Below are 69,696 nucleotides of genomic sequence, written 5' to 3'. Positions count from 1 at the left end.
CTCACAGCCAAGCAACTCCCCAGGAATTGCCCTCAGCCTCAGAGTTGCCTCATCTGATCCCGTGGCCCCTTCCCTGAGGGACAGCTTGCGTCTGATGACTGGTAGATAAGTTTTGGCCTTGATTGATTGGGAACATCTCTTAAGCGCCCACCTGGCTCAGAGTTCCCATGAGGAAGAGCCGAGACCTCAGCACTGCAGCCCAGCTGCTTACCCTCCCTCACAGGTGCAGCTCTTGAGAAAACGCCCCACTAAACTGCCTGCACATAAATCTCTGATTCAAAGTTTGTTTCCCAAGGACGCAAATGCAGACAGGTAACAGGTGCAGGACTGGGAACCCTGAGCCTGGGCCTGAGGGTCTCCAGTGTCTTGGACTCCTCCACCCGACTCTGTCATCCGACCCAGATGCCAACCTGAGGCCTAACCTCTCACCTAGTGTCCCAGCTAGTGGCCGGCTCCTGCCTCCTCCACCAGGGCTGGGAACAGCGTGGCTGTTAGAGGAAGCTGTGGGCTGTCTTGGAATGTGGAGTTGCCTAAAATTCTGGCAGGAGAGCCATTCGTCTTCTTGGAATCTTGACTCACCAGTCTAATTTAACCCCCTGGGGGTGGTGCGGAACCTGCCTCCCTCCTCCCTCCCACTTCTGCCCTCTCCAGCTCCACCTAGAGCCCCTCCCAGAGCTCTCCAGGTGCCAGCCCTGGACTCCCCAGCTGGGTCCTCACACGTGCTATTCCCTCTGCCAGGAATTCTCTTCCATGCACTAAAGACAGGCAGCCACAGCCTCATCCTCCATGTTTCAGCTCAGATCTCCCTGCCTCTTCCCCAGGAAACTTTCCTGATCCTCCCAGACAAGGTCAGCAGCACCGGGGCCGCTGCTTGCCTGACATTCAACGACTTTTCACCCAAACTCCCCGCGGGGCCTGTCTGCCACGGTGGACGTCCAACTCCATAAGGCAGGGCCCTTTTCTGTTCACTGTGACAGTTTCATGCCTAGCTCTGCAGCTAGTAGGGGCTCAATAAACACTTCCTGCCTTCAGGAACACAGGACACCATCCTCTCTGGCCTTCTCTGATATTCAGGAGCTTGTCAAGGAAAGGAGGGTGTTGGGGAAAAAAATTAAAAACCCTCCCAAGAAGTCAAGCATTGCTTTGGAAAGAGTCAGCCTGAGGTTTTGTGCAGCCTGGAGCAAGTCCTTCAACCCCACAGGGGCTCCATTTCCTCACCTGTAAAAGGAAAAGTGGAATCCAGTCCCCAGAGGGCTATGCGGAGACTAAACCAGGTAAGTCCACCCCAAGTCTTCGATTCAAGTTCAATTTTTTGTCTGTTTGTCTGGTTGTTTTTTTTGGTTTTTTTTTTTTTTTTGAGATGGGGTCTGACTATGTTGCCCAGGCTGGAGTACAGTGACTATTCACAGGCGTCATCCCACCACTGATCAGCACAGGAGTTTTGAACTGCACCATTTCCAACTTGGGCGTGTTCACCCCTCCTTTTAGGCAACCTGCTCCTGGGAGGTCAACATATTTGATGCTGAACTTAGTGTGGACACCAGATCAGCATAGCTAACACACTTCAGCCCAGAACTCCTGACCTCAAATGATCCTCCTGCCTCAGCCTCCCAAGTAGCTGGGAATGCAGGCACCCATCACCACGCCCAGCTCAAGTTTTATTTTAAAGTAAATCTTATAACTATTTTCAAAATGTAACAAAAATTAAAACCCATGTGTCCCCTCTCCCAGATTTAAAACACTGAAGATCACCCACGTGTTACCTGACACGGAAAGAATGAATGGTATGGGGGCACATGTTGAGACACTACCTTTGGCCGAATTTGGCTTTAATATCCTGGTTCTCAGTGCTGACCACTGACTCCGTGGTGGAATCACCTAAGACACTCTTATTTTTTGAGACAGGGTCTCATTCTGTCGCCAGGTTGCTGTGATTATTCACAGGCACAATCACAGTGCACTGCAGCCTCAAACTCCTAGGCTTAAGCGATCCTCCTGCCTCAGCCTCCTAGTAGCTGGGGTTACAGGCATGCACCATTGTACCCAGCTGTCAGCCTAAGGCACTGTTAAAACTGCCAGTGTTGGCCGGGTGCAGTGGCTCACATCTGTAATCCCAGCACTTTGGGAGGCCGAGGCAGGCAGATCACTTGAGGTCAGGATTTTGAGACCAGCCTCGCCAACATGGTGAAACCCCGTCTCTACTAAAAATTCAAAAATTAGCCAGGCATGGTAGCCTGTAATCCCAGCTACCTGGGAGGCTGAGGTAGGAGAATTGCTCGAACCCGGGAGGCAGAGGTTGCAGTGAGCCGAGATCGCGCCACTGCACTACAGCCTGGATGTCACGGCAAGACTCAGTGCTGCTCAGGCTGTCCCACAGGGCAATTATATCAGAGTCTCTTGGGAGTAAGACACTGGAATTTCTTTACATTCCCAACGTTGGGGGACAGCAAACATTTAATCAATGTATCATCTATAATCTATCTATTGTATCTATTGAGGTGGGTGTCTTGCTACATTGCCCAGGCTGGTCTCAAACTCCTGGGCTCAAGTCACTCTTCCACCTCAGCCTCCCAAAGTGCTGGGATTACAGGCATGAGCCACTACGCTCAGAGAGAAAATGTTTTCTATAAAGGGCCAGATACTAAATATCCTAGAAGTGAACTGTCCTGTCTCCAGTGCAGCTCATCAGCTATCCCTGTGCTGCACGAAAGCAGCCATAGACAGAAGGTAAATGAGTGGCCACAGCTGTGTTCCAATAAAGCTTTATTTACAAAAACAGACTGCAGCTGGACCTTGTAGTTTGCCAGACCCGGCCCTGGGTGAGTTAAGATTGAGAACTACTATTATAAGGCAAGCATTAAAAAAAAAAAAAAAAAAAAAAAAAAAAAAAAAACCTGTTACCTGTGTGACTCAGATTCCCTCCCTTGTTTCCATCATTAAAACAAATTCGGGCCGGGCGCAGTGGCTCACGCCTGTAATCCCAGCACTTTGGGAGGCCGAAGCGGGCGGATCACGCGGTCAGGAGATCGAGACCATCCTGGCTAACACGGTGAAACCCCGTCTCTACTAAAAATACAAAAAATTGGCTGGGCGAGGTGGGGGGCGCCTGTAGTCCCAGCTACTTGGGAGGCTGAGGCAGGAGAATGGCGTGAACCTCGGGGGGCGGAGCCTGCAGTGAGCTGAGATAACGCCACTGCACTGCAGCCTGGGCGACAGAGCAAGACTCCATCTCAAAACAAAAAATAAAAAAGGCAAGCATAAAAAAAAAAAACCTGTTACCATTTGCAGCTACTCCCTGTGTGACTCAGATTCCCTCCCTTGTTTCCATCATTAAAACAAATTCGGAAATAAATGGGATGTTAAGGTTTGAGCAAGTCATCTCTCAATAGTGATGATATATTTCAGTTTGCATGGGACAGTCTCCGTTTATACCTGTTTTCCCCACATAATTAGTAAAAGAGCCCAGTTTCACTATCAAAAAGTCCTGGTGACGACGATAAATTAGTTGATCATACTATTTCAAAACTCTATTTCAATATTTGTGCTACCAAAATGACCTCATCTTAATTTTCTATTAATTAATGAAATTATCAATAGAAGCAATAGAACTTATAAAATAAATCAATATGAATTACTAAAAAAAATCAGAGAAGACCTCAGTCGTGCAGGCAGAGAGGAAATGCTCGATGAAAAGTGGGGCAATTGAGTTGAACGGCTGTTCACACCGGCTCTTCAGATATCTGAAGACGATTATACTCAAGACCGCTGACCTTCGGGGATTTCTGTTCATGGAGGAGAGAAGACGCAGCACTGAAGCCAGAACCCCGCCTGGCTCAGCAAGGCCGAGCAGAGAGAGCATCGGTGAGGAGCACGAGCCAAGCGTGAGCTCGTGGCGCCCACTTCAGAAGCGGAGCCAAATGGCTCCATCCTCTGCCAGCTGAGAGGGCAGTCGGGACCCGGGCCAGCTTTTGGTTGGAGCCTCCAGACAGGACCCTGACTCCTGGGGCACGAGGGGGCCGCAGCTGCCAGGGTCATTTGGCAGAGACCCTGGGTCGACTGCTGCCCCAGGGGAGGCCTCTTCCTCCAAGCTGCTCAGGATGAGCACGATGGGGGTCCAGGCAGGCACATCCTGGTTGGGAGTTATTGAGTGATGGTACAGAAGAACCCTTTGGTCAGAAGAGAAGGAAACACATTTGCAGCGCTTAAACCCCCAGGGGGTTCTCTGAGCAGAGAGGACTCTATCCCAGAAGCCAGAGACAGGAAGGAGAGGGACTCCACCAGTGGAGAACTGAGGAGCAAGCAGGAGGCTGGTGGTCAGCCTCTGAGGCTGGTCTCTTGTCTCTGTGTCTCTGGAGCTCTCCTCGGCTCTCTACATTCTCCCCGCATCCTCTGAGCTCCTTTTTCCTTCTTTTTTCTTTTTTTTTTTAAGAGGGTCTCGGGCCAGTCGCGGTGGCTCACGCCTGTAATCCCAGCACTTTGGGAGGCGGAGGCAGGTGGATCACAATGTCAGGAGATCGAGAGCATCCTGGCTAGCACGGTGAAACCCTGTCTCTACCAAAAATACAAAAAATTAGCCAGGCGTGGTGGCGGGCGCCTGTAGTCCCAGCTACTTGGGAGGCTGAGGCAGGAGAATGGCGTGAACCCAGGAGGTGGAGGTTGCAGTGAGCCGAGATGGTGCCACTGCACTCCAGCCTGGGCGACAAAGCGAGACTCCGTCTCAAAAAAAAAAAAAAAGAGGGTCTCACTCCATCTCTTAAAGTGGAGTGCAGTGGCACAATCATAGCTCACTGCAGCCTCAAACTCCTGAGCTCAAGCAATCACCCTCCTTCTCCCAAGTAGCTGGGACTACAGGTGTACATCACCACAACCAGCTAATTTTTTTTTTTTTTTTTTTTTTTTGTGGAGACGGAGTGTCACTATGTCACCCAGGCTGGTCTAGAACTCTTGGCTTCAAGTGATCCTCCCACCTCAGCCTCTCCAAGTGTTGGGATTACAGGCATTAGCCACCTGTAGGTAGCAGGGAGCTATGGAAGAGATTTGAAGCAAGATGGACCTCTGGACCCCCACTGGCCAAACCTTAGCTTGTTTTTCCATTGGGTGATCTTGTCTATTTGTTCACATTTAAAGACGAGACTCTCAAATGCTTATTGGAAGCTCCAGCGGGGACATGGACCAGGCTTACTCTCAGGCCTCTGGGTAGGAGCTGAAGGGATTAAAGCATTTAACTGGGAATGGAACCAGGGTTGGCACCCCTAGCACTTTTTTCTTGGGCCTTAGTTTCTTCTGAACAGCATTGCCAGATTTTACTAATAAAAATTTGTAATTTGGGGGACATATTTATGCCGAGAAAAAAGTATCTGTTGCTTATCTGAATCCAATGTAACAATGAATCCGGTATTTTATCCAGCAACCCTACCTGAGAAGAATCCTCCAGCCTCAGGCCCCTGGCCACCAGCATTCTAGAAGCTGAGCCAGGAAGATGCCAGCATTTCGCTGCTTTATAAGTAGACTTTCCTGCAATTCCGTTTTCAGGGCATGACCTGCAGCCACAGTTAGGCTGGAATCTCTAAATCCAGGTTCCCCTGATTCCAGCCTTCAGAGGAAATCCTAGTTTGTCTTTTCTTGGGATGGAAAAGGGTAGATGCCTAGCTGACCAAAGTGATGGGGAAGATCTGGGAGTCTAACTGTCCCTTTTAAAAGCATTCAGGCCAGGCACAGTGGCTCATGCCTATAATCTCAGCACTGTGGGAGGCCTAGGCGGGTGGATCACTTGAGGTCAGGAGTTTGAGACCAGCCTGGCCAACATGGTAAAACCCCATCTCTACTAAAAATACAAAAATTAGCCTGGCATGGTGGCAGGTGCCTTTAATCCCAGCTACTCTGGAGGCTGAGGCAGGAGAATCTCTTAAATCCGGGAGGCGGAGGTTTCAGTGAGCTGAGATCACGCCACTGCACTCCAGCCTGAGCGACAGAATGAAACCCTGTTTCAAAAAAATAAAAATAAATAAATAAAAATAAACCCGTTGTCGTTTGTCCATCGGCTTTCCTTCTTCCAAACTTTCTGACATCTCTGAAGAGCTGTCATCTCCCCTTCCTGTTCCTGCCCTAGTGAATGTACATGTTTTCATTCCTTTACTGCCTCGTTAGTCAGGCAGGTTCAATCTGTCTTGTTGAACCAGAGGTTCCTGCCTATCTCTGTCCAGGGACTTCACTTCATCCCTCTCTGCTGCTTCTGCTCCAGTCACACACAGCACAAACACAGCCACCCGGAGCTCGCAGGACAAGCCAGCTGAGCCCTGGTCCTGTAGCCAACTGACCCAGTGTATCCACATTCAGATTCCAGATTTCCAAAATAGAAGCTTGCGTCAGTGTCCACTGGGTCAGGATTCTGCACCTGAGCCAGGGATCCACAGAGAGGCAGCATCACCTGGCAATAAGAGCCCACACCTGTGGAAAGGAGGGCAGGTCTCAGAGAAGGTGTAGGCTGGGCAGACATCCCAAAAGATGTCTAATCCAGAGTCAGGAATCTTTGGAACATCATTGACTGTGAAGAGGACCATCGAACATCCTCCCTCCAACTCTCCACAACTTGGCCCTATTCTCACCTCCTCCCATGCCCACTGACGTCTTGTGAATTCCCCTTGCACACAGAGAAACATAACTGAATTACTGTTTTCTACACCTATCTAATCACCATCTCTGCAAATCCTGCCTCCCAAGCACAAATGGTTTTTAGTGTCCACGTCATTACCTTGCCTGGGCCACTGTCATCTCCTCGCTGCAATAGTCTCCTAACTGGTTTTCCTTCTCTAATCTTGTTTGCCTGCAATCCAATCTAAAAAGGCAACCCGTGTAGTGTTCTTAAAACACAGATCCGATCATTTGCTTCAAATCCACAGCTCCCTGCTGCCTACAGGAAATTGAACCAACTCCTCAACTGGCCTTCAACGTTATCCTATTTCACCCCCACGGCACCCCTCCCAGCACTTCACCTCCAGAAGACAGGATTATTTAAAATTTCCCCAACCTTCCACCAACCCACACAATTTCCTTCCATGACACGCTGCTTATAAAATCCACTCTACTGAGACATCCTTTTCCTCCATGTCATCCCTTAAAACTCATTTCCAGGCCAGTCATGGTAACTCATGCCTGTAATCTCAGCACTTTGAGAGGCCGAGGCAGGCAGATCGCTTGAGGTTAGGAGTTCAAGACCAGCCTGGCCAACATGGTGAAACTCCATCTCTACTAAAAATACAAAAAATAGCTGGGCTTGGTGGCACGTGCCTGTCATCCCAGCTACTCGGGAGGCTGAGACAGGAGAATCACTTGAACCTGGGAGGCAGAGGTTGCAGTGAGCACAAATCGCACCACTGCACTCCAGCCTGGGTGACAGAAAAAAAAAAAAAGAAAAGAAAACTTCATCTCCACATCATCTCCCCACAAAGCCTCTCCTGACTCATGCAAATTCACACAGCACTGGGGACCCCCTGGCCTTTGATCCTGTATTATTCTGGGCTCATCTCCATCACTACACAAAGACCCCAAAACAGACTGTGTCATCCAATATGGTAAGATAGAGAAAGTATTAAGCTGCTTAATATATAAAAACTCCTACAAACCAATATTAAAACCAATATTAAAAAACAAACATTCCAATAGAAAAAGATCAAATGAGTCCAGGAGTTCAAGACCAGCCTGGGCAACATAGCAAGATTCCACCTCTACAAAAAATTTAAAATTAGCAAAGTGTGGTGGCATGCACCTGTGGTCCCAGCTAGTATGGAGGCTGAGGTAGGAGGATTGCCTGAGCCTGAGAGGTCAAAGCTGCAATCACTCTACTGCACTGGCAACAGAGTGAGACCCTGTCTCAAAAAAAAAAAAAAAAAAAGCAAAAAAAAAAGGCTGAGCGTGGTGGCTCACGCCTGTAATCTCAGCACTTTGGAGGCCAAGGCAGGTGGATCACTTGAGGTCAGAAGTTTGAGACCACACTGGGCAACATGGTGAAACTCCATCTCTACTAAAAATATAAAAAATTAGCTGGACATGGTGGTGGGCACCTGTAGTCCCAGCTACTTGGGAGGCTGAGGCAGAAGAATCACTTGAACCCAGGAGGCAGAGGTTGCGGTAAGCCGAGATCACGCCACTGCACTCCAGCCTGGGCAACAGAGCGAGACTCTGTCTCAAAAAAAAAAAAAAAAAAAGAAAGAAAAAAAAGAACAAAGACCAGAAACACAAACAGGCAGCTCACAAAAATAAAAACAAAAGCATGAAAAAATTCTCAACCTCATAGTCAATGTTCACGTAAACAAGAAGATGCCATTTTTACCCATTAGATTCACAAATACCAAAAAGTTTGATAATGCAGTGTTTATAAGGAGATGGGGGCCAGGTGCGGTGGCTCACGCCTGTAATCCCAGCACTTTGAGAGGCCGAGGTGGGAAGATCACCTGAGATTGGGAGTTCAAGACCAGCCTGACCAACATGGAGAAACCCCATCACTACTAAAAATACGAAATTAGCTGGGTGTGGTGGCGCATGCCTGTAATCCCAGCTACTCAGGAGGCTGAAGCAGGAGAATCACTTGAACCTGGGAGGTGGAGGTTGTGGTGAGCCGAGATCGCACCATTGCACTCTAGCCTGGGCAACAAGAGTGAAACTCCGTCTCAAAAAAAAAAAAGTAGATGGGGAAAGAGTCATATTCATGAGATTCGTTGCGATAAACATTAATACAATTTCTCAGGAGGACAATTTGGCAATAACTGTAATAGTTTTAAAAGCATATGCCCTTTATTCCAGAACTCCTACTACTATATAATATGTATGTTTATGTGACAGAATGTACATCTATTCTTCCACATGTTCAGAAAGATGAGTGAAAGGTAGGTTCTTTGCAGCATAGTTTGTATTAGCAAAAGAAAAATAATGCTGATGTTAAACAGTCAATAAATTATGCTATATATGCACAATAGAATAGCACGCAACCATGGAAATAATAGAGCTATAATGGCTAACTGCTATTATTTTAAAGAAAGAAAAAAGGCAAAATGCAAAGGAGTGTGCAAAGTAAGTGCCCTTTTGTAGAAGAAAGAAGAGGTCTGTCTCATGCGCTTATATTTGTGCAGACTTTCTGGAAGGAAAGTGTTAACAGTTAACAGTGGCTGCCTCCAGGGGGAAGGATGGGGTCAGAGAGGACATCAAAGTTTACTTTCCAACAAATATAGCTCTTCGGTTCTGTTGGAATATTTTTACCATGCTAACTTTTTTTTATCTAGAGATTTTTAAAATTAAAAATAACGGGCCAGGCTTGGTGGCTCACTCCTGTAATCCCAGCACTTTGGGAGGCCAAGACAGGCGGATCACTTGAGCTCAGGAGTTCAAGACCAGCCTGGCCAACATGGTGACACCCTGTCTCTACTAAAAAATACAAAACAATTACCTGGGCATGGTGTCCCGTGCCTGTAATCCCAGCTACTCGGGAGGCTGAGGCAGGAGAATCACCTGAACTCACCATTGCAGTGAACCGAGATCGCACCACTGCACTCCAGTCTGGGCAACAAGAGCAAAAACTCCTCAAAAAATAAATTAATTAAATAAAATAAAGTAAAATAATAAAATTGAAAATAACAATCCTGAGTGGAGTCCCCCAACTCCAACTGATAAATCCCTGAAAGGCAGAAACACATTCTTACTCTCTCTGGGCCACGTGCACCATTCCATGAGGAGCCAGACTTTCCAAACAAATGACCCTCGCCCTAGCCAAAAGTCCTCCCTCGACACCTACGCTCCCTCAGCGCCCTGGTCCCTGCATGTCTCGGGAACTTAAAGCCAGGAGTTGAAATGTAAACCCTTACAACTCCAACGGCTGGCACCAACAGCACCGCAGCCCCCGCCACCAGGCGCTCTCTCGGAGTTCCTGCCTGGTTCCCTTCCCCGCATCCCCGTTTGCCTGTCAGGGACTGAAGCAAGTCCTGGAGTGGGGTCTGAGCAGACCCAGAGGTCGTGCTCCTCTTCTGCCACTTTCAGACCATGTGTAGAAACATAGCTTGATTCGACAAATACCTACCGAGAATAGTTCACTTCTCCAAATGTTTCCTGGGCACCCATAACACACCAGGCTCCATTCTAGGCACCGCAGTGAAATGCCTCCACACTCAGAAGCACCTGGCCTAGTGTGGAGAGTGAGAGTTTGGTCTCCCAAGTTTGTGGGGGACAGGAGAATTCAGTGAGAAAATGCACGCAGGGGGCTTCGCACTGAGCCTGTACACAGTGAACCCCCATCAAAGCAGGTGGAAGGGCTGGGCGTGGTGGCTCACGCCTGTAATCCCAGCACTTTGGGAGGCCGAGGCGGGTGGATCACGAGGTCAGGAGATCGAGACCATCCTGGCTAACACGGTGAAACCCCATCTCTACTAAAAATACAAAAAATTAGCCGGGCGTGGTGGTGGGCGCCTGTAGTCCCAGCTACTCAGGAGGCTGAGGCAGGAGAATGGCATCAACCTGGGAGGCAGAGCTTGCAGTGAGCCGAGATCGCGCCACTGCATTCCAGCCTGGGCAACACAGCAAGACTCCATCTCAAAAAAAAAAAAAGCAGGAGGAGTCACCACTATCACCACCAATATCCTCCTCCTCCCCTGGCATCCTCCCCTCCTCCAGGCAGGAAACGTATCTTCCCTTTCCCAGTGCCTGCAGTCACAGCTCAGGGCAGAAAACAGCTCCATGTCCTCCATAATACCTGACATGCTGTTGATTCCCACGCATCAGGAAACCTGAGCAGGGACATTTTTGACATTTGATTGAGGTTATAATCGGCATTTCTGGGAGTCCATAATAATCCCATGAAGCAGCCAAGTTTACAGCTCCAATTCATGACCATCCAGCTTTCGTCTTTAATACGCTCCTACTGTGGGCCTGGGCTGCACATTGTGGCAGATTCAGAAGTGGTGTGTGTTGGCCAGGCGCGGTGGCTCACACCTGTAATCCCAGCACTTTGGGAGGCCGAGGTGGGCAGATCACTTGAGCTCAGGAGTTCAAGACCAGCCTGGCCAACATGGTGAAATTCCGTCTCTACTAAAAATACAAAAATTAGCCAGGTGTGGTGGCAGGCACCTGTAGTCCCAGCTACTCGAGAGGCTGAGGCAGAAGAATCGCTTGAACCTGGGTGGCGGAGGTTGCAGTGAGCCAAGATCGCGCCATTGCACTCCAGCCTGGGCAGCAGAGCAAGACTCGGTCTCAAAAAAAATAAATAAATAAATGAAAAACACGAAGTGGTGTGTGTTGTCCCCCAACAATCTGGTGATGCCACCCCCACCTTCTTACAATCTCTCCTTGGGGAGCCGAGTCCTCCACACAGGAGGCAATTAGCAAGTGATGCTGTGGTTCAGTATGTCCAAGAAGGAAAGGGCAGGGTGGGCGGGCAAGTTTAGGCAGACTTCAGGGAGTAGGGGTAAGCTTAGGGGAGGTCCTCTCCATCCTCCTGCTGTACAGATTTACTAAGGCAGTAGCATGTGACCCCAAATCTGTCGTTGGGTCACATCTGTTTGTCAATTGCAGGGTTCTCAACCTTGGCTGCCTATTGAAACCCTAGAGGAAGCTTTTTTTTTTTTTTTTTTTGAGACGGAGTCTCGCTCCGTCGCCCAGGCTGGAGTGCAGTGGCGCAATCTCAGTTCACTGCAAGCTCCACCTCCCGGGTTCATGCCATTCTCCTCCCTCAGCCTCCCGAGTAGCTGGGACTACAGGCGCCCGCCACTACGCCCGGCTAATTTTTTGTATTTTTAGTAGAGACAGGGTTTCACCGTGGTCTCGATCTCCTGACCTCGTGATCCACCCGCCTCGGCCTCCCAAAGTGCTGGGATTACAGGCACGAGCCACCGCGCCCGGCCCTAGAGGAAGCTTTTTAAACCCCACTGCCCTGGGCCGCAACCCAGACCCACTCATCAGAATCTGCAGGGGTGGGGCCCAGGTATCAGGGCTTTGTAAATTTCTGCAGGTGATTCCACCGTGCAGCCAAGTTTGAGAACCAGCCATCTAGCGGCATTCATGAATTTTTTTCTGAGATGGAGTCTCATTCTGTCACCCAGCCTGGAGTGCAGTGGTGCCATCTCAGCTGACTGCAACCTCTGCATCCTAGGTTCAAGCAATTCTCCTGCCTCAACCTCCTGAGTAGCTGGGACTACAGGCACACTCCACCACACCCGGCTAATTTTTGTATTTTTAGTACAGAAGGGGTTTTACCATGTTGGCCAAGCTGGTCTCAAACTCCTGACCTCAGGTGATCCACCCGCCTCAGCCTCCCAAAGTGCTGGGATTACAGGCGTGAGCCACCACACCCAGCACATGAATGTTTTTAAGTAGTATTCCAATGGCTATTTTAACTTTTATTCCAACAGTTCTATGTTTCTTTTAAGGTGAGTTAGAAAAAAAGTGTAAGTAGCACAGCTAAACTGGCACTTCATGGACATTATTAATATGGACAGGGCAACTACACGTGAGCTTTAGTGTTGTTCCCAATCACAGGTGAGCCATCCCTTCTGGTGTGAGTTGGATGTAGTTTAAATGCTGAAAGCCCAGCCTGAGAAACATAGCGAGACCCCATCTCTACAAAAGATTTTTTTAAATTAGCCAGGTGTGGTGGCACACTCCTGTGGTCCCAGCTAGTCTGGAGGCTGAGGCGGGGGAATCACTTGAGCCCCAGGAGGCGGAGGTTACAGTGAGCTGAGATCATGCCACTGCACTCCAGCCTGGGTAACAGAGCAAGACCCTGTCTCAAAAAATTTTTAATTTCAAAAGATTCACCCCCTAGCTGCAAAAGACATCTTTCTGTCCTACTGGCTTGAACGCAGCTTACAGAAGAAAGGCTTTCTGAGAACCATTCCATCCTACCAAAGGGCCCAGTGCTCCCGGAGTGGAGGGAGCACAGGCTTTTGCCTGACCCAGCCCTCATGAAACGCCCAGCTCTGCTGCTTACTGGCCAGTGCACCTGGTGATGGCTATGAGCTGGCCTCTGTCTTCCTCCCCGAGCAATGGAGAAGCTGGCGGGGTTACTAGGAAGCCCTCCCACAGAGCACACAGAGAAAGGGAAGGCAAACGCCTCCCCTTGTCCATGGTTAACAGTGTCTGTCCTGCACTTGTGCCTCCCAGCGGCCTCGTTCTCAGAAGGCTGACCTGTGGCCCCAGATGTCTGCGATGGGAGGGAGACACTGTGCAAAAGGAAGGCACGTTCACAAAGCCTGGGACGTGCAGAGTACCCCGATGCCTTGGAGGGAGCAGGTCTGGGTGGGACTCAGCTCTGCCCTCAGGCAGGCACCTCAGACTGACCAGATGCCTGGCTCCTGGTGCACCTTGGCAGGAGGCCCACGCTGCCTGGGTCCCTTTTCTGGCGAGGTTAGCACCGCTCACACGCTCACGGCGTTGGCCAGGATTCTCCACTGTAAAGTTCCCATGCTTCCCCTGCGGGAAGGTACTTTGAGACCATGTAACCATCCCGTTGCTCTCCAACTTCACACCCACTCTATTAGTTTCTTATTTTGATTTATTTATTTTTAGTTTTTTTATTTTTTTGAGCAGCAGGGTCTCATTATGTTGCCCAGGCTGCTCTCAAACTCCTGGACTCATGTGATCCACCTGCCTCAACCTTCCAAAGTGCTGGGATTACAGGCATGAGCCACTACTCCTGGCCACATCCATTCTGTTTCCTTTGGCTGCCCTAACAAATCACCACAAGCTGGGTGACTTACAACAACAGAAATTTATTCTTGCACAGCTCTGGCAGTCAGAGTCTAAAAGCAAGGTTTCAGCAGAGCTGTGCTCCCTCCAAAGGCTCGAGGGGAGAATCAGCTCCTCGCCTCTTCCAGCTCCCGGTGGCCCCAGGTGTTTGTGGTTTGCGGCTGCATCGCGCCGTCTTTGCCTCTGTGGTCCCGTGGCACTCCTCGTCAAGTGTCTGTCTCTTCTATCTCTTACAAAAACACATGTCAGCTGGGCATGGTGGATCCCAGCAATTTGGGAGGCCAAGACGGGAGGATCACTCGAGCCGAAGAGTTTGAGACCAGTCTGGTCAATATAACAAGACCCTATCTCTACAAAGAAAAAAAAATGTTTTAAATTAGATAGGCATGATGGTGTGTGTCTCTGGTCAGAACTACTTGGGAGGCTGAGGCAAGGGGATCAGTGGAGCCCAGGAGTTCAAGGCTGGCGGCTGCTGTGAGCTATGATCACACCACTGCACTCCAGGCTGGGTGATAGAGTGAGACACTATCTCTAAAAAATAAAAATAATATGTGTCAGACCAAGTATAGTGGCTCACCAAGTGTAATACCAGCACTTTGAGAAGCCAAGGTGGGCAGATGGCTTGAGCTCAGGTGTTCAAGACCAGCCAGGGTAACAGGGCAAAACCCCATCTCTACCAAACACATAAAAAAATTAGCCAGGCATGGTGGTGTGTGCCTACAGTCCCACCTACTCTGGAGGCTGAGGTGGGAGGATTGCCTGAGCCCAGGAGGTAGAGGTTGCAGCAAGCTGAGATTGCACCACTGTACTCCAGCCTGGGCAACAGAGCAAGACCCCATATCAAAAAAAAAAAAAAAAAAGAAAGAAAAAAGAAAAAGAAAAAGAAAAAAGAATAGGTGTCATTGGATTTAGGGCCACCAGTTATCCAGGATGACCTTATCTCAAGATCACTAACTTAAACACATTTACAAAGATTTTTTTTCCAAATAAGGCTGCTTTCACGAGGGCCTTATTAGGTGGTGGACATTTCTTTCCATTCAACCCCTGAGGCCCACTCACTGTGGCATTCGTTGATGATTCTTGCCTGAACTCATCATCATGATGATTTGCCAAGTGCCAAAGATTGCTTTCTAATTCCATCTCACCTTCCCAGCTGCTCATTAGCATCCTACTGTCCCTCTCCACATTTTTAAATTGATTTACACCAGTGGGCTTTCTTCTTCTTTTTTTTTTTTTTTTTTTCTATTTTTTGGGCTGGGGGTCTCACTATGCTGCCCCTCCTAGGCTCAGTGATCTTCCCGCCTCGGCCTCCTGAAGGGCTATAGGCAAGAGCCCCACGCCCGGCCCTTTTTCTTTCTTTTCTTTTTTCTTTTCTTTTCTTTTTTCTTTCCTTCCTTCCTTCCTTCCTTTCTTTTTTTCTCTTTCTTTCTTTCCTTTCTTTCTTTTTCTTTTTTTTAAGACTGGATTTCGGCTGGGCACAGTGGCTCACACCTGTAATCCCAGCACTTTGGGACACCAAGGCGGGCAGATCACCTGAGGTCAGGAATTCAAGACCAGCCTGGCCAACATGGCAAAACCCCATCTCTACTAAAAATACAAAACATTAGCCAGGGATGGGGGCGCACACCTGTAGTCCCAGCTACTTGGGAAACTGAGGGATGAGAATCACTTGAACCTGGGTGGGGGGCAGAAGTTGCAGTGAGCTGAGATTGCACCACTGCACTCCAGCCTGGGTAACAGACCAAGACTCAGTCTCAAAAAAAAAAAAAAAAAAAAAAAAAAAGAGGCCCCCCCGCCAACAAAAAAAAAGAGACTGGATCTTGCCTGTCACTCAGGCTGGAGTGCACTGGCAGGATCATAGCTCACTGCAACCTCAAACTCCTAGGCTCCAGTAATCCTCCCTCCTCAGCCTCCCACAGAGCAGGAATCACAGGCGTGCACCACTGCATCAGGCTCCCCCTTTTGTTTTTCTAAGTCATTCATTTTTGTTGTATTTTATAAAAGTCTTGGTGAGTGACAGACTGAAAATAAACAGAACTGAACCCCCACCCCTGATAGATGGCCAAGTGCTGGTCATGGATACTTGTGGGGTGGGGGTGCAGTCATCCTCAGGGTCCCCCATATTTAATTCCTGAAACCTGCATGTCTGAATTTCAACTCTAGGTAGATGGAGTTTATTGAGTGCCTACTGTGTACCTGCGAATTACCACCTCCCTCCCGGCCCCTTCCACTCCTCACTGATTCATCAAATGGGCTCCTACCTGGTCTCCACCCACCCTCTGCCTGAGAGCCGTGATCTGAAAACAAAAACCCGAAACTCTCCAGTAGCTTCCCAGTGCTCTCGGAACTAAGTCCAAACCCCACACCTCAGCCCGCAAGGCGCTGCCTGACCAAGGCCTGCCCGTTGTCTGGCCTCATCCCCACCATTGGCTCTTTGTGCTGCCAGCCCAGTCACCCAGGCCTTCCATCTGCTTCTGACACGCACGGGCCAGGCCTTGTCCCCATCATACCTTTGCATATACTGTTCCCTCTGCCAGGAATGCTTTTCCAACACCCTTCCCATGGCAGGTCTGTGTCATCCTTCAAGTGTCCGCTCTAATGATGCCTCTTCCAGGCAGCCCAGACAGCCTGGTCTACAGTACCCATCCCCCACTAGCATTCTCTCTATTTCCTTCCCAGAACTGTTTGGGAATTGTAAATCTCTAGGCAGGGCAGGAGCTCAGATAGGATTTTCATTTATTATGCAAATGTGTCTGCCTTTCCCTGATGGCCCAAGGATTCTCTAGCTTTTCCCAGTAGAGACTGAAAGGATGGGACCGCTGAGTTCCAGCTTGGGATGCACACAGTTCATCCGAGGCAGGGAGGCTTCCTGAGCAGGGAGGCTTGGTAGTCAGTATTCCAATGGAAGTGACATGAGGAGGGGCTGGCTGGGATCCCGGCTCCCACTCACCATTTGATGATCCCATCTGGGAAAGGAGAGCACAATGGTGCCTTGCCTGGAGAGGAGTCACTGCAAGGATTCATGGTAGTAGGGCCAAAGGGCAAAGGGCATCAGTGGCTCCAGCACTAGTGGCCACCATCATCACTGGACAGTCACCTCCATGGCAGGGACCAGGTCTATTCTGTTCATCACCATGTGCTATAAATGAGCCAGCACATAGTAAAGGATCAATAAATACCTTATACATGAAGGGCTGGTAAGGTGGAGGACGCAGAAACTTACTAAAAGGTGATTTCAAACCTCCAGGATCAGTCAGGATGCCCGTGCGTGCTTTGCTGTGAACAGAGCAAGGGTGAAGCCTTGTCACAGGGCACACTGGAAAGCAGGAGGGAGGGGCTGATATGGGCAAAAGACATTTCAGCTGGCCAGCCACAGTGGGTCACGCCTGTAATCCCAGCACTTTGGGAGGCTGAGGAGGGGGAACACTTGAGAGCAGGAGTTCAAGACCAGCCTGGCCAACATGGTGAAACCCCGTCTCTACTAAAAATACAAAAATTAGCTGGACATGGTGGCAGTGCCTGTAATCCCAGCTACTTGGGAGGCCGAGGCAGGAGAATCGCTTGAACCTAGGAGGCGGAGGTTGCAGCGAGCCAAGGTCGCGCCACTGCACTCCAGCCTGGGCAACAAGAGTGAAACTCCATCTCCAAAAATAAAAAAGAGACGCAGTCTTTCCATGTTGCCCAGGCTGGTCTTGAACTCCTGGACTCAGGTGATCTTCCCGCCTAGGCCTCCCAAAATGCTGGGATTACAGGCTTGAGCCATTGTGCCCAGCCCTGACTTTTAATCTTTTTGTTTTTTTAAAAAACAACTTTATTAGCCAGGCGTGGTGGTACACACCCATAATCCAGCACTTTGGGAGGCCAAGGCAGGTGGATCGCTTGAGTTCAGGAGCTTGAGATCAGCCTGGGCAACACGGCAAAACCTCATCTCTACAAAAAATTAGCCGCTACAAAAATCAGCCGGGCCTGGTGGCAGGTGCCTGGAATCCCAGCTACTCGGGAGGCTGAGGCAAAGAATCACTTGAACCTGGGAGGCAGAGGCTGCAGTGAGCCGAGATTGTGCCACTTCACTCCAGCCTGGGTGACAGAATGAGACTCTGTCTCCAAAAAAAAAAAAAATTAGCCGGGCATGGTGGCACACTCCTGTGGTCCCAGCTACTCTGGAGGCTGAGGCAGGCTTAAACCTGGAAGGTGGAGGTTGCAGTGAGCTGAGATTGCACCACTGCACTCCAGCCTGGATGACAGAGGATTACAGAGTGAGACCACATCTCAAAAATAAAAAAAAAATAAACTTTTTTGATGTATAATTTACATATCACAAAATTCACCCATTGTTAATGCACAATTCTGTGACTTTTAATATTTTTTGCATATGCATAATCATTATCATAATCCCATTTTTAAATATTTATATCACCCCTGGCAGGGCGTGGTGGCTCACGCCTGTAATCCCAGCACTTTGAGAAGCCGAGGCAGGTCAGGACTTGGAGACTAGCCTGGCCAACATGGTGAAACCCCGTCTCTACTAAAAATACAAAAATTAGCCAGGCGTGGTGGTGGGTGCCTGTAGTCCCAGCTCCTTGGGAGGCTGAGGCAGGAGCATTGCTTGAACCTGGGAGGCGGAAGTTGCAGTGAGCAGAGATCATGCCAATGCACTCCAGCCTGGACGACAGAGCAGGCTGTCTCAAAAGACTCTGTCTCAAAAAAAAAAAAAAAAATTCCATCACCCAAAAAGTTTTTTCGAGTGCTATAGTTTTAAAGCCATTCCCTTTACATTCTGATACCCGAGAGTAAACCTTGAAATCCTCCAAGGCAAAAATGTTCTCCTGAGAGACCCAAGTTAGCTCCTATTTCCATCCTTGGGAGACAGCTCTTTGGGTAGGGTGCTATTTAATTGGCATAATGGGTACTATTTAATTTGCATACTGGGCCCCCTTGCCCCATGAGATAAATAGAGGGATGGCTGGGAGGCCCCAGAGAGACAGTGCCTGGTGATCTGGCAGAGACTATTTTATCATCTCCAAGTAAAAAATGGAGAAAAAATTTGAGACTCCAAAGAGATTCCACCTAAGACGGGGGGTCATCACTCATTGAAAAAATAACATAAACCTGGTTTTGGGGATCTTTTTTCTAGTCTCTGATGTGTCAACCAAAGCCAGTTTTTCTCAGCCTGTCAGGCTCTGGTCTCTTGAGATGTTGAATGCAATTGTGGGAAGGAGGAGGAATTGAGTGATGTCTTCAAACATATTTGAGTAACACTTGGATAAGCAAAACTGTCTTGAGTGCAGAATTTCTCAGAGCCCTCCATGTGCTGGGAAAGACTAGGAACCCCCAAAAGGGAGCTGCTGGACCAGGCAAGTCATTTTTCAGGGAAGATGGAATTGGTACCCACAGAACACCTCTCATGTCTGAGGCCTCTGGAACACAGTTACATAAGAAATAGTAGCAAAGACTCCACGTGTACAATGCCTGTTTCAAAGGCTGAGCTTGGGGCTTTGTGCTGGGTATGTCTTTAGATGACATAGCAGCCCTAGATTTTTTGTTTGTTTGTTTTTTGAGACAGAGTTTCGCCCTCGTCACCCAGGCTGGAGTGCAGTGGCGCAATCTCAGCTCACTGCAACCTCTGCCTCCAGGGTTCAAGCGATTCTCCTGCCTCAGTCTCCCAAGTAGCTGGGATTACACGCATGCACCACCACGCCTGGTCAATTTTGTATTTTTATTTTTATTTATTTATTTATTGAGACGGAGTCTCACTCTTTCACCCAGGCTGGAGTACAGTGGTGCAATCTTGGCTCACTGCAACCTTCATCTCCCAGGTTCAAGCGATTCTCCTGCCTCAGCCTCCCAAGTAGCTGGGATTATAGGCATGTGCCACCACGCCTGGCCAATTTTGTATTTTTATTTTTCTTTGTGTTTATTTATTTATTGAGACGGAGTCTCACTCTTTCACCCAGGCTGGAGTGCAGTGGTGCAATCTTGGCTCACTGCAACCTCCGTCTCTCAGGTTCAAGGGATTCTTCTGCATTAGCTTCCTGAGTGGCTGGGATTACAGGTATGTGCCACCACACCTGGCTAATTTTTGTACTTTTAGTAGAGATAGGTTTTTGCCATGTTGGCCAGGCTGGTCTTGAACTACTGACCTCAGGTGATCCACCCTCCTCAGCTTCCTAAAGTGGTGGGATTACAGGCATAGCCACCGCGCCCGGCCGCAGCCCTGTTTCATAGAAGGTGATGGTCTGAAACTGGAACACCGTGGCCACCACACTAAACCGTCTCCTTTGTGAGGCCATTCCTCTCAGGAGCAGGCACACAGCAAGTGCTCAAAAATTAGCAAGCACTGGCCAGGTGCAGTGGCTCACACCTGTAATCCCAGCACTTTGGAAGGCAGAGGCAGGAAGATTGCTTGAGCTCAGGAGTCTGAGAACAGCCTGGGCAACACAGCCAGACCCTATCTCTACAAAAAAATGAAAAACCAATTAGCAGGGAATGGTGGTGTGTGCCTGTGGTCCCAGCTACTCAGGAAGATAAGGCAGGAGGATCATTTGAGCCCAGCAGGTCGAGGCTACAGTGAGCATTGATTGTGCCACTACACTCCAGCCTGGGTGACAGAACGAGACCCCACCTCAAAAAAAAAGAAAAATTAGTAAGTACTGATTTCAGTGGAAGAACAAACTATCACAGACAGACTCATCCAGCTTAGCATTTGGAAACGTGCCTAATTCTGGTTAAATAAGATGGTTTGGCCAGGCACAGTGGCTCAAGCCTGTAATCCCAGCACTTTGGGAGGTGGAGGCGGAGGGATCACCTGAGGTCAAGAGTTCGAGACCGGCCTGGCCAACATGGTGAAACTCTGTCTCTACTAAACATACAAAAAAATTAGCTGGGCATGGTGGTAGGCACCTGTAATACCAGCTACTTGGGAGGCTAAGGCAGGAGAATTGCTTGAACTTGGGAGGCAGAGGTTTCAGTGAGCTGAGATCATGCCATTGTACTCCAGCCTGGGCAACAAGAGTGAAACTCCATCTCAAAAAAAAAAAAAAAAAAAAAAAAAAAAAAAAAAAGATGGTTTATGCATATAATGAAATACACAGCAACAAAAAAAATGAGACATTTCTTTATAGGTTGACATGGAAAGATTTTAAGATATGTCCTTAAGCAAACAAACAAAATGTATGCACAGCTGGCTTCCACTTAGATGTCTCACAGGCAACTTAATTTATCCAAAGGGCAGCATGTTCTCTTCTTTCATAAACAGCTCTTTTGTTATTGTTGTTTGCTTTTTGTGTTTTGTTTTTGAGACAGGCTGTCACTCTGTTGCCCAGGCTGGAGTGCAGTGGCTCAATCACGGCTCACTGCAGCCTTGACTTCCTGGGCTCAAGGGATCCTCCCACCTGAGACTCCCAAGTAGCTGAGACTACAGGCGCTCACCACCATGCCTGGCTAATTTTTGTATTATTTGTAGAGCCTATGTTGCCTAGGCTGGTCTCGAACTCCTGAGCTCAAACTCTAGCCTCAGCTTCCCAAAGTCCTGGGATTATAGGCGTGAGCCACCATGCCCAGTCCCAAACAGCCCTTCTGATACCCAGTCAGCCTGCCAGATGCCCAGAGCAAAAACCCTGGAGCCAGCCTGGACTCTTCTTGTTCTCTTGTTCCTATTTTTCAGCAAATCCTCTTGGCTTTACCTACAAAATATATCCCAACTCTGACGGACCAATTTTCACCTTCTCCTCTACTCTTGTGTTGGCACAAGTGTATTCATTTCCTGGGGCTGCTGTAACAAATTGTCCAAAATTGATGGCTTAAAACAACAGAATCTTTTTCACTCAGGGTTCTGGAGGCTAGAGGTCTGAAATAAAGGTATGGGCGGGGCTGCTTTCCCTCTGAAGGCTCTGGGGGAGGGCCCTTCCTGGCTTCTTCCAGCTTCTGGTGCTTCTGCCAGGAACACCAGTTCCTGGGCATCACTGCCATCTCTGGCTCTGTCTTCACATCCCCTCTCTCTGTGTATCTTTCTGTGGCTTCCCCTTTTTATGAGGATATCAGTCATTTAGGGTGGGTCCTAAGTCCAGGATAATTTCATCTTGAGATCTTTAGCTACATCTGCAAAGACTCTAAGACCAAACAAGGTCACATTCTGAGATACCAGGTGGACATAAATTTGGGAGAAAAACTATTGAACCCAGCACACCAACTCACCACCATCTTTTGTTTGATGATTTCTCTAGCCTCCAACTGTCTTGAGTTTCTGACCTTGACCCCCTACAGTCAATGTACAAGACAGTAGCCAAAGTGATCCTGGTGAAAATGTCAGGTCTCATCCCTGTTGTCCCAACCTTCAAAGGTCCCCACCTCATCTGGAGCAAAAGGCAGACTTCTTCCCAGGGGCCATGAGGTCCCACAGCCCTCCTAGTCCCTGCTTTGCAGCCTCAGCTATCCCAGCTGTTCCTCCAATCTGTTGGGCACGGTCCCCATCTCCAGGCCTTTGCACTTTGTACCCTTTTCCTAGACTTCTGTTTCTTCTACACTTGCTCCCTCCCCTCCCCTCCCCTCCATGAAACTTTCCGAAGCCCCAGAAATGCACATTCCTGCCCCTTTTAATTTTTTCTCCAAAGCACTTCTCACCCTGGGAACACTCAGTGCATTTTACACGTCCGTTGTGTGAGCTGTCTGGGTCCTCACCAGGATGAACCGCCTGAGGGCCAATCTCTTTCTGCTGTGTCCTCAGCACCCAGAACAGTGTCTGGCACACAACAGACACTCTATTGAGTTTTAAATTTTTTTAATATATTAAATTTTAAAAATACACGGAACGCTTCATGAATTTGCATGTCGTCCTTGCACAGGGAACATACTGATCTCTATTGTTCCAATGTTAGTATATGTGCTGCTGAAGCGAACACAGAGTTTAAAGAGGTGTTCAATGACTACATGAATGTACTCATGCTAGGAAACAAAATAGAGGGTGCCCGGAGCCTGAAGCCCACCACTAAAGATAGTTGGGGAGAGGGCAAGAGTGGCCCACCGACATTCCGTATGTTTTTAAAGTGTATTCATTGCCATAGGGATATTTTTCCATCTATCAGACTGTCAAGAATGCAGAATACTAGCCAGAGGCCAGGCGCAGTGGCTCACGTCTGTATTCCCAGCACTTTAGGAGGCTGAGGCAGGTGGATCATTTGAGGTCAGGAGTTCGAGACCAGCCTGACCAACATGGTGAAACCCCATCTCTACAAAAAAATACAAAAAAAGTAGCCGGATGTGGTGATGCATGCCTGTAGTCCCAGTTATTCGGGAGGCTGAGGCAGGAGCATCACTTGAACCCAGGAGGCAGAGGTTGCAGTGAGCCGAGATCGCACCACTGCACACAAGCCTGGGTGACAGAGTGAGACTCTGCCTCCAAACAAAAACAAAAACAGAATACTGGCCAAGTGCTGTGGCTCATGCCTGTAATCCCAGCACTTTGGGAGGCCGAGGTGGGTGGATTGCTTGAGCCCAGGAGTTTGAGACCACCCAGGGCAACATGATGAAAGCCCATCTCTACAAAAAAATTAGCCAGGCATGGTATTGCACACCTGTAGTCCCAGCTACTTGGGAGGCTAAGGTGGGAGGATCACCTGAGCCCTGGAGGTAGAGGTTGCAGTGAGCTGAGTTCACGCCACTGCACTCCAGCCTAGGCAACAGAGGGAGACTCTGTCTCAAAAAAAAAAAAAAAAATTAAATTAAGAAAAATTTTTAAAGGATTTAGAATGATAAAATTAAGAATATATTAATCTAACTTGGCAAGAGCTGGAGACCCAGCCCTTGTGTGGGGCTGCTGGAAGGGCTTCTGGGGTCAGTGTCTCTGGGGGCCAACATGCTGTGTGGGATGAACAAAAGCCTTAGTTCTGTTCAACTAAGGCCCCTCTTGGGCTGTCAGTGACATGTCTAAGATTCTTTCCTTTTTTTTTTTTGAGACAGAGTCTCGCTCTAACACCAGGCTAAAGTGCAGCGGCATAATCTCAGCTCACTGCAACCTCCGCCTCCTGGGTTCAAGTGATTCTCCTGCCTCAGCCTCCCAAGGAGCTGGGATTACAGGCAAGCACCACCACGCCCAGCTAATTTTTGTATTTTTAGTAAAGAAGGGGTTTCACCATGTTGGCCAGGATGGCGTCAATCTCCTGACCTCGTGATCCACCCACCTCGGCCTCCCAAAGTGCTGGGATTATAGGCGTGAGCCACCACGCCCAGCATACCCAAGATTCTTAATTTGTCTTTAGTATCTTGGTCACAAAGTGACTCCCTCTGGTTGGGTCTCATTTTTGTAAACTCTCCCTGGAGGCTCCAATTCCATTTCCAGGAGTCAGAGGGCGGCCGTTGGGACCCCATCGCAGCTAGGGAACCATGGGGCTCCTGAACTGCAGTTACTAGACAGATGATGACAGTACTTCCCTGGAGGCCTATTTGGAGGATTAAAATGTAATAATGGTCGGGCACGGTGGCTCGTGCCTGTAATCCCAACACTTTGGGAGCCTGAGGCAGGCGGATAATTTGAGGTCAGGAGTTCGAGACCAGTCTGGCCAACACAATGAAACCCCGTCTCTACTAAAAATACAAAAATTAGCCAGACATGGTAGCAGGCACTTGTAATCCCAGCTACTTGGGAGGCTGAGGCAGGAGAATCACTTGAACCCAAGAGGCAAAGGTCATAGTGAGCTGAGATCATGCCACAGCACTCCAGCCTGGGCGACAGAGTGAGACTCGGTCTCAAAAAAAAAAAAAGTAATAATGGATGTAAAACATTTGGCCTGGACCCTGGTGCATACTAAGTGCTTAATAAACAATATCTGGGCTGGGAGCAAGTGGTTCACGCCTATAATCCTAGCACTTTGGGAAGCTGAGGCGGGCGGATCACCTGAGGTCAGGAGTTCGAGACCAGCCTGACCAACATGGTGAAACCCCGTCTCTACTAAAAATATAAAAATTAGCTGGGCATGGTGGTGCATGCCTGTAATCCCAGCTACTCGAGAGGCTGACGCAGGGGAATCATTTGAACCCAGGAGGTGGAGGTTGCAGTGAGCCAAGACTGTGCCACTACACTCCAGCCTGGGCAACAGAGTGAGACTCTGTCTCAAAAAAAAAACAAAATAAAATCTGTTGTTATGTTAATCCTTTTAAATAATTATTTAAATGGCATAATTTGCCATTTAAACTTTTTTTTCCCCAAATCAACTGCTTGGCTAATGACCTCCAAGGTTCCTGTCAATGTTGACAGTCAATAAAGCTCTAATGAGCCTCACCCTTGGGCACAGCCCTGTCCTACCTCCTCTGATTACTTTAACTTGAGGAATTTTTATTGTGAGCTAGACAATGCCAGCCCCACCCAGAATGCAGCTTCCCCCATCCCCTGTCCTGGTGTGTCAGGGGCAAGTGGAGGTCCCAGTCTTCAGAGCCACCATAAAACCCATCCATCGTAGGCTTTGGAGCTCCAAGACAGGCCAGCTCCAGGGAAGCACCAGCCACAGGGCCCTGCCTGAACAACTTGGGACCCATCTAAATGACACCAAGAGCATCTCCCATGGAAATTTCCTTCCCTAGGCCTCCCTGCATGGTCTTACTTGCACACAGCTGGTTTATTGAGCCTTTTCTGACTTGGTAAACTTTGCTGAGGCCCAATCCTGGGAGTTTTACATCATCCCCTCTTGATTCCTCACCCTGCTCCTGAGCCCATCCAACTCATCAGCAAGTTCTGTCAGCTCCGCCTTCAAAATACTTCCCAGGTCTTTCTGGCCCTCCATCATGGCTCCTACCAGCCAATGAGCCACCATCTCTTGCCTCAGCGCCTGTGTGGCTTCCTACCAGGCTCCCGGCTTCCACTCTTACCCACAGTGGTTCATTCTCCATGCAAAGTGGTTTTTTAAAATGAAAGCCATGGCCAGGCGTGGTGGCTCACGCCTGTAATCCTAGCACTTTGGGAGACCGAGGTGGGCAGATCACCTGACATCAGGAGTTTGAGACCAGCCTGGCCAACATGGCGAAACCCCGTCTCTACTAAAAATACAAAAATTAGCAGCGCATGGTGACCTGAGCCTGTAATCCCAGCTACTTGGGAGGCTGAGGCACAAGAATCACTTGAACCCGGGAGACAGAGGTTGCAGTGAGCCGAGATTGCACCACTGCACTCCAGCCTAGGTGACAGAGTGAGACTCCATCTCCACAGAAATAAAAATAACACATAAATGAATATGAACGCCAGTCATGTCTCTCCCTGCTTGTAACTCTGCAATGGCTTCCTACAACATCAAGAGTAGAATTTCAATCCCGTTGTAGGGCCCAGAAGACTCCAACTCCCTCCGGCCCCATCCCAGTCTACTCTTCCTCCAGCCTCCAGGCCTTCTGCTCCCTGAACTTGTCCTTGATAGCCCTTCTGTCACCAGCTCTGCACCAAGGGCTCTGCTCAGCCACCAGCCCAGGTGTTGTCTCCTGGAGAGAACTCCCTGAACACCCGTGGAAAGCAGCACCTCAACCAGGCACGGTGGCGCACGCCCATAATCCCAACACTTTGGGAGGCTGAGCTAGGCAGATCACTTGAGCCCAGGAAGTCAAGATCGGCCTGGGCAATACAGCAAGACCCCATCTCTACAAAAAAATAAAAAATAAAAAAATTAGCTAGGCGTGGTGGTGCACGCCTGTGGTCCCAGCTACTCGGGAGGCTGAGGTGGGGGGATCACTTGAGCCTGGGTGGTTGAGGCTGCAGTGAGCTATGATTGAGCCACTGCACTCCACTCTTGTCTGGGTAACAGACTCTGTCTCAAAAAAAGAAAGAAAGCAGCACTTCCAGCAGGCCCATTCATGCACACGAGGGTGTGAACAGGGCCCCAGGATGAGGGCAACACAGTGGGGTTCATTCACTAAAGTGAAATGCAATTTGGCTTTTAGGGGTCCATCCATAAGGTACTCTGTGAAACCAACCACCTGAGCAAGCAGCTCCATTTATTTATTTATTTATTTATTTATTTATTTATTTATTTATTGAGATGGAGTTTCACTCTGTCACCCATGCTGGAGTGCAGTGTTGCAATCTCAGCTCACTGCAACCTCTGCCTGCCAGTTTCAAGCAATTCCCCCTGCTTCAGCCTCCCGAGTAGTTGGGATTACAGGCATCTGCCACCACACCCGGCTAATTTCTGTATTTTTTAATAGAGATAAGGTTTTGCCATGTTGGCCAGGCTGGTGTTGAACTCCTGACCTCAGGTGATCTCCCTGCCTCTGCCTCCCAAAGTGCTGGGATTACAGGTGTGAGCCACCATGCCCAACCAGCTTATTTATTTATTTATTTATGAGACAGAGTCTCGCTCTGTCTCCCAGGCTGGAGTGCAGTGGAGCAATCTCAGCTCGCTGCAACCTCCCACTCCTGGGTTCAAGCAATTCTCCTGCCTCAGCCTCTCGAGGTAGCTGGGATTACAGGCGCCTGCCACCACGCCTGGCTAGTTTTTGTATTTTTAGCACAGATGGGGTTTCACCATGTTGGCCAGGCTGGTCTTGAACTCCTGACCACAAATTATCCACCCATCTCAGCCTCCTAAAGTGTTGGGATTACAGGCATGAGCCACTGCGCCCAGCCCAGCAGCTCCTTTATAACAGCAGGGGACAAGAAACATCACAAACCCTGTAAGGAAAAGATGAGTTATATGTGTGTCACCCTCCAGACACACAGCCGAGGACACCTTCAAAACAAGTCAGCTCTATTTGAATGGAAAGGAGCCATCCACGTGAAAACTCCAGTGAAGAGAGTGAGGTGCCAGGTGGTGTGTACCATACGCCGCTATTTGGGTTAAAAAAGTAAATACATGCAGTTGTGTGTATGTGCCTAAAATAGCTTTGCACACACCTAATTGATAATGAGGTTTGTCTCCAGCCAGGGAAGCGGGTGGCCTGGGGGCAAGTGTGGGAGGGAAACGCACTCCTCTCCGTGGTGCCATTTGCTGCATTTGTTTCTTTGTTTGTTTGTTTGTTTTTTGAGACAGAGTCTTGCTCTGTCGCCCAGCCTGGGTGACAGAGAAAGACTCCAACTAAAAAAATTAATAAATACAAAATAAATAAATTTAAAAACTTTTTTTTCTTAAAAAGATTCATTCGGCCAGGCGCGGTGGCTCACACCTGTAATCCCAGCATTTGGGAGGCCGAGGCAGGCAGATCACGAGGTCAGGAGTTCAAGACCAGCCTGGCCAAGATGGTGAAACCCCCATCTCTACTGAAAATACAAAAATTAGCCAGGTGTGGTGGCAGGTACCTGTAATCCCAGCTACTCGGGAGGCTGAGGCAGGGAATTGCTTGAACCCAGAAGGCACAGGTTGCAGTGAGCCAAGATCATGCCACTGCACTCCAGCCTGAGTGACAGAGCACGACTCTGTCTCAGAAAAAAAAAAAATGTCTATAACAGTGGCTGGCACATGCCAAGTGCTCAAGAATGTAAGCTCTTCCATTCGAGGGCACCATAGCTTATGGCAGGCATCATAGCTTATAGCTGGCATTGAGCTCACTGTTTAAACACGACCCCTGGAAGTAGCCAGGTCTACTCTTGAAGCTGACTCTGCCCTATACCAGCTGGATGAGCTTCGACAACTCGCTGACCTCTGGCCAAGCCTCCAGTGCCTCATCTGTGAAATGGGCTAACATAGGGTTACTGGGAGAATTAAATGACATAATGCAGGTATGTTTTCTGTTCTTCTGTAGATTCTCTTGTAATAGCACTGATGGTTATTTTTTAGTGTTTTAACTCTACCTGATTTCTCTAGGTTTGAAAGCAGGTTTCATTTTGACCACACACGATTAAAACCTTCAAAGCGGATGAAATGATACACGGTGAGTCCCGGCCTGGTGGCTCCCGTGTGTCATCTCAGCACTTTGGGAGGCCAAGGTGGGAGGATTGCTTGAACCCAGGAGTTTGAGACCAGCCTGGGCAACACAGTGAGACTCCATCTCAAAATATGTAAAAAAAATAAATTTAATTTAAAAAAGTAAAAGAGACAAAGTGAAAGGTCAGCCTGCCTGTCATCCATGACCCTCTGCCCCCAGTCTCAGTCCCACATTCCCGCCCCGGAGGTAACCTCTTAGTGGGTGATTGTCTAGCCTCCTTAAAGATATTGTAAGTAGAAATAGGCATGTTACCTGCAGTACTTTTTTTTTTTTTGAGACTGAGTCTCACTCTGTCGCCCAGGCTGGAGTGCAGTGGCGCGATCTCAGCTCACTGCAACCTCCGCCTCCTGGGCTCAAGCATTTCTCCACCTTAGCCTCCCGAGTAGCTAGGATTACAGGTGTGCACTAGCATGCCGGGCTAATCTTTTGTATTTTTTTATTTTTTAGTAGAGATGGGGTTTCACCGTGTTAGCCAGGATGGTCTCAATCTCCTGACCTTGTGATCCGCCCGCCTCAGCCTCCCAAAGTGCTGGGATTACAGGCTTGAGCCACCACGCCCGGCCTACCTGCAGTACTTTTGTCAAAAATAAAGACATTGGCCAGGCACGGTGGCTCACTCCTGTAATCCCAGCACTTTGGAAGGCGGAGGTGGGAGGATTACTTTTTGCTCAGGAGTTCAAGACCAGCCTGGCCAACATGGTGAAACCCCATCTCTACTAAAAATACAGCCAGGTGTGGTGGTGCTTGCCTGTAATCCCAGGAACTCAGGAGGCTGAGGCACAAGAATTACTTGAACCCAGGAGGCGGAGGTTGCAGTGAGCCGAGATTGCACCACTGCACTCCAGCCTGGGTGACAGAGCGAGACTCTACCTTGAAAAAAAAAAAACAAATAAACATGTTAAAAAGTAAAACAATTAAATGATATTGTGACACCTTAAGTCATTCTGTCATTGGCTAGAATTAGTTAGCATCAACAAATAGAAAAAACAATAAATTAAAAAGAAAGAGTTGAGAAAATTCTGCCTTCTTGAAGATTTTCTTAAATGGTTGGTGCTTTCCACCACTGAATTTTTTTTCTGTCTTGTGGGAGAAGACTACTCATGGATATTAGCGGTAGAATAGTGTCTTCTGCTTGCAGAAAATTAGTATTCCTGGGCCTAAGAAGAAAAGAAACAGGAGAGAATGAAGCCCCCCATGGCTCAGAGTGCGGTGGGTGCTGTGGGGAAGGGGCGGTTCCCTCCAAGTGGGCTGAGGACAAGAGCAGGGATGGGAGGAGGCTCTGGGCCAGGGGCTGTCACACCTGTATAAGGACACCCTTCACCTCACAAGGCCCCTCCCTTTCTCCTTTTATCTCCCAGCTGGAAAAGTAAAGGGAAGAAATACAGGAACTCCTGCAAGTTTACCTGAATCTACTGCAACATTGATCGGATGGAAATCAAGCTGAAAAACCCTATGGAAAATTGCCTCACGTGAGAAACCACAGCACCAAATCCAAACTTACAAAACAATTGCGGCCGGCGATGGCTCACACCTGTAATCCCAGCACTTTGGGAGGCTAAGGCATACGGATTACCTGAGGTCAGGAGTTTGAGACCAGCTTGGCTAACATGGTGAAACCCCGTCTCTACTAAAAATACAAAAATTAGCCAGGTGTGGTGGTGGACACCTGTAATCCCAGCTACTTGGGAGGCTGAGGCAGGAGAATCGCTTGAACCTGGGAGGCGGAGGTTGCAGTGAGCCAAAATGGCGCCACTGTAGTCCAGCCTGGGCAACAGAGCAAGACTCCATCTCAAAAAAAAAAAAAAAAAATTGCATCAGGGTGCAGCTGTTTTCCTCTCCCAGAATCTTTGCACAGGCTACCTTTATTCATTATATAAACATTACGTGAATTCTTTTTTTAATTATGAAAGTAACATGTATTTGTTTTTTAAATTCTTAGGCTATATAAAATAATATCAGTAAAAAGTGATGTGGTAATCCACCATGCAAAGTCAATTCTGTTCATGGGGCCAGGCACAGTGACTCACACCTGTAATCCTAACACTTCAGGAGGCTGAGGTGGGTGGATCACCTGAAGTCAAGAGTTTGAGACTGGCCTGGCCAACATGGCGAAAACCCATCTCTACTAAAAATACAAAAATTAGCCAGGCGTGGTGGCAGGCAACTATAATCCCAGATACTCGGGAGGCTGAGATAAGAGAATCGCTTGAACCCAGGAACTGGAGGTTGCAGTGAGTGGAGATCATGCCACTGCACTCCAGCCTGAGCAACAGAGTGAGACTCCATCTCAAAAAAAAAAAAAAAAAAAGAAAAAGAAAAAGTCCGGGTGCAGTGGCTCACACCTGTAATCCCAGCACTTTGGGAGGCTGAGGCGGGTGGATCACTTGAGGTTAGGAGTTGGAGACCAGCCTGGCCAACATGGTGAAACACCGTCTCTACTAAAAATACAAAAAAATTAGCCAGGCATGGTGGTGCTCGCCTATAATCCCAGTTACTTGGGAGGCTGAGGCAGGATAATCATTTGAATCCCGAAGGCGGAGGTTGCAATAAGCCGAAATCATGCCACTGTACTCCAGCCCAGGTGACAGAGCGAGACTTTGTCTCAAAAAAAAAAAAAAAAAAAAAATTAGCTGGGCGTGGTGGTGTGCACCTGTAGTCCCAGCTACTGGGGAGGCTGCGCCAAGAGAATCACTTGAACTCGGGAGGTGGAGGTTGCAGTAAGCCGAGATTGCACCACTGCACTCCAGCCTGGGTGACAGAGTCAGACTCTGTCTCAAAAAAAAAAAAAAAAGCCTCCAGATTTTTTTCTGTGTTTGTGACAGCATTTCTCAACCTCTGGACTGACATTTGAGGTTGGATAATTCTTTGTTGTGGGGAGATGTCCTGTGCATGGGTGGATGGGTAGCATCTCCCTATTACTTAATAGTTGCAGCCCCCAACCTCCACCCCTCACCAAAGTTATGACATTGCCAAATGTCATCTAGGGGGAAATTCCATCCTCTCTCAGAGCCCTCATGCTCAAAAGTTGACTTCCTCCTGGTTCATGAAATAGGAACAATTGGGTCAAGCTGTGGGTAAACTGCCCCCACCCCCCAACCCCCACCCTTCTCCCAAGGGGAGATAGAAGAGAAAGAGGTGAATTGGTGGGAAGAGGACTGGGGCCTATGAACAGAGTAATGACACAGTTCCTTGCTGCCATTATCACCATCTTCATTTTGGAAGAAATCCATCGGCCCCACCATATCCTCCTCCAAGGCATTTGACCAAAGAGGCTGGCCAGCCATCCTGACTGAAGGAACATAAATTGGCGGCTCTCCCTCTGTCATCACCAAGACCCAGGAGAACTGCCGAGTGCCAGAAGCTGCTATAAATAGTTTACAACCGCTTGAAAAGTGCTAGAGGTGTCTCCCGTCCACCTGGCAGCAAGTTCCATCAGGTCCATCCGCAAAACATGCTGGCACCCGGCTCCCCTCTGCCACTCCAGCCTACCCCCCAACCTCCTTGGATCACTACCGGAGCCTCGTAAACTGGCCTCCCTGCCTCCACACTAACCTATTTCTCCCACAGCAGAGGGAATTGTCTGTTTAAAAGCCAAGTTAGATTTTATTTTTTCCTTGCTTAAAACCAAACGTCAACTAGAATAAAATCTAAGCCTCATGCGTTGACTCTGAGCACACTGTGTCTCCTGGGCTTCCCCACCTCTCATGCCTTGCTATAATTCTGGCCTTGTCTCTATTCCTGAGCATCTTTCCTCCCGGCCCACTTATGGCTGGCTCACTCCCATTATTCAGGGCTTAAAAAAAATGCCCCCTCTTTTGAGAAGCCTTCCCTGACCACTCTCGCTAAGGGACTCCCTGCCATCTCTTTCGCCACCGCCTCCCCATCGCAAAACCTCATTTTATTTGCATCGTGGTACTTAGCATGCCAGAAACTTCCCTCCTGCCTGATGTCTTTGGCTTCCCTGACTAGGAGGAAGGTCTGGGGAGCTTCTTGGAGGCTTATCTGCTCTTCCACTGACCAGCCTAGAAGCCTGGATGCCCTAAAACAAGCCCTTGCCAGGTGATTATTAATGAAATGACTTAATGAAGGCTTAGAAGGTAAGTCCCAGATTTGAAACCTTAGCACCTACAGGATCCTTCAGTTGGGCATCAATTTGGTCTTGTAAAAGACTCTGTAAGTTCTAAGAGTTTTCTGTAAAATAATGGCCTCCAACCATGTCATTACAGGGCTGAGGGAGGGAGAGGGAACTCGCAGTCTGGAGCTGATCCCAGTGCATCAGAGTAAACTGCAGCTACTGATAGAGAGGATGCTGGTGAGGTCCCCTAACTCAGGACAGATGCTGGCAGGGGTGGGCAGGGCATTGGCACTAAATAAGAGCAAGGCCAGCTCTCAGCCCAACTGCCAGTTTCCTGAGCCATTTAAGGCACAACAATTCTCCTGATACCTTGCAAATCCTTCTGGCAAGAGACGGGTTAATAATACTAGCAGCTACTATGTGCAGGGCACCCACCAGCAGCCGGCCAGATGCTGCATGCTCTGTAGCCACCGCCATCTCATCTGTCTTCCCAACATCCTCACAGGGGGATGACTAAGATCCTCAGTTTAGGCACGAGGCAATTGGCTCAGAAAAGTGAAGAAACTTGCCTAAAGCCACACAGCTAGGAAGTGACTGAGTCCCACCTCCACCAGCCAGCCCAGCTGCCTGGAGAGGCAGATGAGCTCTCGACCTCATCCCTCAAACTCAGCCGTGTCTGACTTGGGAATGTTCAAGATCCTAAGTCCCTTTGCAGCTCTACGCTTTTGTATTTGCACCTAAAATGGGACTAACATTTCCTATCATGCTCAAATTTCATTTATTCTTGCAATTGTTTTATTAATTACTTAGCAACCACTCTGTGCCAAGTAGTACTCTAGGCCAGGGGCCAGAAAGCTTGATCTGTCACCCGTCTGTGGATGAGACTGTGTGAGTTATTTTCACAGCACGCTCTACAGAGATTCAAATATCCCCCTGTCCCCACCAAAAATGTTTTTAACCTGTGATCTCACCATGGGGCAGGTTTTTTTATTGTCTCATTAACCAGAAGTAACTTAGGCCAGGGGTTAGCAAACCTTATTTGGCCCATCACCTGTGTTTTGCACAGCTCACAAGCTGAGAATGGTTTTTACTCTTATTTTTTCCTTTTTTTAAAAGTGGGTCTCACTTTGTCGCTCAGGCTGGAGTGCAGTGGCATGATCATAGTTTATTCCAGCCTCACACTCCTCAGCTCGAGTGATCCTTCCTCCTCAGCCTCCAAAGTACCTGAGACTACAGGCATGCACCACTATACCCAGCTTATTTTGTTTACTTTTTGTAGACAAGGTCTTACTATGTTGCCCAGGCTGGTCTTGACCACCTGGGCTCAAGTGATTGTCCTACCTTGGCCTCCCAAAGTGCTGGGATTTAAAGGCGTGATGCATTTTTTAATGGTTGAAAAAACATTGCAAGACTATTTCATGACAGGTGAAAATTATGTGAAATTTACATTCTTAGCATCTGTGGATAAAGTTTTACTGGGTACAGCCATGCCCATTTTTTTGCATATGGTCTAAGGTTGCACTAGACCACCTGGCCTCTAAAAGCTGCAAATATATATATATACATTTTTTTTTTTTGAGACAGACTCACTGTCACCCAGGCTGGAGTGCAATGGTGTGATCTCAGCTCACTGCAACCTCCACCTCCTGGGTTCAAGAAATTCTCCTGCCTCAGCCTCCTGAGTAGCTGGGGTTACAGGTGCCTGCCACCACACCTGGCTAATTTTTATATTTTTAGTAGAGACAGGGTTTCACCATGTTGGCCAGGATGGTCTCAAACTCCTTACCTCCAGTGATCCACCTGCCTCGGCCTCCGAAAGTGTTGGGATTACAGGCATGAGACACTGTCCCCAGCTACATATGTATCTTTTTGAGACAGGTTCATGCTTTGTCACCCAGGCTAAAGTTCGGTGGTGTGATCACAGTTCACTGTAACCTCCTCTTCCCAGTCCTCCCACTTCAGCCTCCAAAGTAGCTAGGACTACAGGCATGCACCACCACACTCAACTAATTTTTTTTTTTTTTTTTTTTTTTTTGAGAGATGGGGTCTCATCATGTTGCCCAGGCCAGTCTTGAACTCCTGGACTCAAGCATTCCTTCTGCCTCAGCCTCCCAAAGTGCTGGGATTACAGGCCTGAGCCACCATGCCCAGCCCAAAGCCTCAAATATTTACCATCTGGCCCTTTACAAGAATAGCTTGCCACCCTTGGTTCTGGATCTTGTTGACATGCTGGTGACATAGGGCACCCCACATGGAGCTTACACTCTAGTCCAGGAACAGCCCATACAAATGTCAAAAGCTGAGGCAGACCATTCCAGATCCTGGTCTCTGCAGTGAAGATAGGAGAGAGCAACTTGGGAGCTGCTGTAGCCCGGAGGGTCTCTGAGGGGCTGTGTTCCAGCTCAGAGCTGCAGGAAGAGTTAGGCACAGGGGCTTCCAGAAAGAATCTTTGAGGCAGGGGGACAGCAGATGCAAGATTCTGAGACAGGACCAAGCATGATTCCACTATTGGCAGCAAGATGCAAGGCTGGCGTGGAATGGACAGGGGACCACTTGTAAGTAGGCCAGGTAAGGAGACTGGAACTTTCTTCCGAGCAGAATGAGACATGATTGCATGGTGTTAGGCAGTGGCATGACAAATCCTGGCTCCATTTCAACAGGATCCCTCAGGCTGCCTGATGGGAAAGGCCATATACATTGGGATATGGCCAGACGGGAGATGCCGGTGACGTAGAGGAAGACGATGTGTGTGTGTGGGGAGGAGGAGACAGTTGCACTCAGTGTGATCTGGATGTGGGGCCAGCAGCAATGGCTGATGCCTCCAATCTGGGCTCTCAAGAGGTCCAAATGAGGGAGCCACAGACTGATGACGACTGAAAGCCACACACAGAGGCCACCTGACACTCTAGTTTGCTGGGTCCTTTCACCTTCTCCATCTCACTCTCATGAGCCCCGCCAAGGACCAGCAGGTGGTCCTCGCAGACCCAACTGATAGAAAATGCCAGACCTACCTAAGTTTCCAAGGGCGCCAAGGGTGATGCAGACTGTGACCCACCTCTCCATCAACCAAGGAGCAATTGTTATCATTGTTCTGCCTAAAACAAATCCTTTTGCTTTTATTCGATTCCTTTTGTTTTCTTCCTCAGACACCACACCGTCTCCCCTTTCCGCCCTCTTATTATTTGATCCTCTCAATAACTTTGCAAGGGGCCAGGTGTGGTGGCTCACACCTGTAATGCCAGCACTTTGGGAGGCCGAGGCAGGCGGATCACCTGAGGTCAGGAGTTTGAGACCAGCCTGACCAACATGGCGAAATCCCCTTCTCCACTGAAAATACAAAAATTAGCCAGGTGTGGTGGCGGATGCCTGTAGTCCCAGCTACTCAGGAGGCTGAGGCAGGAGAATCACTTGAACCCGGAAGACAGAGATTGCAGTGAGCTGAGATCGCACCACTGAACTTCCGAGATTGTGCCACTACACCCTAGCCTGGGTGACAGAGAGAGACTCTGTCTCAAAACAAACAAACAAAAAACTTTGCAAGGTAGGTAGGTGCCATGTTATCCATAAACTCAGAAAAAAAAAAAAATAAGCAGAGATAAATGTGCAGCAGTGAGAGGTGCAGACTCGCCCAGTCATGAAGCTGTGAAGTGACAGAGCCAAGGCTTAACCCCAGGCCGGGTTCTTTGATGCCAAAGTGAAAGTTGATTCTCATCAACCTCAACCTGGCAAGGGTGAGAAGAGAAGGAACAAGAAAAAGGGAGAGGCTGGTTCCCGGGATCCAGAACCACATCAAAATCCCCAAGGCAACAAGATGAATTTCAGACTGTGGGGAAAGAAAGATGGTAACCCAACTATTCCCTTTCTATTTCCCCATCCACAACCCAAGCTCCCTGGGTGGAAAAAAAGGCAGGAGATAAAAATGCCAACCACAGAACACTTGATTCACATCCCACTCTGAGGTATTTCCCCAGAACAGAGGAAAGAATGCTAGGCGTGGCGGCTTACTCCTGTAATCCCAGTGCTTTGGGAGGCTGAGTCAGAAGGATCACTTGAGACCAGGAGTTCAAGACCAGCCTGGGCAACATAGTGAGACCCTGTCTCTATAAAAATAAAAATAAAAAATTAGCCAGGCATGGTGGTGCGCACCTGTACTCCCAGCTACTCGGGAGCTGAGGTGGGAGGATTGCTTGAGCCCAGGAGGGAGAGGCTGCAGTGAGCCACGATCACATCACTGGATTCCAGCCTGGGTGGCAGAGGGAGACCCTGTCTCAAAAAGGAAAAAAAAATAAAAAGGCCGGGCATGGTGGCTCATACCTGTAATCCCAGCACTTTGGGAGACTAAGGCAGGCGGATCACTTGAGGTCAGGAGTTTGAGGCCAGCCTGGTCAACCTGGTGAAACCTCATCTCTAAGAAAAATACAAAAATTAGCCAGGCGTGGTGGCAGGACCTGTAATCCCAGCTACTCAGGAGGTTGAGGCAGGAGAATCACTTGGGCCTAGGAGGTAGAGGTTGCAGTGAGCCAAGATTGCACCACTGCACTCTAGCCTGGGCAACAGAGCAAGACTCCTCAAAAAAAAAAAAGGGCCAGGTACGGTGGTTCATGCCTGTAATCCCAGCACTTTGGGAAGCCAAGGCAGGGGGATCACCTGAGGTCAGGAGTTTGAGACCAGCCTGGCCAACATGGTGAAACCCTGTCTCTACTAAAAATACAGAAATTAGCCAGGTGTGGTGGTGCATGCCTGTAATCCCAGCTACTCAGGAGGCTGAGGCAGGAAAATTGCTGAGGCGGAGGTTGCAGTGAGCCACGATCCCGCCATTGCACTCCAGCCTGGGCGACAGAACAAGACTCTGTCTCAAAAAAGAAAAAAAAAAGGCCAGGTGCGGTGGCTCACGACTGTAATCCCAGCACTTTGGGAGGCCGAGGCGGGTGGATCACGAGGTCGGGAGATCGAGACCATCCTGGCTAACATGGTGAAACCCCGTCTCTACTGAAAAAAAAATGCAAAAAATTAGCAGGGCATGGTGGCGGGCACCTGTAGTCCCAGCTACTCGGGAGGCTGAGGCAGGAGAATGGCGTGAACCCGGGAGGTGGAGCGTGCAGTGAGCCAAGATTGCAACATTGCACTCCAGCCTGGGCGACAGAGCGAGACTCCATCTCAAAAAAAAAAAAAAAGAAGAAGAAGAAGAAAGCACATCTACACAGAGATGCACACAGGAATTCTCAGCAGCTGTATTTGTAAAAGACAACAACTGGAGAACTGGAGACAACCCAAATGTCTATCAACTGGGGATTAGATAAACAAATTGTGGCATAGCTGCATAGCTGTACAACGGAGTAGTGCTTGCCAATAAAAAGAACAAACTTCAGATACAAGCAACAGCATGGAGATCTCAACTGCATTGTGCTGAGTGAAAGCAGCCGACAAAATAAAAATAATGCATTATCTCTTTTTCTGTATGCTTCTATTTATGTACAATTCTACGAACGCAAATGAATCCAAAGTGGCAGGAAGCAGGTCAGTAGTTGGCTGGGGGCAGAGTTGTGAGGAGGGGTAGAAGGAAGGATGATAAAAGAACACAAGGGAACTATATTTCGGGGCAACGGGTGTGCCCATTATGTTGACTATGGTGATGGTTTCATAAAACACTAAATTGTGGCTGGCCGTGATTGCTCACACCTGTAATCCCAGCACTTCGGGAGGCAGGGGCAGGAGGATTCCTTGAGCTCAAGAGTTTGAAACCAACCTGGGCAATACAGGGAGATACCCTGATACAAAAAAATCAAACAATTAGTGGGTGTAACGGTGCACGCCTGTAGCCCCAGGTGCTCAGGAGGCTGAGGCAGGAAGATTACTTGAACCCAAGAGGTCAAGGCTGCAGTGAGCTGTGATCACATCATGAAATGCCAGCCTGCGTGCTACAGTAAGACTCTGTCTCAAAACAAAACAAGACAAAAACACTAAATTGTGTATTTATTCTTTTTTTTTTTTTTTTTTTTTACCATTGTCTTTTTCTTTTCTTTCTTTTTTTGAGACAGAGTCTTGCTGTTGTCACCCAGGAGTATAGTGGCACGATCTCAGCTCACTGCGCAACCTCCACCTCCCAGTTCAAGTGATTCTCCTGTCTCAGCTTCTTAAGTAGCTAAGATTATACAGGTGTGCACCACCATGCCCAACTAATTTGTTGGGTTTTTTGTTTTGTTTTGTTTTTGTTTTTGAGACAGAGTCCTGCTCTGTCACCCAGGCTGGAGTACAGTGGCACAATGTCGGCTCACTTCAACCTCCGCCTCCCGGGTTCAAGCGACTCTTCTACCTCAGCCTCCTGAGTAGCTGGGATTACAGGAGCGTGTCACCACACTCAGCTAGTTTTTGTATTTTTAGTAGAGACGGGGTTTCACCATGTTGGTCAGGCTGGTCTCAAATTCCTGACCTCATGATCCGCCCACCTCGGCCTCCCAAAGTGCTGGGATCACAGGCATGAGCCACCATGCCAGACCAGCCCAGCCCAGCCCAGCCCAGGCTGGTCTCGAACCCTTGACCTCAGGTGATCCACCCACCTCGGCCTCTCAAAGTGCTGCGATTACAGGCATCACCACACCAGGCCTCTTTTTTCTTTATTTTTAATTTTTATTTTTAGAGATAGTCTTGCTCTGTTGCCCAGGCTGGAGTACAGTGTGGTGATCATAACTCACTGCAGCCTCCAACTCTTGGGCTCAAGCGATCCTCCCACCTCAGCCTCCTGAGTAGCTGGGGCTGTAGTAGTCATGCCCCATCACATCCGGCTAATTTTTTTTCTTTTTTTTTTTTAAGACCGTACCCATATCCGTTAGGTTTTTAAAGCTTTTCCTTTCTCTGTCACTCAGGCTGGAGTCCAGTGGCACAATCTCGGCTCACTGCAACCTTTGCCTCCCAGGTTCAAGCAATCCTCCTGCCTCAGCCCCCTGAGTAGCTGGGATTACAGGTGCTCACCACCATGCCCAGCTAATTTTTGTATTTTTGGTAGAGACGGGGTTTTGCCATGTTGCTTGGGCTGGTCTTGAACTCCTGGCTCAAGTGATCCACCCACCTCAGCCTCCAAAAGTGCTGTGATTACAGGTGTGAGCAACTGCACCCAGCCCGGCTAATTTTTGAAAATATTTTTCTTAGAGATGGGTCTTGTGTAGGAAGAGTGGATGGATGAGCAAGGAATTGACAATGGGCCAACTGGATGGAAGAATGCCCACGGAGGGTACAGCAGTTAGTAAGCACCCGGTAAACAAAAGTACTATATGTCATGTTTACAATGGACATCACATAAATAACATCTATCAGTGTATGTATATACAGTATGTCACATGACACTATATGACATATACAGTACATATCACTACATATACAATATATGTCACTATAGATCATGTTTACAACATACCTCATGATTTAAAGTGGCACAATGCCTAGCAGATAGTAAACCTTCAGTAAATAAAACCTATTATTACTAGGTTTTTGGGGGCTTTTTTGAGACAGAGTCTCGCTCTTGCGCTCAGGCTGGAGGGCAGTGGCGCGATTTTGGCTCACTGCAACCTCCACCTCCCAGGTTCAAGCGATTCTCCTGCCTCAGCCTCCCAAGTAGCTGGGACTACAGGTACCTGCCACCACACCCGGCTAACTTTTTGTATTTTAGTAGAGACAGGGTTTCTCCTCGTTGCCCGGGCTGGTCTCAAACTCCTGAGCTCAGGCAATGTGCCCGCCTCCACCCACCAACGTGCTAGAATTACAGGCGGGAGCCACCGCGCCTGGCCATCACTGACTTTTTTAAACCTCCTAAAATGACTTTTAAAAATACATTAAGTAAAAAAGCACAGTGTAGGCCAGGCGGGCGGTGGCTCATGCCTTTAATCCCAGCACTTTGGGAGGCCGTGAGCTCAGGAGTTCAAGAGCAGCCTGGGCAACATGGAGAAACCCCATCTCTACAAAACATAAAATAGTTAGCTGGGCGTGGTGGCATCTGCCTGTAGTCCCAGCTTCTCGGGAGGCTGAGGTCGGAGGATCATTTGAGCCTGGGAGGCGGAGGTTGCAGTGAGCAGAGATTGTACCACCGCATGCCAGCCTGGGCGACAGAGTGAGAGACCCTGTCCCCTCCAAAAAAAAAAAGCATAGTGTAAAATATATACCATATGCTACCATTTGTGGAAAAAAAAAAAAGAAAAATACATATGTTGTTACATTTTCATAAAATGTCTCTGAGAGGAGACACAAGGAACCAGAAACAGTTGCCTCGGGAGAATGCAGCTGGGACGCTGGGGCAGTGGAAGACTTTTCAGTGGCTCCTTGTGAATTTGGAGCCCTAAGAACATAATACCTACAATTTTTAATTTTTATTTATTTTAGAGACAGGGTCAATCTCTGTCACACAAGCTGGAATGCAGCGGCACGATCATAACTCACTACAGCCTCAACTCCCGGGCTCAAGCCATCCTCCCACCTCAGCCTCCAAAGTAGCTGGGACTACAGGCAGGCGCCACCATGCCAAGCTAATTTTTTAATTTTTTAATTTTTTATAGAGATGGGGTCTTGTTATGTTGCCCAGGCTGGTCTTGAACTCCTAGGCTCAAGTGAGGAGGCCTGAACTCCACCTCAGCCTCCCAAAGTGCTGGGATTACAGGTGTGAGCCACCATGTCCAGCCAGTAATACCTACAATTTTTTTTTTTCAAAAAATAAAACTCTTGACACACAGTAAATTCTCTGTTGATGGAAGCTATTATGGTATGATGATGATAATGATTATCATTATTGTCATATCAAATCCTCATCTTCCCTAAGGAAGCAGGTTCCTTGGGGACCATGAGCCACAAGTAGTGTGAGTCCTGATGTGCAGCAGGACCTACTCTAGCAGCTGATCCCCGCGTCACAGTGGCCACAGGCATCCCATCGCATCAAACACTGAGGGAAAGACATGTCCCTGGGAGAGAACTACCAAAGACAGCACAGGAAGATGGCAAGAAATAGCTCTCATTCCTTCCCTCTGGCAGCCAGAGGTACCAGGACATGGAATACCCACTTCTTTCTTTCAGCATCACTTTCTACAAAAAGCTTTAAAAACCTAATGGAGTCCGGTGTGGTGCCTCATGCCTGTAATCTCAACTCTTTGGGAGGTCAAGGCGGGAGGATGACTTGAGCCCAGGAGGTGAAGACCAGCCTGGGCAACGTAGTGAAACTCATCTATAAAAAATAAGCAAAATTAGCCCAGATGTAACGGTGCATGCCTGCAGTCCCAGCTACTCAGGAGGATGAGGCAGGAGGATCACTTGTGCCCAGGAGGTCGAGGCTGCAGTGAGCCAAGATTGCACCGTGGCACTCCAGTCTCAGTGACAGAGCAAGACCCTGTCTCAAGAAACCTAAACCAACATCGGTTCCATGTCACTGACCTAGGCAGGGTTTAACATAAGGGATCTTGTAATGTGGTCTCATAACAGCCTCAAAGGTGTTAGGTCCAGGTGTCACACAGCCTCAATTCCTTCTTGCCTTCCTGGGTGCCAGCATGCCTTGGACAGGGGAGGTGAAACTGTAGCTGTTCCAACAGGAGGGCTGAGGTAACCCCTGAGGTTTAGATGTATAATCTTCATAGGTCAATAGGAATTTGGCTAAAAAGCACACACACAGTAGGTTCAGGCAGACCTTTGCATCAGTCAAGGCTCAGCTCAGATGTCACCTCTTCCACGAAGCTGCAATGACTGCACCTGTCTGAAATGAGCTGCCCTGGTCACTACCTGTTTTATTTTCTTCCAAGCACTATTGCTATCTAAAATGCTCTTTGGGGACCAGGCACAGTGGCTCACGCCTGTAATCCCAGCACTTTGGGAGGCCAAGGCGGGTGGATCACCTGAGGTAAAGAGTTCGAGACCCATCCTGGCCAATATGGTGAAACCCCGTCTCTACCAAAAATACAAAATATTAGCCAGGCATGGTAGCAGGCGCCTTTAATCCCAGCTACTCGGGAGGCTGAGGCAGGAGAATCACTTGAACCCGGGAGGCAGAGGTTGCAGTGAGCTAAGATCACGCCATTGCACTCCAGCCTGGGCAACAGAGCGAGACCCCGTCTCAATAAATAAAATAAAATGCTCTTTATCGTCTGGCTCCACCACTAGACCAAGCTCCCTGCCAGCAGGGCCAGACTCTACCCAGTTCACACCTATGCCCCCATGCTTAGAACACAGCCCAGCCTCCAGGAGGTATTCAATAAACATTTGTTGAATAAATGGAAACACAACCAGCAAGACTTCACCCCTCCTTGCCCCTCCAAAGTGAAGAAGTACAGAGAAAGTTGTGCTCAGTGCTCGAGAGAAATGGACGGAGCTGGAATTACACACACACAACCCAGTCTATTCAGCAGCCAGTGGCTGAGTGCTCCCTTCAAAACACAAGATTCGGAAGTTTCTGTGGCCCAAACCCCACTGGCTTCCCCATGTCCCCGGGGGTAAGATCCAGAGTCTGCGTCCTCCCTACATCTGCTGTTCACCCCACCCTCCCCACTCCAGCCACAGGGTCCTTTCTGCTCTCCCATGAAAATCCCAGCACACCCCCACCTCAGGGCCTTTGCACATGCTCCTCCCTCTCTGGGATTCCCTCCTTAAGTATCTGCACTGCATGCCCTCTCATCTTCCGGCTTTGGCTCAAGTTTGTGTGTGTGTTCTCACCTGGAACATTTATTTTTATTTTCTCTAACCATTTGTTAAGAACAGATTCTAGAAACCAAGGCACAGAGGGACTCACTGAGAGACCTGGAGATCCTAAGTTTGGAAAAGATGGGAGGTTTGAAGGAAGCAGGATAGCAGCCTAAAAATACATGAAGGGGCAGGGTGCAGGAGTTAAGGCCTGTAATCCCAGCACCTGGGGAGGCCGAGGTGAAATTCTTTCTGGTGGGCCGGCCCCAATCCACACATGGCCCTGAGCCCTGAAGAGGCTCTGGAAAAGGAACTGCCCATAGACCCCACCCCATAGCCCAGGCTCAGCCGTATGATTCAATGTGGGTGCTTACTGGGCATTGAGCTAGTGCGTGGAGAGACCCTAAAGCACAAGACAGACATAGCTCTGGCCCTCATGACCTCAGGGTCTACTGAAGAAGCCAGACTGTTTGTTTTGTTTTGTTGCTTTTTTCTGTTTGTTTGTTTTGAGATGGAGTCTCGCTCTGTCGCCCAGGCTGGAGTGCGGTGGCGCGATCTCGGCTCACTGCAAGTTCCGCCTCCCGGGTTCAGGCCATTCTCCTGCCTCAGCCTCCTGAGTAGCTGGGACTACAGGCGCCCGCCACAACACCCGGCTAATTTTTGTAATTTTTTTTTTTTTTAGTAGAGACGGGGTTTCACTGTGTTAGCCAGAACGGTCTCGATCTCCTGACCTCGTGATCCGCCCGCCTCGGCCTTCCAAAGTGCTGGGATTACAGGCGTCAGCCACCGCGCCCGGCCCAGACTGTTTGTTTTTGGGATAGGGTCTCGCTCTGTTACCCAGGCTGGAGTGCAGTGGCACCATCACAGCTTACTGCAGCCTCAACCTCCTGGGCTCAAGGGATCCTTTCACCTCAGCCTCCTAAGTGGCTAGGGCTACAGGCAAGCACCACCAACCCTAATTTTTTTCATTTTTATCTTTTTGTAGAGACAGTCTCCCTATCTTTCCAGGCTGGCCTTGAACCACAGTGTCCCAACTGCTTGGTGCCCTCTGGGTGCAGTAGGAGCCCAAGAGCAGGAGGACATCCCCTGGAGAGGATGCTGGGGACACAGAGCAAGTTACACCCCTCTCCAGAATGGATGTGACTCAATAACATTTTTGAACTAGAAGATGGAAGGCAGTGGTCCCTAAACTCAGCTCATGGTCAAGATCACCAAGTCTGTTTTTAATAAAATACAGATTCCTGGATCCTAAACCCAGAGTTCCTGATTCAGTAAGTCAAAGGCCACACAAGGGCATCAATATTAATCCTTCCACACACTTCTGGTGACCTGATAGGTTTAGTCACTGTTTGGAGGGGATACCTTGAAGAACCCAGTTAAAAGAAACAAGCAGACCGGGCGCGGTGGCTCATGCCTGTAATCCCAGCACTTCGGGAGGCAGAGGCAGGTGGATCACTTGAGCCCAGGAGTTCAAAACCAGCTTGAGCAATAGGGAGAAATGCTGTCTGTACACAAAATTTTAAAATTAGCCAGGCATGGTGGTGCACACTTGTGGTCCCAGCTACTTGGGAGGCTGAAGTGGGAGGATCCCTTGAGCCTGGGAGGTCGAGGCTACATTGAGCTAGGATTATACTTCTGTACTCCAGCCGGGGTGACACAGCAAGACCCTGTCTCATTAAAAAAGCAGATATGGATTTATTGTCTCACAGCTCTAGAGACTAGAAATCCAAAATCCAAATCTCAGCAGGGCCGTGCTCCTTCTGAAATCTGGAGGGGAGAATCCTTCCTTGCTTCTTCCAGCTTCTGGTGGTAGCTGGCAATCCTTAATGTTCCGTGGTTTTTAGCCACATCCCCCTACTCTCCACTTCCCCTGTCACATAGCATTATCCCATCTGTGTCGTCTTTTTTTTTTTTTTTTTTTTTGAGATGGAGTCTCGCTCTGTTGCCCAGGCTGGAGTGCAGTGGTGCAATCTCGGTTCACTGCAAGCTCCGCCTCCCGGGGTCACGCCATTCTCCTGCCTCAGCCTCCCAAGTAGCTGGGACTACAGGCACCCGCCACCACTCCCGGCTAATTTTTTTGTATTTTTAGTAGAGACAGGGATTCACTGAGTTAGCCAAGATGATCTTGATCTCCTGACCTCATGATCCGCCTGCCTCAGCCTCCCAAAGTGCTGGGATTACAGGCGTGAGCCACCGCACCCGGCTTATTTATTATTATTATTTTTTGAGTTGGAATTTCACTCTTGTTGCCCAGGCTGGAGTGCAATGGCACAATCTTCGCACAACCTCCGCCTCCCGGGTTCAAGTGATTCTCCTGCCTCAGCCTCCCAAGTAGCTGGGATTACAGGCGTGCACCACCACGCCCGGCTAATTTTGTATTTTTAGTAGAGACAGGGTTTCTCCATGCTGGTCAGGCTGTCTGAAAGAACTCCTGACCTCAGGTGATCCACCCACCTCAGCCTCCCAAAGTGCTGGCATTAAAGGCGTGAGCCACCACGCCCAGCATCTTCTGATAGAGTCTCACTCTGTCACCCAGGCTGGAGTGCAATGGCACGATCTCAGCTCACTGCAACCTCCACCTCCTGGGTTCAAGTGATTCTCCCACCTCAGCCTCCCAAGTAGCTAAGATTAGGCACTCACCATCACGCCCAGCTAATTTTTGTATTTTGAGTAGAGACGTGGTTTCACCATGTTAGCCGGGTTGGTCTTGAACTCCTGACCTCAGGTGATACGCCCACCTCGGCCTCCTAAATTGCTGGAATTACAGGCATAAGCCACCGCACCCAGGCTTATTCTCTTCTTATATGAACATGTCTTACTGGATTAAGGCCTACTCTACTCCAGTAGGACCTTGGCTCAAATTACCTGCACCAACCCTATTTCCAATTAAGGTCACATTCTGAGGTACTGGGAATTTAGGACTTGAACAAATCTTTTGGGGGCAGCATTCAACCCACAACAACTGTGAAGTCCCAAATGCTTTCCAGCCTCAGCAAAGGCCAGATGCCAAGGTGTCCTCTTCAACTCACCCACGTTCACATTCTCGTAGGGAGTGTCACTCCTGAAGGCCGAGATCTTCCTGGAAAACGTTGAGAAGCCACAGTAACACCACATGTGTCTTGAAACACACACACACACACACACACACACACGGACTTGACCTCGTAAACATTCCTTGGACAGGACCCTGGAATTATGCCTTTCAATTCTATTTGGTTTCCGTGCTTTTCTTCTACCCATTTCCCCCATCTAGATGTTATCCAAAAGAAGTCAGGAAATTACAGCGTTTATGCCTGTGCCAAAAATAATTGAGCGTTCCATGCAACTATGGGCTCTAACGTAAGAGTTACTTTTTGTAAAGCCTAAGGTCAAGTTTGTTTCTGCAGAAGATCATGTTACTAGCAGACAGAGACCTTCAAGGTATGATCTGCCTTGTATCAATATGGACCTTGTGCATGACAGCAGTCTGTATTGGCAAACCTGGGAGGGGTGAGGTTTTGATGGCTCCAAGCATCATCAAGACTCCCAGGGTGGTGACCTGTAGATTTCAGAAAAGCAAATGAGGACTACTAATATGGAAGAGAAACCCATGGTATACTGAGATCTGAAAAAGTTAAGTCAACAATTACCATTATCAGCTGGATGCAGTGGCTCACGTCTGTAATCCCAACACTTTGGGAGGCCAAGAAAGGCAGATCACCTGAGGTCAGGAGTTCAAGACCAGCCTGACGAACATGGTGAAACCCTGTCTCTACTAAAAATACAAAAATTAGCTGGGCATGGTGATGCACGCCTGTAATCCCAGCTACTTGGGAGACTGAGGCAGGAGAATCGCTTGAACCCAGGAGGCAGAGGCTGCAGTGAGCCGAGATTGTGCCATTGCACTCTAGCCTGGGCAATAAGGGTGAAACTCCATCTCAGGAAAAAAAAAAAAAAAAATTACCACTATCATCCAAGAGCAAGATCTACTCCTGGGAAGAGCGTATCCAAGCATTGCAACATCAAAATGCCAAAAGCAAACCCTTTGTCTCTAAACAAGGGGAAAACTCGTACTGCCCACTGAGCTTAGCTGGCCAGGGAGGACTTTGCTAAGGATCCCGACTTCACTCCATCACCTGTCAAACACAAGCAAAAGAATCTCAGGGCTGTTCTTCCCCTTTGTGGCAACAGCAGCTGCTTCCAGGTTCTTCACCTACTTGCTAAGGAAGGCAAATTAAACCGCCACCCCATGATACCCCCTACCAACTTGCAAAAGGAAAAGACTGGAAAACGTTCAGAAGTCCTCGGAAGTAACAGCAACCTCCTTAATAATGCACAGCAGCCAACGTTTCCCCAGGGAATCTCGATGGGCTCCAGAAACCCAACCACTGCCAAGTCATCAGAGAAGTTTCTCTTTGTTTCTCACCCACCCATGACCCTACCTTGTTTTGTTTATTAACATTCAAATATAAGAACCTTTGGTCTCAGAGCTTACTGATACTAGACCCCCAAAAAGAAAAGAATGATGGCCACTGCATGGAATCATTTCAATGAGAAACAGACCAGTCATCCCTTTTCTAACCCACAACTTAAATTGTGCACACATGGAAGGTAAGACAACCAAGAACTGCTATTGAAAACACTCTCTCTGCCCTTTCAGGAAATCTATAGGTGCCCCTATCTGCAGGGCCCGGGGCACCTTCCAAGTGCCAGGTACCCAGATGGCCAAAGTACCCAGTCAACAGATGGGCAATCCCGCCGACAGTCTCTCTCACATAAGTGGAATTCTAGGCAGTATATACCCTTCAGACAACTGATGGGGTTTCTTTCAGTGCAACCAGGGAAAAAAAGGAAGCGTATCTTTATTTCTTCTGTCAGAGGGCCAAGACATCAGTGATATCATGTGCCTCCACAGCCAGTGTGCCACAACAGCACAGGGCAAGGGGAAAAGGGAGGGTGATTCCCACTAACATGGGGCTTGAAACAAAACCCACTCTGGGCCACGAGAAGCGAGGGTCCACCAACCTAATGCCAAAGGGCACTGCACCCTTATTTCACAAGTAAGCAAGAGTTTCCAGAAAAATCTGCAAGGGAGGGCTGGGCGCGGTGGCTCACGCCCGGAATCCCAGTACTTTGGGAGGCCGAGGCAGGTGGATCACGAGGTCAGGAGGTCGAGACCATCCTGGCTAACATGGTGAAACCCCGCCTCTACTAAAAAATACAAAAAAATCAGCTGGGCGTGGTGGCGGGCGACTGTAGTCCCAGCTAGTCGGGAGGCTGAGGCAGGAGAATGGTGTGAACCGAGGAGGCGGAGCTTGTAGTGAGCTGAGATCATGCCATTGCACTCCAGCCTGGGCAACAGAGCGAGACTCCATCTCAAAAAAAAAAAAAAAAAAAAATCTGCAAGGGAGCTAATGTTTCAGTAGGATCCTCTTGAGGGGACCTGGTTTTTGGCTACAGCATCAGCTCAGGTGTTGGGAAGAAAAACTCATTATCGTGCATCAGACTCAAGAGCTCAGTGGCAGTCCCCAGACTTCCAGTGGGGATGTGGAGAAAGAACCCGGCAAGTAAGAAGCACTGCTTGGGCGGGCGTGGTGGCTCACGCCTGTAATCCCAGCACTTTGGGAGGCTGAGGCAGGTGGATCATGAGGTCAGGAGATCAAGACCATCCTGGCTAACAGGGTGAAACCCTGTCTCCACTAAAAATACAAAAAAAATTAGCCGGGTGTGGTGGCGGGTGCCTGCAGTCCCAGCTACTCAAGAGGCTGAGGCAGGAGAATGGCATGAACCCGGGAGGCGGAGCTTGCAGTGAGCCGAGATCGAGCCACTGTACTCCAGCCTGGGCAACAGAGTGAGACTCCATCTCAAAAAAAAAATAAAAAAGAAGCACTGCTTGTGATTCCCTTCAATCCTTGGTTGACTTTGGGGCGTTTCCAGAACACTGACTGCGTTGCAATTCAGCACAGCTCCTAAAAGCCAGACTCTGGTCCAAAAGCAAGTTAAGATGCTGATAACAGAATAGCCCTTTTTCTTTCAGCCCTTTGCCCCCATAACTTCCTCTTAACACTCAACATTTCAAGCCTTGATTGAGAGATAACTGCCAACCTAAGATCTCTTTTCACCACTCCAAAGCAAAGCAATTGTGATCTTGTCATATCAACCAGATAAATCCAACTTAATGGGAATGCTTGGTGGCCAAGGACAAGATGCCAAGAGCAAAGCACTGGGTTGGCAGAGTTTAAGTTACTTAATAACATCCAACGCCAACATTAAGTCAGGAATCGTTGGGCATTTGGTAGAGAATTATGAATTAAAGATTATAAAACTGGCATTGAAGCAATGGTCTTATCCAATGGGGAAAATCCTACGGCTCCCAGTTCCCTTTGAAGCCAGGCCACACATGGCAAACTCTAAACACATCACTTCCTGGAGGAGATGCCAGGCTGCTTCAACTCGAGATCAAGTACCTGCCGTGTGCATCACAAACATCCAGCAAGTACATAACCCCTGCCAGACTCCTCTGCTCCTGGAGTAGCACAAAGACTCAATCTCTGGTTTCCCCTGCAGGCAGATGAAATGAAGAGGATGTCTTGGGTGGATGAGCACGATCTCATTTCCAAAGAGAACTTAGATGAATGGAAAACACTGGCATGCTGCACGTCCACTGCTTGCATTCGACTGAATGCCAAGTCCTCCTAAGAAACACCTGCCCAGCCTGGCGCGGTGGCTCACGCCTGTAATCCCAGCACTTTGGGAGGCCAAGTCGAGCAGATCACCTGAGGTCAGGAGTTCGAGACCAGCCTGGCCAACATGGTGAAACCCTGTCTCTACTTAAAATACAAAAATTAGCCAGGTGTGGTGGTACGCACCTGTAATCCCAGCTACTCAGGAGGCTGAGGCAGGAGAATCGCTTGAACCCGGGAGGTGGAGGTTGCAGTGAGCCGAGATTACACCATTGCACTCCAGCCTGGGGCCAAGAGCGAGACTTCATCTTAAAAAAAGAAAAAAAAAAAAAAGAGAGAAACATCTGCCCAAAGAACACCCATAATCATTTCACTTCCATTCTTGACCACTATACAGTATGCTGAGTACAGTATGCCAGTGTACCTGTCCTCAATACAGTAACCTTCCATGAGACATTGTTCCCAAAACATTGGCCCCTCTTAATGTCAATAAACTGTCCCTCAGACATTTCCCAACACCTCCAGGGTGGGGAGGATGATTCTATCCCTCTGCAGTTGAGAGACACTGATGACAGCATAAGGCCTGGGGTAGCTGAACAGTGTCGCTAGGGAGAAAAGGTGAAACTTCAGGTTCCTCCCCAACAGCACACAAAACTTGCCTGCTCAGGGCATTAACCAAGCCACAGTCAAGCCATAAATCAGCTCTGCCCTAATTCCATTCACCCAAAAGACTTTAAAACAAAAGCAAAAACAAAAACCTATAGCCAGACTTTCAGATTCTAACAAGAATACTTTTATTATACACGTATCATACACACAACAATTATTTGGGGAACATTTACAGGCAGAGAGTTCAATTCCAAATCTCCATTTCACCCACACACACTGTACTGCACACTCACCTTAGGGTTCAGCCCAACAGGAACGAGACAAAGTTATTGCTTTCTGAACAGAGAGTTTCAATTAAATAGAATCTTCCAAGCCAAGAACAGAGCCCAGCATCCTCTTAATTCTTAATACCCTGTATATATATGAATAAAACCTTATGATGTGTTATAGATTACCCCATCACCATTAAAAGTTAATATTAAAATTGGATCCCATGTCTCAAAAAAGTCGTAAGAAGTGCACCAGTATTTACAGACCCCATTAAATTACGCATAAATAAAATCTGTACACTCAACGCACTGTTTCTTAAAATACAGAACCTCCACGGGGACTTGGGGGTGACAAGCAGCAACAAATTGCTTCGTGCCTACCCTTTTCAAGTTTACTCGAAACATCTGAAATAAATATGCAAATAAAGCTTCAGTACCTTAAAGGAACATGTCATTTCAAAGAGTCTCCCATTTGAAGAGTTAACTTTCAAAGTTAAAAAAAAAAAAAAAAAAAAAGGAGAAAAAAATCAATCAGCAGGCTTCGTTTCTACAAGTTTCCTAAAACCAGAAGGCCCCCGTTTGAACACGGGGTTTAGAGTGTGTCAGATACCACTTATTAACTAGTTGCTAAGCAGATAGAACCTTTGCCTCCTACCAGAGGACTTGATCTCTGAAGAAGCTAGATACACACTTTTCTTTTTTTCAAGGTAAATATTTAGCGGACACAAAAACCAACCATTACCTTAACACTGAAAAAAAAGGTATTGTTGATCTGTTGATCTAGGGCACATCAATTTGACATTTCAATGGCTAAGTGTGTGGGTCTGTTGGCCCAGGGAATGTATTTAAAAGATTCTAAAACTTATAGCACCACTTTCAGAGAAGGAAAGAATGGGGTTCAAAAAAAAAAAGCTTAATGAATAAAGAGCCAGTACTTGTCACCTTCTGATAATAGGTCCAAAGTTAGGAGATAGCTCAGCGCTAGAGAAACAACTAAGAAGTCCAGGGGCGGGTGATGCAGAACCAGTGAAGGCTCTTTAAATAGTAAGGTAGGTAACAAACTCTTCCCCCAGGCCAGGAGGGGTTCCCAGTCTGTGCGGTGGAGAAGGATTTTTGCAGTCCTGTTCCTTCCCTACTCTCCTAACCTTTCTTCGTTCCAATTTTATTTCCTGTGTTTCTCCATTTTCTCCAGGGTTTTGTTAGAATCAGCTGGACTCTGGTCTCCAGGGTTCATGTAGGATTTGTCTATGACAATCAGGGCTTCTTTGATGTAGTTCTGCAGGGCAGACACCGCGGCACAGATGGCCTGGCTGCCAAACCCGTGGGTAATCAGGCTGAAATGAGACAAGCAGTTCTGTATGTTCGTCTCCAAGACTGGGGCGAGCCTGCTGGTCCCATGGGGTGTCCGGTCTTGGCTGAGAAGTTCTGTGAATTCTTTACACAGTTGCCTGTGAAGACAGTCAGTTGACTCGATGAGTTCCATCTAGCTCCTTACAGGTCAAGAGCACAGAACCAACTACACTGAGGCTGGCGCCCGGGAGGCAAGCACAACTGCTTCAACCCGAGGAAGGAGAATTTAATACTAATAGCCAACTGCTGCGCTTAGCAACTATTCTGCGCCAGGCTCTGAGTTAAGCTGTTTTAAAGCACTATCTTATTTAATCCTCACTGCAATTAGAAAAGACAACAGGATTAACTTAACCCCAGCTAACTGGCCAAGGTCACCAGGACTGGTAAAAGTAATGGGGCCTGGATTCCAACCCATGAGCTTAAGGGACAGTTTACCTTGGTACAAGTTGGTTCCAATAAACAAATTCCGTGAGGAACCGGGAGAAGGAAGCATCCCCCTGAAATTCTGACTCCTGACACAGCCTGGTTCACTGCGCTCTCTTTTACCCCATTTCCTGGCTCGACTAGTTCTGCTTCATTTACCATCATTTTCAAATCAACTTACTGTTGGTTTCTATGAGAAAACCCACAGCTGCATTAAGTCGTTTTGGAGACAGTTAATTTGCCCACAAATCCACCCTGATCTTTACATTTGAAAGACAAAAGTCTTGCTATCAGGAGGTAGAAGGCACACAATCTCTCTTTACTGGTTGTGACAAAACAAATCGGGTTTTCAACACATTTTTGTAAGATATGCTAACACAATAATGAAAGGGCAGCTCAACTACTTTGGGTTGAATAACTAAGCAGCTCAAAAATACTCATGGCTGAGTCATGCACTCTTCTAAATCATACAAAAAGTTAATGTATTTGACTTTGTAAAAGAAGCTCCCTTGCCATTTTCTTTTGCTCCACCCTAATTTATTTCAAGAATATTTCTTTGTTGAGCCATCGGGACTGTGGAGGGGGAATCTTCTCAACCTCAAGGTCTAGAGCATTGAGTCATCATCAAATTCAAGTTCAGATACTTACTGGGCCGCCAATAGCATGTTCTTCCTAGCTGCCATCTCATTTCGTCCTCCAAGATGAGGTCTGGTTAAATATTCTGCCACTGGTTTACTAGGAAATTCGGCTTCACAGACATAGGCAAAGTCCCTAGCCAAATGAACAGCTTCACCTAGAATAATCAGCAACAGCTTTTAGGATGGCTGTGGTCACTGAGGCCAAACTGCCCTTTTCCTCTCTCTTTTTTTTTTTTTTTGACACGGAGTCTCGCTCTGTTGCCCAGGCTGGAGTGCAGTGGCCCGATCTCTGCTCACTGCAACCTCCACCTCCGGAATTCAAGCAATTCTCGTGCCTCAGCCCCTGAATAGCTGGGATTACAGACATGCACCACCATACCCAGCTAATTTTTGTATTTTTAGTAGATACAGGGTTTTGCCACATTGGCCAGCTGGTCTTGAGCTCCTGGTCTCAACCAATGGCTCATGCCAGGGATTATAGACATGAGCCACAGCACCCAGCCCCCATTTTCTCTCTTTCTAGTAGTATTCATTGTCTACCAGTCATACGTTGCATGCAAGAACGAAATCATATACAGGGCAGACAACTCAGCTGGTAGGTAGAACTTTCTAGGGATTCTCAGTAGGTCCTCCACCCCAGGAATAGAGGGTGGAGATCACACAATGTGAGCAGAAAAGACCCTGAAACTTCTAACTGCACAATCAAGTCAGCCCTCTGTATCCGTGGGTTCAGAATCTGTATTCATCCAAACTCAGATTGAAAAGATTCGGGGGGGAAATAATGAATGGTTGTGTCTGTACTGAACACACACAGACTTTTGCCATTATTCCCTGAGCAATACAATGTAACAACTATTTACATAGCATTTACATAGTATTAGGTATTATAAGTAAGTGATGCAGAGATGATTTAAACTATACGGAAGGATGTGTGTAGGTTATATACAAATATAACATTTTGAACATCCTCAGGTTTTGGTATGGGACCTGGAACCAGTGCCCCATGGATACTGAGATGAGTAAACTTGAAAAATGTTTACCAGTCCTCTGCTCAACAGATAATCAAACATACCCATGTTTTCTCTTTATATTAAGTAGTATCATTTTGGGGAAGTAGGAAAATTTAAGGGCTATAAACATGTTTGACAAAAGCAAACTAGTCACTTCTCTATAAAATGGTGACATCTGACAGCTTACTTTTTTTTTAATAGTGCCTTTTTACTGAAGGGGCAGATCTCTAGAATGTTTCTTTTAAAAAAGATGGGAGGGATGTTTCTCCTAAAAACCAACTTGGAGCACCCTTTTCCCTGTCCAAGTCAGTGGAAGAGCTAAGGGAGGCAACCAAGAGAGTTTCTCCCACCCAAGAGGTACCTTCCCTGGCTCCAGGGTGCAGGACTGGTGAGCTTTGCAAAAACCCAGATGGTGGAGGGGCCCCCTGGGTTGACTGAAGCAGCCTTGGAGAGCCATTGTTCTGGAGCACACTTTCTTATTCAATCACCCTGCCTGGCTAGCAAGAAACCCCAGCAGAACCGCCGATTCTACAGGCAGGACAGCTGTTCTCAGACAGGCAGCTCCTTTCTCCTTGCCCTGACCTCCAAAGGCACTCGTAAAAGGTAAAGCAGGGACTCTGCCAAGTCTCTTTGAGCACCACGTCACGCCATCAGAGCAAGGAAAGAAAGTCTTCAAAAGAGGGTACTGCCACGGGGAGCCCGTTTCTCCTTGGCTTCCCCTGCCCATAGTGAGAGCCCTAAGCCTCTCTCAGCGTCCAACTCTTCCCGGGAGCAGTAACAACATGCTTTGTTTTGTTTTTAAAAAATTATTTTACTTTCCCTTCAGCTCCTTTTAAAGGTTGTGTTGCATTCTTGGCTACTGTCCAGGTTGGGGTAAAGGGGCCCCCCATTCAAGAAACTGAAATGCTATGTCCTACTATCTTAGCACTGGCAAGAGGAACTTGTGCGTGGGCCAGGGGTTCGATTAGTTTTTTTCTTTGGATGGGAGGGAAGAATAGAATTGTGAATCGGGCCAGTCGTATTGTATACAAGAGGTTCTCTTCACTGACCACAATCCCCAGCTACAAAATAACCCACAGCTACAAAAAACAGAAGCAGTACTTCTGCTCACCAGTAAGTAACCAGCTTTTACTCAAGGTGTACCAAATGATCAGCTGTTATCTTCCAAAAAAACTGGTTCATTTAACAGGAAATGCCGACACCCCTAGAGTGTGATTTCTTAGGTTAGGAAAACCAGTTTCTTTCCAACATTGATTCTCTGGGGGAATACAGAAGAGCCTACCTGAGCAACCAGATACTTAAATGTTAACTTATTCGATAAAATTAACTGTGATTCATTCCAATAAACTTAGAGAACAATTCCAATTGCTTTCATCTCTACTTGCAACCAAGTTTTAAGAGTTGTTTTCCAGTTTTTCTGCAATAAGTATTAAAGACACAGGCACAAATTAAAAACATCACGAACCAAAAACAAAACCCCACTGACCTTCTACTAAGGATGTCAGGAGAGTCACATGAGCGGCTTTCCGCCTCCCGGCCGGAAGATTCAACCCAATCTTGTCCAACTTCTCCCGCAAGGACCGGCCTCCATTTTTCGATTTGGCTCTAAGAAAAAGAAAAATTGACTCTGGCTACTCTCAAAAACAAAAACACATACACACGCACACTTTAAAAATTCTAAACTCCTAAAGTGCTGCTGTCAAAGCTGAAACCCATCAAAGACTATCTACATCACGTGAACCATAATGAAAAGTGATAGCAGGGTCCTCTTTCAATTAGTCCCCGTAAGATACAAAATCAATCTTTCCTAGCATCCAACTCTGCATCACCGAATATTTCAAATTGTATGGGAGCAGACAAATTTTCACTTGTGAAACTACAACGGCCCCACAAAAACTCCCTGGGGAACAAACCCAGGGTGCTCCCCCCACCTCCCCTCAATACAGATGCTATCACTTCATACATGGGATCAAATTCTAACCAAGTGAGAATTTGTGAGCGTCGTTTTAGCACTTCCTCCCACATTTGGCACTTTCTAAAGGAGAAGAAATGTACTAAAACTCTAACCCGATTAGAATTCAGTGTTAGGCATAAAGTCACATAAATGTTAAAAATACCTCCTGGGCCTCTGATACACTCACCTTCAACTACCCAACCACTATGCCTAGAATTGTGCCCCAAGTACCTTCTGAGAACACCTCCCAGTAACGAGGCATTTAAGCATTCAGGTGGGGACAGTCGCCTCTGTACTTCAGCCACTGTCACTTTGTATTTAGACGTAGAGCTGAGGAGCGACAATCTTCCAGGGACTGAGCAGAAGACCTCAGTGGGGTTCATTACGGCCCCCACCAGCTCCTTCTGACAGGGGAGGTTCAGAGGGTTCTTGGTCATGGAAATGGGACCTGTGAATGAAGGTCAGAGCTGGCAGTCACAAGAGCTCTCTCTGAGCAAAAGAGACCTTTTCAAAACCAATAACCAAAGCTGAAAGTGATCTTTAGACAAGCATCATTGCACACCCCACGATCAACTGCAGGCTGACTTTATTTAAAAAAAAAAAATAATAAGAGTCTCACTCTGTGGCCCAGGCTGGAGTGCAGTGGTGTGATCTCTGCTCACTGCAGCCTCAGCTTGCGGGCTCAAGTAATTCTCCAGCAGGTGCCCACCACTACATCCAGCTAATTTTTTGTATTTTTAGTAGAGATGGAGTTTCACCATGTTAGCCAGGCTGGTCTCAAACTCCTGACCTCAAGTGATCTGCCCACCTTGGCCTCCCAAAGTGCTGGGATTAGAGGTGTCAGCCACTGCACCTGGCCATGGCTGACTTTTTAAAAAAGCCCCCTACTTCAGAGACAAATCTAATCTGAAATTCACAAGTTAACACCTTGGGAAGTTAATTAGTGAAGATCCAAAGCTTGGAGGGTTTCTTTTTTTTTTTTTCCTAGCAGCTGCTGAAAACTATTTAATTAGAACATTTGTTTTCAGAAGACTGCTTCAATACTAAATAAACGGTGAGTTTTTTCCCCTCAAGAACAACCAAAATCATAGGACACATTAAGATTCTTTCCAAAATTTTTCAGTGCAGTTGATCACAGTAAATTTAATCATCCAAACTAATACGTTCTAAGTTTACTGAAAATTTGTAGTCTTTTCTGAGTTTTTCTTTAAAATCCATTTTTCCTCCATCCTCAATCCATTTAAGCAGTTCAAGTAACAGGCCAAAACTACCTTCAATTTAGGCCTACTCTATTTCCCAAAACAGTCAAAATGGTAATCCTGGTAATCCTGTCAGTTAAGTAACTTAATTTCATAAACCACTCACTCACCAAGTAATCCAATTTTCCAAATCCCCTCCTCCCCATCCTGCAAAACTCTCCCTCTGACAGATCATTCCAAGCTCTGTTCCTTTTACAGGTATTCATTTGGTAGGCCAAATTGCTTCAAAACTTTTCTTGCAGGTCAGAATTAAGGAGGTTTTCCATACACGTGTTTGAAATCAAAAATAAAATCACAACTTATTCAACAATTAAAATTGTTACAGAACCAACCACTCAACGAAGGTGTGCCTGTGACTTTTTTCTTGTTGTTTTTCAAGTTAAATCAGTGTTCACTCGCTCTGGAAGACTTTCTCTCACATTGTGAAACACCCACTGGAATTCATGGACATTTTTCCAAGAAAAAAAACTAGGCAGTAACAACTCCGGAGATGAAGAGACAGCTCCTAGGAGGTCGGAGGGAAATCCCTTTCTGTCACTCCTAAAATCTAGCTTCCATGAATCCCTTTCAGTCCCTTCTACCACAAATGTCCCACGCTGGCCACCAAATACCCCCAACCTTGCCAGTCAACTTCACAAGCCCAGATCGTGTGACCAGAGTTAGACGATGCCACCTTGCTATTTACCTTTGCGAATGACTGTCTGATCGTGCAGCAACAGGTGCTGGTCGTCGACATTCTGGGGGAGAGAGGACAAAATTCCCTTAAGTTCGGGGGAGCCTAGAGGAGTGCGGGGTGGGGGCAGAAGGCCGTAGGGTGAACAGGTCCGGTCAGGAGCCGCAGCGCCGCTCACCTGCACCTCGTCCATCTGGTGAGGCATGTCGTGGAGCCCCAGGTTCTCGGCCAGGCCCGCGGCATCCAGGGCGTGTGCGTGGGGCAGCAGCAGGTCGGAGCGGCGGTAGGCATCCCTGCGGGCGCTCACCGCGCCCGCCTCCAGCCCGGAGAGGTGGGGCAGTAGGCCGGCCGGGCGCCCGTGGTGCGAGGGCAGCCCCGCTCCCTCCTGGCTCTGGCGGCCGGGCCAGGCCTGCTGCTGGCTGCCTGTGGGCGCCGGCTGGTGCAGGGGGTTGATGGCGGCGGCGTACGCTTCCCCCAGATGCGAGTAGGGGTCGGCCGACTGGGAGTAGGCCAGCTGCTGGTAGGGAGGGGGAAAGTAGGGTGGCGGCTGATATTCGGCGACTCCAGTGTGGGAGAGGGGTGGCGCGGGGCTGTAGAGGTGCTGCCCGGCGGAGGAGAGGTGGGGGACCCGCGGATTCCCATTGCTGCTCCCGTCGTGGCGATCCTGGAGGGAAAAAAAAAAACAGGAGACCCCGTTAGTGCGAAACCCCGCTACTGCGAACTGGCCGGCATCGCCGGGCTACGCAGAGGGCCCCGGGGGACCAACCGCACCCCGCCCGGCGGGGCTTGCCCAGGGTCGGAAGGTACCCGGGGGCAATGCGCCCCGAGGATTTCGTTGTAAGCAAAGAGTGCGGGGAGGGAGGAGAGTCTGGTGAAAGACCTGGGGGAACGAGTTCTCAAAGCCCGGCGGCGAAGGTCTAGGCGCTGCTCCCAAGCCCGAGGCGCTTGGAGGCGCCAAGTCCGAACCCTGGGTCTTGGGCCAGAAAAGTCCGTGGCCGGAGCCCGGGGCGAAGGAGCCAGAGCCCGGGGCGAAGGAGCCGGACGCCCGGTGCAGAGCTATCTCGTGGAGCCCGCCCATGACGCAGGGACTGCTGGAGGTGGCAGCGCGGCAGGCGCGGATAGAGTGCGCGGCGCGGGAAATGCGCACCTCCCCCGCCCCCGGGACCCTCCCTTCCACGCCCTCGGGACAAAGACCTCCGAGCGGGCGGCGCTCGGAAAGCAGGGCCCGCCACCCTGCGCCGCCCTGGGAAGTGAAGAGGGAGCGCGCGCACAGGGCGGCCCTCCCTGCTGGCCGGGCCCAGCCGAGGGGAGTAATAAGTGGGGGCGCCCTGCACTGCCAAGGGCAGTGTTCTCGCACGTCGGGGCGCAGAGGGGGCATGAAGAACCCTGGAAATTGGGCAGCCTTGCCCGCGCACGTTCCCTCGCCCCTGGGCGGCCCGACTCAGTTTCTAAAGGATGCGTCCCCATCTGCCCAGGGGTCTCGGGGCGCCGGGAACCTGGAGGAACATGGCGCTGTCGCCTCCTGGCGGAAGCGCCCGGGCCTGCGGGCAGGGGCAGCCCTCCAGGGCCCGGAGGCGCAGTGAACTCCCGCGAGTCCGTAGCCCGAGCTCCGCGCTCCCGGCGCCCCTGAGCTCGCCTAGCGCTGCCTGCGTCTTCTTCCTCTTCCCGCTCGCCGCCTCCTTCTTCCCTCCCACTCTCCGAAACTCTAGCTCAACCTGTCCGACAGGCTGGAGCACTCGCGAGCTCTTACGGCCCCATCTGGCCTCGGGCACCCCCACCACCACTCCCCAGCCCCCACTTCTTTTGAAAGCCAAACTTCGGTTGTTTTCGTGCTTCCCCGAGGAGGTAGCGGGGCAGGTGACAAGCCGGCCTTGGAGGAGTGTCCGCCAAGGTGTCGCTAGCAGGTAGCCTCATCTGACCCCTTTGGACAGAGACTTCGTGCGTAAAAGCCACGTCTGAGGGTTGCAGACGGGGCACTTTTCCGAGAAAACGGGAAGCAGGGCTGTTTGCCGCTTAGGAAAGCGCCCGGTAAGCTGTGTGGGTGGGATTTGCCATTCTCTTTCCAGGCCTCGTTCCCGAGGGGAGGCTATTTAGGAAAAGGCCCTATACAGGAAAGGGGCCCCGCAGAAATGGACTAAGGGGTGTCCGGAGAAGTGGATCCCGTCCCACCGAGAGGCCAGGGCTCCTATGCCCTCGTCCCCGACCTCGGTCCAGTGGCCCCTGCCTCCCGGACTGTCCTCGGCGGGGCGGGGCTGCACCCCGGAGCCCCAGCTCACCTCGCAGTCCTCTTCGTACTTGACATTATCGGTTATTTTCCACAACATGGCGTCCGGCGTCCCCCAAAACAGTCGCCAGTTAAATCCAGGATCCCCCCAGCCCCCAAGCGGTAAATCCAAAATCGGGGTCACGGTGACCAGGCGTCTGCCGCCGCCCCCGCCGCGCGCGGGCCTTGCTGTCCGGGTCACTGGACACGCATCGGCGGCTCTGCGAGCGTAGATGCTGCCGCCGCGAGTGTCAAGACCGCTCCGCGGACGGGGAAAGCCGCGCCCGAACAGTGTGTCCTGGCGATAGCCGGGGGACCCGAGCGCCTTAATGAGAAGGAAATTATCATAACTCCTCCCCGGGGGCCGGCGCGGAGGCCCAGGCGCCGGGCGGGGCGGCCCCCAGCCAGTCCCAGCCTAGCTCCGCCCCGCACCCGGGCCTGGCGCAGCGCCGAGCCCCACGCTGTGAGGGACGAAGCGCGGAGTCAGTGGGCGGTGCCTCGTTGACAGCCGAAGACCTGCGAGGCCTGGGTCCCCCGACGCGCCTTCCTTCTGTCACCTCCACCGTAAACACACCTGAGATTGGCAGAGCTGGGGGAAGGGATCCAAATACTGAAACCCACCCCTCTTTCGCCTAAACGGCCTTCACTCGTTCCTCCAAAAGACGGATGTCACCTGGAGTTAAGAAACTGCGCATTTGGGGAGCGACTCAACAACCGGGGTCTCCTCATCTCCTAAAAACACATCCCATCCCACCTACACCCCACTGAGGCTTAAGGTCTGAGCTGGGATCATGCAGCTGGAGCCCCAGTGCGCCAGAGACGCCCAGTTCCCTCCGTGGGCACAGCGCGGTCCCGGCCCCCGGGCGGGAGGAGAGAGGAAGGGACTCCTGGGGAGTCTGCCCCAAGGGCCGCAGAGGCAGCAGACGGTCCTACCCGCCCAGGAGTTGCGGACAGCGGCGTCTCGCCGCTGTCGCCCGAAGTGGCATCTCCCGCGGCTGGCTGAGGCCAGGGGGAACCCGCGCGCACTGGACCAGCCCAGCGGCCCGGCCCTGCCCTGCCCTGCGGAACGCCGGCTCTGCAGCTGCCTCTGGCGGGCCGGTCACTCAGAAGCCTCTACTCGCCCTGGGAAAGAAGCGCCGGGCAGGAATAAAACCCGAGCGCCACGGGTAAGGTGAGGGTGAGGAGGTGCAGGAAGTTGGGAGAGAGCCTGCAGAGAGCTCTCGACTGGAGAGGTAGACACCCAGGTCCCACATGTTTAGACAGAAAACGAAACTTCCTTCCACACAAACGCTGCTTCCCTCTCCCCTTCGGTACTTGCCACCCAAACTTGAAAGCAAAGTGCAATACTAATTTTTAAAATTTAAACTAACGAAATTCTTTGGCCCAGTTATTATGCAGCAATTGACTTTCATTGTAAGGGGAACATCGCTAATTCTCGAGGGCGTATTTGTTGGGACGCCCCAACTGGCTCCCTGGGCTGGATTTAAACATTCTGTGGGGATTAGAGGACAAGACTATTTCTATTTGATACTGAATACGATTTTGCAATAATCAATGCCTATCAGTACGGTGTCCGCACCTGCAGTAGACATGACTCTCCCATCCACGGAATGGCGGCATCCACTGCCTCGCTGTTCCTTCTCGGGTTCGTTTGAACTTTAGCATTTATTTAGACCCAGGTGGGCCTAAAAGAAAATAATAATAATAGGCGTCCTCCAAGGGAAACTTTCCCCCGGCCTTAGACAGCAGCCAAATCCCAGGTGATTTTCCGACCGGACGCGGGAACAAAATCTGGAAGTTGAAACCACTGAGACTTTTCGGCCAAGCATATCTGCAGGGCTTTGCACTAAGGAGAACAGTGCATAAAAAGACACACAGGACCCTGACACTTCGGTCCCAAAACAGGCTTCTGGGGGTAAAATAAGTTACCGCAGAAGCAGCGCTCCTGGTATTAGCGGCGGGGGAGGGGGACACCTGCCAGAAGCAGAAATTAGACCCAGGCCCGCAGGCACTCCAGAGCACAGGTCCAGGAAGATGGGTCCTAGACTCGCCAGAGGTGCGGCGCCTCTTTCGGGCGCCTGGGACTCCCTGACGGGTGCCGCTGGGCTGTCCGACATTCTGGGCCTTCTAGCCCTCGGTTTTATTCTCTGACCCGGCCTGAGGTGCAGCTTGAACAAGCTGTCTTGTCTGTGCTGGCAAGTTTACCTCCTGCACGCTGGGGCCCGGAATGGGCAAGAAGGTGCTCATCCCCCATCCCAGGCCCTGGCTCTCCTTTCCCACAGCAACACTAGCCAAAGCTGCCCGGAGGAACCGATATGCCTCCCCGCCTGGGAGCGTCTACGCAGGAGGCGAAGGGAGCCGATGGGCACTGAGGGCTCGCGCAGCACCGTGCCGTGGGCCCAAAGGACCCAGAGGATCCGGAACCGCTTGGCAAAGGCCATTCATTCCCAAGGAGCTTCCCTGGACCCCGGCGCTGCCCTCTTTCCAATGGGTAAGCGTTCGAACTGGAGCGCAACCTCCGCGCCCTCTGTACGGAAGGCAGCTAGAACAAATCCTCTGTCTTCTCGGCACGGGAGACCCTTCCCCAATACGCACATTCTCGGCTTCTGGGCCGGCACCCAGGCACGCGCGCGCCCTTGTGAGGAAGCCTCAACCCTTCCTTGACTTCAACTTTTCTGCTCAGCAGAGCCGGGAACCGAAGGCTCCAGCATCCAAGACAGCCTCCCTCCAACGTCCCCGCCCCTTGCCCACGTGAAGACGCGGACTGCGTGGCCGCGCTCAAGACAGCCGGCACCGGCAGAAGGGGACCCCTCTGGAACCCCGGAGGCCTCGCAGCCGCCTGGAGAAGAGGATGGAAGGTTGTCGGGGGTTCCCCTCTACCGCCCCCTAGGGAGCCTAAACTCACTTACTCCCTGGAAGCCCTGGACCCACGCCCCTATGAAACCGCAAACCAGGCCTCTGCAACAGCGGGAGCGCCCCAACAGCGCGCCACTTCCAAAGAGGCGCGAGGTGGTGCCTTTGGAAACAGGGCTCCCGGCCCCAGGCCTGAGTCATCCGCCACCCCTGCCCCCACCCCAGACGGAAGAAGGCGGCCAGGCGGGTAGAGCAAGATTCGGGCAGATCTGCGACTCCTCTTCCCGCCCCAGGGAGGGGACTCCCGAGCAGAAGATGGAGGCCCCCGAGCGCTTTCGCAGACTCCGCGCCACGCGCCGGACGTTTGTCCCGCCTCTCGGGACAACGTGAGCGCCGGTAGGGACCTCAGTAAGTGGCAGACCCGCCAGGATCAAGCAAGGTGGAAAGGCCGGGGCCTGCGGCAAACCCAGGAGGAGGGGGCATTCACGCCCGCCACCCTCCCTTCGCGGCACTGGCACCCACTGGACCGACACTGGCGTCAAAGGGCACCCTGAAGTATCTATGTCCAGTAAGGGCATGCCCTGGGGCACCACAGACATCAAGTCACAGCCACTCCAAAATAATTACAAAAATGATTATCGTAAATAACAGATTGCTTTAATAGGGCGCGAAGCGGCCGCCGCATACAGACGCCTCTGGTCTCAGTCCCACCAGATTCAGTTCACTGCTCGCTTCTTTGCGCTCCGCGTCAGGCCGCATGCTCTTCGTTTAGAACCTTTTGAGCCTTAACTCTTCCTCTCAAACAACTCCTTTTTTCAAACAGGCAAAGTGAGGCGAGGAGCTGAGGGGCTCACAGGTTCCCAAGCTTCCGAGGAGGGCCCGGGTCCACGTCAGTCCCGGCCCGCCAAACGAGACTTCGTGGGCACAGTCTCTAACCTGACAACCACCTGTCCCATTTCACAGCAGGCAAAAGTGAATTTTTAGTCGCCCAACTACCTGAAAGCCACAAAGGTGCCTAGGGTTGAAGGCCACTTTCCTAGCGGTTCTACTAGGGAGCCCGTTAGAGACATGCCTGACTCTCCCCCTGCCCTGCCCCGGGGGGGACCCCCGCCCGCCGGAGGCCTCACACGCTTGGCCGTGGGATGGTAGACTCCTGTCACCTCTCCACTAACATCCCGGAGCCCATCCGTACGCACCCTAACCGCTCGGAGCGCAGGCCCGAGGACTAAGGCGGTAGCCTCGTGTCCCCTGAGGCCTTCTCCGCTCCGTGTTCTGGGTCGCCATACACTTCCCGGCTAAGCCCGGCGCCTTTAACTCAGAACTTGGTCGCCTCCAGGCGTGGAGCAGGCCACTGTTGCCAGACGCTGCGCGGACCCGTCTTCCTGCGCCAGTACTGGGCGACAGGCAGCCCGGGCAGCACCCAGGAGCCACCCTGCACGGCCCCAGGCGCCCGTCCCACCCAGCGCCACCCCTCGCCCTTCGCAGCGAGTCCTCCCGCAGCCTCTCCTCTCTGCTAGCCCCCGGGGTCGCACCTGCCCTCCACACAGACACCTCTTTTCTCACCCGTAGGAACTGGAAGCTCATGGTGCCAGCTCTCCAACCCTCTGTGAGTTGAGGAGTTTAAGAGTAGGAGAGACGTAGAAAAAGAGTTCCCCGAGGGCCGAGTCGTGTGCGGTAAACACACGCTTCCAGCGTTTATTTAATTAACGGGAGGGGGAGGGGAAGGGGGGAAATTCACAGCCAAAACGAGCTATCGCGATTGGAAGACTGGCAGGAAAGGTCCTGGTTACTCCTCCCCTGCCCTCCTCCCCTTGGAAACTATAAACTCTGCATTTGAAAAGGGTATACCCTAGGGTTTTAAATTATCTTTACATATGTATATGACAAGCGGTACGTAGGACTTCTTCAGTCAGAAATTATTTTAAATGTAGCCTACCTCTTACTGGCAAGGGATTTTTTTTTTTAGTTGGTTAGTTTCTAAGACCAAAAGTATTAACATTTCTGGGAATTCTCAGCCTTCATGTCACATCACAGGTTTCCGGGTTCAGCTGAAATTGAACCAGGGGTAGTGAATTCTTGGGGTAGGGGAAGAAAGGGAGTGGGGTTTGGGGTCTTCCTTAAGTGCCAGAGAGATTGGTTTGCACATTACATGCTAATTTGCCTTAAAGAAAGGGGCAAAGTACATGGAAGGAAGGAAGGAAGAAAGGAAGGTAGGCAGGCAAGCAAAAACCAAGAGCCCAGTAAAATAGAATAAGAAGACTGTAAACACAGAAATAAATGCTGATGGTTGACTCTACCATCAGTTTAAACATCCCGGGACCCACTGTGATCACCCAGGCCAGGCAGGAGAAATCAGACTTGTACAGAAGCTGCTTCTCATCATCTGAGTTCTTGCTGGTTTTCACACAAAACCTGCCCAGGCAACCCAAACAGCTTCCTTCCAAGAGAGGTGAGTTGAAAACTTATCCAAGATTGCTCTACATATGCCTTAGAAGAAATAAAAAAGCAGCAGCAGGCAAGCAGAGTTCCACCCACCTGCTGGTAACCTCTCCCAGAGTTTACCAGTGCCCCAGTAGCCTTCAAAGGCAGTGTTTTGTTTTATTTTATTTTATTTATTTATTTATTTATTTATTTATTTATTTATTTTTTGAGATGGAGTCTCGCTCTTGTTGCCCAGGCTGGAGTGCAATGGCGCGATCTTGGCTCACCGTAACCTCCGCCTCCGGGGGTTCAAGCGATTCTCCTGCTTCAGCCTCCAGAGTAACTGGGATTACAGGCATACACCACCACGCCCGAGCCCGGCTAATTTTTGTATTTTTACTAGAGATGGGGTTTCTCCGTGTTGGTCAGGCTGGTCTCCAACTCCCGACCTCAGGTGATCCGCCTGCCTCGGCCTCCCAAAGTGCTGGGATTACAGGCGTGAGCCACCGCGCCCAGCAAAGGCAGTGTTTTAAATGCACAAAGAGGCTGGGCGTGTGACTCACGCCTGTAATCCTAACACTTTGGGAGGCCGAGGCAGGCGGATTACCTGAGGTCGGGAGTTCAAGACCAGCCTGGCCAACATGGTGAAATGTCTCTACTGTCTCTACTAAAAATACAAAAAATTAGCCGGGTGCCTTGGCGCGCACCTGTAATCCCAGCTACTCTGCAGTGGCACGTGCCTGTGATCCCAGCTACTCGGGAGGCTGAGGCAGGAGAATCGCTTGAACCCAGGAGGCAGAGTTTGCAGTGAGCCAAGATCATCCCATTGCACTCCAGCCTGGGTGACAGAGCTAGACTCGGTCTCAAAAAAAAAAGAATGGAATGTGCATTTTTATGCTGCACAAAACAAAAAGTGACTTCAGCACAGCGACACTTTCATGGAAAAAGGGTTTAAACATTCATCCCTGGCTACTTCTTGGGCCAAAAAATAGGCAGAATACAAAAATGCAGGGAAAATAAATCTTCATTGGAGGCCTGACTAGGATTTTGATCACTAAGAGCGACACATGCCATTCTGTATGTCCCTGCTACAGGAGTAACTGAAAGGTACACCCAGGCAGGAGGATGGGGTTGGGGGAGGGGAGGTGTAGAGAGAAAGCCAACTTTTTACTTATTTACGGTTGGGTTTTGGTTTTTGTTTTTTCTTATTGCGGGGGTTGCAATTAATATATCCTGTTATAATTATTTCTCAAAATAAGCACAATGATCACTGTTAACATCCTGATTTTATTTAAAAATTTAATCCAGAAAGGAAGATTTTTATTGTTGTTGTAGTTACATGTGATACAATCACAGCAGCAGCAATAAAGAAACATGTAACACAGTGGGCCGGGTGCGGTGGCTCACGCCTGTAATCCCAGCACTTTCGGAGGCCGAGGTGGGTGGATCACGAGGTCAGGAGATCGAGACCATCCTGGCTAACACGGCGAAACCCTGTCTCTACTAAAAATACAAAAAAATTAGCCGGTTGTGGTGGTGGGTGCCTGTGGTCCCAGCTACTCGGGAGGCTGAGGCAGGAGAATGGCATGAACCCAGGAGGCAGAGCTTGCAGTGAGCCGAGATGGCGACACTGCACTCCAGCCTGGGTGACAGAGCGAGACCCCATCTCAAAAAAAAAAGAAGAAAAAAAAAACATGTAACACAGTATCAACTTTTTTTTTTTCTTTTTTGAGACAGAGTCTCAGTCTGTTACCCAGGCTGGAGTGCAGTGGTGCCATCTCAGCTCACTGCAATCTCCGCCTCCTGGGTTCACGCAATTCTCCACCCTCAGCCTCCTGAGTAGCTGGGACTATAGGAACCCGCCACCACAACTGGCTAATTTTTGTATTGTTAGTAGAGATGGGGTTTCACCATGTTGGCCAGGCTAGTCTCAAACTCCTGACCTCAAAGTGATTCACCCACCTCGGCTTCCCAAAGTGCTGGGATTACAGGCGTGAGCCACTGCTCCTGGCCAATATCTACTTTTACAATTTAAAAAACCAAAGGATGCCATAACCATTGTTAATGCCCAAATATATTACCTGTCTTCAGAAACTGGAGCACCTTTTCCTGTCACAATACATGAGGATGAAAAATTGGCACTTCGACAAGGTTCCAACCTCCCCAGGGTCCCTTTCCTCGAGATAACACCCACTGGAAGGGTCTGCAAGGAAGCTGGAGCAACACCTTTTTGGGACAGTTCTTTCTCCTTTGTCCACTTTTTAAACTCCCATGAGCCAGACTGTGGTATCTTAACTTTCTCTCCCTCATCTTCCTCACGTGGCACACAAACATGGGCTTCCCTAGACCCAGTGCCAAGCTCCTGAGTCCTGCATGTAAGAACTCATTTCAGTGGAGCTGCAGGCCCAAAAACAACAGCAATGTGATAAAGGCCAAAATGTCACCGTGGCAACCCAGAGATCCAGAGGGGAACTCTAGCCAGCAAAAATCAACACCAAATTAAAACCAGAACCTCAAAGAAAGAAAAAATGTTATTCTTTAGATCTACTCTGTATACTCTGTAGTATAAAATAAATATCAATCTCCAAGCCCTTTTCAGTACCAGACACACCAATCAAAAATTTTTAGAGACCATATATATATATATTTTCACCTCCACTGAATAAAATCTTTTTTTAATTATTTTTATTTTTATTTTTTAGATGGAGTTTCGCTCTTGTTGCCCAGGCTGGAGTGCAATGGCGTGATCTTGGCTCACTGCAACCTTCGCCTCCCAGGTTCAAGCGATTCTCCTGCCTCAGCCTCCCGAGTAGCTGGAACTACAGGCACGTGCCACCACACTTGGCTAATTTTTTGTATTTTTAGTAGAGACGGGGTTTCACCGTGTTAGCCAGGATGGTCTCGATCTCTTGACCTTGTGATCTGCCCGTCTCAGCCTCCCAAATGCTGGGATCACAGGCATGAGCCACCGTGCCAGGCCAACATTTCCTTTCCTTAAGAAACTTAGATATGCTTGGCTGGGGCCGGGCACGGTGGCGGGCGCTTGTAGTCCCAGCTTACTCGGGAGGCTGAGGCAGGAGAATGGCATGAACTCGGGAGGCGGAGCTTGCAGTGAGCCGAGATCGCATCATTGCACTCTAGCCTGGGCGACTGATTGAGACTCCGTCTCAAAAAATAAAAAAAAGAGAAAAGATATGCTTAGCCGGGCACGGTGGCTCATGCCTGTAATCCCAGCACTTTAGGAGGCCAAGGCAGGCAGATCACAAGGTCAAGAGATCAAGAACATCCTGGCCAACATGGTGAAACCCCATCTCTACTAAAAATCCAAAAATTAGCCGGACATGGTGGCGGATGCCTGTAGTCCCAGCTACTTGGGAGGCTGAGGCAGGAGAATCTCTTGAACCTGGGAGGCGGAGATTGCAGTGAGCCAAGATCACACCACTGCACTCCAGCCTGGCGACAGTGAGACTCTGTCTCAAAAATAAAAAAGAGAAAAAAAAAGAAACCTAGATATGCTCAAAAGAGATTCATAACACTTCCCTACCCTAATTTATCCTACGAGGCAATAATGCGTTTTCATTTTGGTTAAAGATGTCCTACTGCTGCGTAAACAGATCTGTTACGCCCTCGTCCAATGTCATTTATTTGCCATTTGGAAAGTTCTTATCCATTAAAATCCTGCACTTAGCCTGGGCAACATGGCAAAACCCCATCTCTACAAAAAATACAAAAATGAGCTGGGTGTGGTGGCATGTGCCTGTGGTCCCAGCTACACAGGAGGCTGAGGCGGGAGGATCACTTGACCCCAGGAGATTGAGGCTGCAGTGAGCCATGACTATGCCACTGCACTCCGGCCTGGGTGACAGAGAGACCCTGTCTCAAAACACAAAACAAAACAAAAAAAATCCTGCACTCAGCACAAAGCAGTGGCTCTCAAATAAGGCCCCAGACGAAGAGCATCCCATGGGAACTTGTT

At 49.4% G+C, this 69,696-nt stretch overlaps 1 protein-coding gene and 2 pseudogenes across 1 annotated transcript, besides 6 other annotated features; all 3 read right to left on the bottom strand.

Moving 5' to 3' along the window:
- RN7SL170P (RNA, 7SL, cytoplasmic 170, pseudogene) lies at positions 1,357–1,651 on the bottom strand (annotated as a pseudogene).
- Positions 11,852–12,353: an enhancer, noted in NCBI's record as "H3K4me1 hESC enhancer chr20:55252755-55253256 (GRCh37/hg19 assembly coordinates)". NCBI's record gives its function as "activates a minimal SCP1, AML or CMV promoter by ChIP-STARR-seq in naive H9 embryonic stem cells {active_cell/tissue: H9 hESC(naive)}" and the evidence as "EXISTENCE:reporter gene assay evidence [ECO:0000049][PMID:30033119]".
- On the bottom strand, positions 22,521–22,622 carry RNU6-1146P (RNA, U6 small nuclear 1146, pseudogene; annotated as a pseudogene).
- Positions 50,769–60,746, bottom strand: TFAP2C (transcription factor AP-2 gamma). The gene is made up of 7 exons (NM_003222.4): positions 60,460–60,746; positions 58,362–58,847; positions 58,196–58,247; positions 56,483–56,699; positions 55,784–55,902; positions 53,298–53,442; positions 50,769–52,324 (listed from the first exon to the last, which is right to left on the bottom strand). Exons 1-7 carry the CDS (start codon positions 60,505–60,507, stop codon positions 52,039–52,041), a joined length of 1,353 nt encoding a protein of 450 aa, NP_003213.1. The 5' UTR covers positions 60,508–60,746; the 3' UTR covers positions 50,769–52,038.
- Positions 52,494–53,254: an enhancer, noted in NCBI's record as "OCT4-NANOG-H3K4me1 hESC enhancer chr20:55211854-55212614 (GRCh37/hg19 assembly coordinates)". NCBI's record gives its function as "activates a minimal SCP1, AML or CMV promoter by ChIP-STARR-seq in naive H9 embryonic stem cells {active_cell/tissue: H9 hESC(naive)}" and the evidence as "EXISTENCE:reporter gene assay evidence [ECO:0000049][PMID:30033119]".
- Positions 60,425–60,719: a silencer, noted in NCBI's record as "tiled region #3831; HepG2 Repressive DNase matched - State 20:ReprD, and K562 Repressive non-DNase unmatched - State 4:PromP". NCBI's record gives its function as "represses a minimal TATA promoter and a strong SV40 promoter by Sharpr-MPRA in HepG2 and K562 cells {active_cell/tissue: HepG2 | K562}" and the evidence as "EXISTENCE:reporter gene assay evidence [ECO:0000049][PMID:27701403]".
- Positions 60,776–60,835: a silencer, noted in NCBI's record as "silent region_13058". NCBI's record gives its function as "represses an Ori minimal core promoter by ATAC-STARR-seq in GM12878 lymphoblastoid cells {active_cell/tissue: GM12878}" and the evidence as "EXISTENCE:reporter gene assay evidence [ECO:0000049][PMID:35858748]".
- Positions 62,199–62,959: an enhancer, noted in NCBI's record as "H3K27ac-H3K4me1 hESC enhancer chr20:55202149-55202909 (GRCh37/hg19 assembly coordinates)". NCBI's record gives its function as "activates a minimal SCP1, AML or CMV promoter by ChIP-STARR-seq in naive H9 embryonic stem cells {active_cell/tissue: H9 hESC(naive)}" and the evidence as "EXISTENCE:reporter gene assay evidence [ECO:0000049][PMID:30033119]".
- Positions 64,484–65,246: an enhancer, noted in NCBI's record as "H3K27ac-H3K4me1 hESC enhancer chr20:55199862-55200624 (GRCh37/hg19 assembly coordinates)". NCBI's record gives its function as "activates a minimal SCP1, AML or CMV promoter by ChIP-STARR-seq in primed H9 embryonic stem cells {active_cell/tissue: H9 hESC(primed)}" and the evidence as "EXISTENCE:reporter gene assay evidence [ECO:0000049][PMID:30033119]".

This window comes from Homo sapiens, chromosome 20 (assembly GCF_000001405.40).
Source record: "Homo sapiens chromosome 20, GRCh38.p14 Primary Assembly".
NCBI classification, from domain to species: Eukaryota; Metazoa; Chordata; class Mammalia; order Primates; family Hominidae; genus Homo; species Homo sapiens.
The sequence above is the reverse complement of the archived record's forward strand: the minus strand, read 5'-3'. Positions and strand labels throughout refer to the sequence as shown.

Excerpts from the sequence above, each read along its gene's own strand:
- TFAP2C (NM_003222.4), bottom strand. The coding sequence starts at position 60,507 with ATGTTGTGGAAAATAACCGATAATGTCAAGTACGAAGAGGACTGCGAG. Across the intron at positions 58,248-58,361 it reads ACCAGATGGACGAGGTGCAG|AATGTCGACGACCAGCACCT; the intron begins GTGAGCGGCGCT and ends TCTCTCCCCCAG. Across the intron at positions 56,700-58,195 it reads TCAGACAGTCATTCGCAAAG|GTCCCATTTCCATGACCAAG; the intron begins GTAAATAGCAAG and ends CTTCATTCACAG.